At 45.5% G+C, this 72,089-nt stretch overlaps 1 long non-coding RNA gene across 2 annotated transcripts; it reads right to left on the reverse strand.

Moving 5' to 3' along the window:
• Window positions 1–21,430: 21,430 nt before the first annotated feature.
• LOC115505186 lies at window positions 21,431–26,583 on the reverse strand. Of its 2 annotated transcripts, XR_003965938.1 has the most exons (5): window positions 26,352–26,583; window positions 26,094–26,216; window positions 24,866–24,966; window positions 23,904–24,005; window positions 21,431–21,727 (listed from the first exon to the last, which is right to left on the reverse strand). It is a non-coding gene; the product is annotated as an uncharacterized LOC115505186 (long non-coding RNA). The 2 variants fall into 2 exon arrangements; XR_003965939.1 differs by lacking the exon at window positions 23,904–24,005.
• Between the last annotated feature and the right edge of the window lie 45,506 nt (window positions 26,584–72,089).

Raw genomic sequence — 72,089 nt, forward strand, 5'->3', positions numbered from 1 at the left:
TGGTGGTGATGGTTGCAGAACAGTGTGAATGTACTTAGTGCAACTGGACGGTACACTTAAAAATCATGAGGACGGCAATAGTTTATGTTATGTGCATCTTACCACAGTTAAAAAAAAGTAAATTGGGGACTCCATTGCCTGCAGAATCAACCTTAAAAAAAAAAAAAGAAGAGGGCTGCCTGGGTGGCTCAGTAGGTTTAAGCGTCCAACTTTGGCTCCGGTCACGATCTCACGGTTCATGGGTTCAAGCCTGGCATCGGGCTCTGTGCTGATAGCTCAGATCCTGGAGCCTGCTTTGGATTCTCTCTCTCTCTCTCTCTCTCTCTCTCTCTCTCTATCTCTCTCCCTCTCCCACTCACACTCTCACTCACACCCTGTCTGTCTGTGTCTCTCAAAAATGAATAAATGTTCAAAAAAAAAAAAAAAGAAGAAGAAATGAGAGGCTATGAGAGGTGTTGAGTTTCCCATAACTGTAGGTATCCAAGCAGGAGCTGGGCAGCTTCATGGTGGCACGTCCTAGGGGGAATTTTAGGATTAGAGGGGATTGTGTCAATGACTTTAGAACTTCTGTAACTCTGCATGCAAACAGAGGCTTACTCCATGCTCTAGACTGAGCCAGGCAGCATCCTCTCTTGATATTGTATTACATCCACGAGAGTATATCATACAAACGTAAGGCTATGTTTTATAACAAATATGCATTTAAATATACACAGTTTAATGAATATTAAAAAAGAATTACATACCCACTTAGCCCCAGCCAGATTTGATGTTGAAATTTTGCCAGAATCTTAGAAGCTCCCCGCTCCTGCCATGAACCCTTTTCCCCCTGACATTCTTTCCCTCCTTCCTGAGATGACCCCCTCCAGATTTTTATGATGATCTGTTCCCTGCCTTTTAAAAACCAGCCTTATGACCTATCATGCATCCCTGAACAACATAGTTTGGTGGTGCTCGTTTCGAATGGCATGTACATATGATGTTTTCATTTGTTACTTCCTTCTTTAGCTCATTATGGTTACAAGATTCATTGGCATTGGTATATGCATGAAGCTGTAATTAATTCATTTTCAATTGATCAGAGTGTTCCCTTGTGTGTATACACCACGCTTTATTTATTGTTTCTACTGTGGGACATTTGGACTGTTTCCAGCGTTTAGTTTTTATAGGCACTGCAGCTAGGAACATTCATGTGCATGACCTCTGGTCCTCATGTGCAAGAATTTGTGCAAAGGTACCTGGGAGTGGAAATCTGGGATTAGAGGGTTTACACATCTCTAAATGTTCAAAATGCCAAACTGTTTTCCTAATGAGGGTATTAATTTACACTGTCACAATGTATGTGACACAACGTATGTGACAGTGTAATGTATTTTTTACGGTAAAGTACTGTAAATGTATTTTCTCTTCCTTGTGATTTTCTTATTTACATTTTCTTTTTTTCTAGCTTACTTTATTATAATAACATAATAGTATATAATATCTGTAACATGCAAAATCTGTGTTAATCAACTCTTTTGTTATTGGTAAGGCTTCTGGTCAATAGTAAGCTATTAGTTAAGCTTCGGGCAGTCCAAAGTTAAATGCAGATTTTCGACTCTGTTGGGGGATCAGTGCCCCTAACCCCCACGTTGTTCAAGGGTCAACTGTACTGGTCAGATTCGGACTGCCTCATTTACCCAAGAATTAGAGAAGGTGGTGATGTTGGCAGCCTGGCTCTAATATCTTGTCATAAAGTGGGAAAATGATTTTGAATTGCACCAAGACGAATTTAGGCTCCAAATCAATGTAGGTTCTTCTTTCGAATTAAATGGCTTTAATAGAGATAAATCCGCAATTATATCCTAAGCGCACGAAGGGCAGGAGGTACCGTGTATCCTTTGGCTGGCTGGTCATCCCCACCTTGCCCCTCAGCTCTAGGTTTACAGCGCCTGCTCATCAAATGCTGATGACCTTGTATTCGAAATGCAGCCTTCGAAGAAAGAAGTTTCAAAGCAAGATAGAATTTACTGAATTGTGTCAATGTTACAGTGTGCTGCGGCTTACTGACTCGAATTGAAATGAACTGGCCTTGAGACGACGTTGGCCACACAGCATATTGTAGCTTTTGGCTTGGAGCTGACAGCCTGAACTTAAACTCAGTCTAGCTCCGTCATTTTCCACCAATGTAACCTTGAGCAAGATCATTGATCTCAACCTCAGTTGCCTTACCTGTAAAATGGGTAGGGCAGTAGGACCTACTGCATGTGTCGGCGTGGGGAGAGGCTGTTGTGAAGATGACAGAAGTCGTGTAAAGTACTAAGCTCAGTCCCTGACATTTAGTGTTCAATAAATGCGGCACATATTATTAGAATCTGTATCCCTGAAGAACTACTTTTATAACGGCTTCCTGGATAATACAAGCATGATTTGCCTGGGGAAATGGGGCAGGACTTGACCTCTTCAAGGTTTTTTTTTTGTTTGTTTTTTTTGTTTTTTTGTTTTCCTTTTTTTTCCTTCCCCAACCCCCTTCCTTGGTAATTTTCAGCAGCGAACATTTAGAATGAGCTCTGGTTTTACTTTTCATCAAACCAAAAGTGACAGCAAAAACAGACATTTTTTTTTTCCAGAAAAGAAATTAATCTCCTAAACAGGGTGGTTTTACCCTTTTCTTTAAATACTTCTAAACTCATGAGAGAGAAGCACAGCGCACATTATCCATCAGAATGAAGCATCATCCAGTGCTGCTGAGTTTCATTGACTTTAAGATTGCCCTCTGAGCTATAGGCTTTTTTTTTTTTTTCTTTCCCAGAGCACAGTTAGCAGGGATATTTTTCTTTAAATGGCCCCATTTCATTTGCATTTTTAAGCTTTCACTGCAGAGAGTAGAAGCAGTTGTAAATGGTTTCAAGGAGGTGGCTGGGATTTCTCCAAACTCAGAGCCGCCTGCCTGTAGCTTCTGAAATTGAGTGTCAGTTTCCCTCAGAGTAGAGAGATATTACTTCATATTTGTGCACGCGGTTCGCTGCTCTGCTCTTGGCTTGATGGTCTCATTTAGCCGCGGGCATTCTCCAGCAATGATTCGTTCTCCCCAATAAAATTAAATATCACCTTTCTCCTGCCCAGCCCACCCCCTTTTTTTTAATAAGACATTTTCTTGTTTAGACTGAAGCAAGACAAGGTGAGAACCTATAAGTTCTTCTCTGATTCCTTTTATTGCTTTTCTTTTCTTTTCTTTTTTTTTTTTTTTTTTTTTTTTTTTTTTGTGACAAGGAGAGAACAGCAGAATGGTAAAAGAGGAGGAAAATCTACCATCAGAGATCTGACTGAAAAGCGATCCCAAGATCAAAGATCAATTTGACTTGTTTAAGATTTAATAGGAAAACCTTGGAGTGAGTATGGAATTCTCATGAGGGACAAAGGGACCCGCATTATCTCCGTGGTGATTCTTGAGTTCACACCATTTACCCAAATAACCCTTAGGTGCCAAAGTTTGTAGTGAAGCCCACAGGGCCACTGTGACCATGGGGTCCACACACCTCCCAAGACATGTCAGGAGGAGCCTGGACTGAGTCCAGAAAGGGATGGGCAAGCAGCTCTTTGTAAGATGAGGAAACATCAGGGGAAGGGGCTTTGTTGCTTAAAAAGAGAAGGCAGCTTTTGATGGCTCTGTAGCTATTGTCAGAGGCGTAAGCCACGATGCTTTGATCGATGGGATCCTTGAACCAAACAAGTTGAAACATACATGTGTTCTCAAATCTGGTGTAATATGCAGACAGCCTTCACCATGCTGGCGAGCTGCGTGCCTGGGGTTTACAAGTTGGGTGTTTAAAAACCGGAATACAATTTACTTGAAAATTGTCCTTTAATAGGGTGGTCAGGTTTCTTGGCCAGCTCACTGAAGTCCATTTAAGGCATACCGTTGTGGCCGAAATGTATTGCTAAGGGTCTTACTGGGATGGAGATAGGAATCGATGCAGTGGGGGAAGAGGAAGTACAAGCGATTTCACTCTTTTTTCCTGGACCTTGAGCCAAGTTCTGTTGAAATTTTGAAATAGACCCAGCATGTTTTTGGCACGTGCTCTTATGACTTCTTCCTCCCCTGGTTGACAGGTCCCTGTGTTGCCCCGAGGGTGACTAAATGCAATGTGCTTAGGAATGGTATTGAAGAGGCTTCCTGCTTTGGATGATGGGTATGTGCCCAGCTAAGACTCTTCCTACTGAGATTCTGTGATCAGTTGGACAAAGTGGAGACAAAAGAGGCTTGGAAATCAGTCTGATTTGCTTCTGCGTGATTCGGGATCAGGGTTATTCTTAGGTATTTCTGAGCTGTCCTGGTGGGATCTCTGCCAAAGTGACTTGAGAGCCCAGGGGTCCAGCTCAGGACCACGAAGTTGCTCCCAAGAATAATCAGAAAATCCTGCGGTTTCTCATTAGAGGCTTCACATCTCGAATATCTGTTTTCTCAAGTGACTTCCAGTCACCTGCTTCTCCCCGCCCTTTATTATTGCTCTGTGTTTCCTCTCACCAGCCCCGCTCTTACCAAAAATTTATGTCTGTCCTCTGGAATTTCCACAATCAAGAAATTCATTCATAATCTCTGACTTCTCACCGACCACTCCCTCCACCTTCTTGCTTGAACTTGCCTCTCCCTTCTCAAGGGGAGCTGCTCATTCTCCCATACCTCAGGGTCAGCAGGTGTCAGTGGCTATGCTCCTTACTATGACTCCCCCACATGCGTCATGGAAACATTTCTGCCCCTTTAAGCCTCATGCTCTTTGGCATTTCCTGCCCTCTCCTAGAGGTCACCAGTGAAATGCCTACAAGTATCTGCCAGTACCCTAGGTGAGTGCCTATGGGTACTGTAGTGAGCTACAGACAGCAAGATAGTTGAAAAGGGCACAAGTTTTCCTTGGTTCTGGAGGTCACCGTGGAGGAAGATCAGCCCCACGTTGCTAGATATTCATAGTTTTTAGGAGCAGCCTTCCAAAGAATCCAGATTGTTTTTTTTTTCCTTTTTAAGTTTATTTATTTATTTTGAGAGAGAGAGAGAAAGTGCATGAGCAGGGGAGAGGCAGAGAAACCGAGAGAGAGGGAGAGAGAATCCCGAGCAGGCTCTGCACTGTCAGCACAGAGCCGGGCGCGAGGCTTGAACTCACGAAGGATGAGATCATGACCTGAGCTGAAGTCAAGAACTGGACGCTTAACAAATTGAGCCACCCACGTGCCTCAAGAATCCAGACTTCTATATGCACTCTCCTGATTTTTAAATGGTCAGAGGTAATTCATCATAGAACGAATAAGCAAAAAACCCTGTACCGGCCAAATAAAACCTGGCTGTTGGTCTGATTTGGCCCATAAGCCTCTGATTCGTGATGTCCATGGTGTATTTCTTGGTCCTCAGTAACAATCTCTTAGTCATCCAACCTTTCACTAAAGGTATCAGCACACGACTCACAGCCTTTTCCTGCATCTGAACCCCTTGCCTCATCTTGGGTTAGCTCAGTGGTCATGAGGATGCCCCAACACGACTCCGGCTTCCCCTGGGTCTTCTCGTGGACAGCGCCCTTCGCTTCCACTCTGCTTGAGCCTCACACATACATAGTCTCACCCTAGACCTTGTCATCTTCTAGGCCGTATCCTAATTTCTGACTATAATTTTTTGATCTTTCTACTTCTACTCCATCATTCACGCTATTTGTATCTTTTAAACTAGGGACTCTCAGGGGCGCCTGGGTGGCGCAGTCGGTTAAGCGTCCGACTTCAGCCAGGTCACGATCTCGCGGTCCGGGAGTTCGAGCCCCGCGTCGGGCTCTGGGCTGATGGCTCGGAGCCTGGAGCCTGTTTCCGATTGTGTGTCTCCCTCTCTCTCTGCCCCTCCCCCGTTCATGCTCTGTCTCTCTCTGTCCCAAAAATAAATAAACGTTGAAAAGAAAAAAATTAAACTAGGGACTCTCAGATCCTTGGTCTCCCTGTACATACCTTTTTCTCTATATAAGCCCACCCCTCATTCCCTCTCCAGCTGCCTGTTACTTCAGCCTCCGTGTAGCCGATATCACTGCTCCACTGGCTTTCTTTCCTACTTGGCTGGTGAAACCTTAACCTTGGTTCTAATGAACTGCCAGCCTTCTTTACCAGTTTTGCTGAATGTTGGAGAGAAACCCACACAGATCTGCAGATGAATTTCACTGCCACTTCATGGTTCTCAGGCTCTCCTGGATCTCCACTGCTGCCCTGTAATCGTTCCATGGTCCCTTGGTCGGTCTCTGTCTGGTTCTCTACACCAGACTTTTTGTGCCTTCTTCACTCTTCTCCTCTCCTCAAATGTTTGACTTTCACAAGTTAAGCATATGGCATTGCTTACTACTTCACAGGGAAAGTAGAAGCCAACCGTGGGAACATTCCCTTTCCGCCATTTCACTTACTGCTACTGAACCTACAAATTAGCGACACCACCTCCGTGCCTCCTTCCTTGACTGCTGTTGTAATGGAAGAAGAGTATCCCCGTTTGGGCTGATCCCTTCCCTTATCCTCTGGAGCTCTTCTCTTCTAGTCCTTAGTAGCTTGGCTTGGTAAATTCTCCCTCTCTGCTCCCTGAGCAGTCACCCTGTCCCTTTCCCTTTTGGCCTCTTCCTGTCTGCACTTGAACATGTGCACATCTTCCGTCCTGAAGATCCAACTCCTGTCAGGCCCCGTGGCACTGTTCAGCGACTGCTTTCTGCTTGAACAGACCTATGTATCTGTTTTTCCTCCCCTTCTACTCTACCCACTGCAGTCTGGTTTCTGCCCTCATTACTCTACTGAAACTGCTCTCAGCAAGGTCATCGATGACTATTTTATTGCTGAATCGGAGGGAAACTTTGAAGCCATTATCCTTCTGACCTCCCTGTAGTAGCTGCCACTGTTGGTCCTTCCCTGCAGGTGGAAAGCTCGTTTCCTGGGCCTCCAGGACCAGATGCAGCAGCTGAATTCCCTCCCCTCCCTCTTTAGGCGCCTTTATAGGCTGCCCTTCCTCTGCTTATTCTTAAATATCAGAGTGGGTTCTGTCCCAGGTCCTCTTCTGGTCTTATTCACCTGTGGTCCAGAGGTTACTCAGCATTCCGTGACTCACCTGGGGAAACTGAGATAGAACAGGAGGGGTAGGGTGCAGATTTTGTGCTGGGGAAATGAGGTTGGCCAGGCATGATGGTGCCAAAGATGAAAAGCAAGGAAGTTTTGACTTGCTGAACTTGCCAGCAGGTGAACAAGCATGACGTCAAGAATGTCAATAGTGAGTATTTTAGAAGTTTGAACCTTCCTTTGTGTTGTAAAGTATTTGCCTGGTCTCTGTCCTGGGTTCCTGGGATGGAGATTCTAAGCCCTTGGCATTTCCAGAATGATGGGAGTGTCTTTTTTATTCATGGTGGGCCTTTGGGACCACACTTGAATTTATGCTAATGAAGTGACTCATAGTGAGCCGCTAGATAGTTTCAGCATGGGAGAGGGCCATGCTGGAAAGAACAATCATATAATGAGAGTACTGGGGCTTTGAGCCACATGATAGTGGTCCGGTCTTCGTGAATAGAGGGAATTGAATTTAACCACATAGCCAATGATTCAATTAATGATGCTTACCTTATGAAACCCCAATGAAAGCTCTCATTCTGAGACTCGGTTGAGCTTCCGGGTTAGTGAACACATCAATGTGCCAGGAGGGTGGTGCATCTCAATTGTACTGGGAGAGACACAAAAGCTTCCCATTCAGGACCCTCCCAGGCTTTGTTACATGGATTTTCATTTGGCTTGCGTGGGGATGTATATCCTTAATGAAAAAGTCTCATAAGAAGGACAGCACTTTCCTGCATTCTGTGAGTCATTCTGAATTAGTGAATTCGAGGGAGCCACGGGAACCCCTCAAGTTTAGCCAGTGGGGCAGAAGTGCAGGTGGCCTGGGGACCCCTGAACTTGTGGTTGTTGCCTGAAGTGAGGGCAATCTTGTTGGAGACTGTGGCTTTGACTCGTAAAGTTTGAACTAGCCCTGGGGAGTTAGTGACAGAATCGCCCTGCACTGTTGCAGCTCCCCAGGAGAAAGTGTGTGGACACAGTGAGGGAGTGAGTGCCTGTCACTAGAAGAGATTTGGTTATAGAACACAGAGGAATAGAGAGGACTGTGCAATCACAGGACATTGGAGGCAGAACTGACTTTATTTAGAAACAGTGTCTCTAGCTTTTTGGATAGGATAGCCATAAGGAGTTTTTATGAAGGCAGAAAGATTGGTCACTTTAGGCCTGGTCATACTTTCTTTTAACACTTTAACAGCATTTGTGCTTCTGAGTTCTTGAATCTGTCCCTCAAAATTCTAGAATACTGTATATTTCCAGGTTAAAAAATATGACTTTTTCTTTTGTCCCCTAGAAAAAGCAGAGAGCAGCCCTTGGGGATAATAATGATGCCATTTATGCTGTGCTCTCTTGTAGTTAAAATTGTGTCAGCCATTTTGACCCCTGATGGGATTTATGGTAGCTTAGATCTCTGTTGGAGAAATGAGTTTCGGGCAGTAGACAGGAGGAAAAAGGTTTCAGGCTAGGAGCATATTATTTTAGTGAAATGGGGAGAAAATTCACTTGAACTTTTTTTTTTTTTTTTTTTTTTTTTTTTTTTTGCTATAAAATCTGACTGTTCATATTCTACTATCCCTGTCTGCACCCTGATTTCACGGGGCTCCCTTGCATGGGATGCTGGCTGGTTCTGTCCTTATCAATAATATGAGCTCCCATGATGTGCTGACCTCCACTATGAGACTGGTCACTGGGCCAGCTCCTTACAGACCCTCACTCTGTTCCTTCTTCCAACCTTTGCAAATCAGAAGTGTCCCCATTTTACAGATGAGGAAAATTGCATCCTAAACAGGGTGAGTCACTTGGTCAATGGCACCTTCTTAGAATGCTGCAGAGTAGAGCCTGGGTCTCCCTAGTGCCACTATAGAGTGCCCCTTATGGGTGGAGAAGGCACTGAACCTAGAGCAGGAGGAAAATAATAATTAAGACCTGTTCTTATGCTTCCCAGGAGCTTGGAGTCAACTTAGAGAAACTGACCTTTATCTTCTGATCAAGGCACTGTTTTGGCACAGGAGTTGGCCGAATCGGGACTACTGTTAAATACATGGCCTATTGTTAAAGCTAAAAAAAGATTGCCAAGGAAGGTCCCCAGCAGTAGCTTAGTTTAGCAACAGCTTACTTTTACTTCTTTAGCCTGTAATGACCATTGCATATAGTTGAATTTGAACCTTCTTGTCTTTCCTTTGTAACCAAGTCAAACCCCACTCTTATTACCTCCATGGCGTTGGAAGACAACACCGGTTTTAAAATTTCCAGATCGGGGGGAAAAGAAAGTAACATTTATTCAGAGAACTTCAAACACTTGAAAAAAAAATTTTTTTTTTTTTGATACTTTTAGAGATCAAGATGCAGAAACGCCCTGTTCAGCTTCCCAAAGGTCTCATAGCTGTTAAGAATGAGCTCATGATTCACCCTAACTCTAAGGAAATATTGGTCACCCCTCTCAAGGTTCTCCATTTTGTATTGCCGGAATAGTAATCATACCATGCTGGTGACACTTTTAACTTTTGCAAGTGTCTTCTGCTGTTATGTCCTTAGTAAATCTAAAAGCCCCAGCTTTATGAGGCAGGGAACAGGGTCCTATTTGATTGAGGAAAGTGAAGTGTAGGTCAATGTTTAGTGACTGAACTCCTAAGAGGAGAGATAGAAGGCGAACACAAGTTTTCCTCCCCCAACAACTTTTAAGTGGACCCCCTTTTCAATCAAAAATGAAAAAAAAAAAAAAAAAGAAAAGAAAGGGCGCCTGGGGGGCTCTGTCAGTTAGGCATCCAACTTTGACTCAGGTCATGATCTCACAGTTCGTGAGTTTGAGCCCCGCGTCGGACTCTCTGCTGTCAGCACAGTCTGCTCCGGATCCGCCACTGCTCCCCTCCCCCCCCCCCACTCCCCGTCCCTCTCTGCCTCAAAAATAAAATAAATAAATAAAGAATTTAAAAAATGAAAAGGGCTGCCTTTGTGGTTCAGTCCGTTAAGCCTCCGACTTCAGCTCAGGTCATCATCTCACTGTTCGTGGGTTCAAGCCCCGCACCGGGCTCTGTGCTGACAGCTCAGATTGTGTGTCTCCCTCTCTCTCTGCCCCTCCCCCACTCGTACTGTCTCTCTCTCTCTCTCTCTTCCCCATAAATATTTAAAAATTTTTTTAAAAAATGAAAAAAAAAAATGAACATCAAAACCTACAGGAGCCAATCACGCACTGGGCATCGTTGAGTGAGATCCCCTGAAGTTGAGCGTTATTGTCCTTGTTTTCCTGATGAGAATTGAGGCTCCGAGAGGTTGTGTAACGGCCCTGGGGTCACACAGTAAGTGGCAAGTCTGCTCTTTTCATGCCAGTGCACTGTCCTCCGTGCCTAACCTTTCTCTTAGAGGAACTTTCAGTTGAACTCAAGTTAGGAAAATTCATCTCAAAAAAAAAAAAAAAAATTAAACCCTCTCTTAGCCTCGTACACCTCTCTCTCCACCTTCTCTCGTCTCACCTGCCCTTTCATGGGCAAGCCTTGCAGCAGATGAATCTATTTGGGCAGTCTCTTCCTTCCCAATACCCCCCACCCCCAACTCCCCCATCTTGCTACCACCATGCTTCTCTTTTGGCATTGGCAATGGTTCTTGGCTAAACTTCTAACGGCCACCTCATTGCTATTCAACAACTGGCTTCTGGTATGTGTTTCTTTGGCTTCTTTCCAACCTTTGACACCAGCCCCCTGTTTCTGGAAATTCTGTCCACCCTCCCTCCCCCCCCCCCCCCCCGCCTTGGTTTCTGGACCACTGATTCCCACTAGTCTCTTTTTCTCCCATCTCCCTGACTGCACCTTCACTTTGCTGGTTCTCTTCTTTAGCTTTTAAGTGTCTGTGTTTCCCCAGAGCTCCCAGCGTTCCACAGTATTGACTTGTCCGACCAACAGCTATTACATGTTCATCATCTGTCAGGTCCTGTGCTACGCGCTGGGGATTGAGACGAGGGAGCAGTGACCGAATGGTCCCATGTGTGAGAAGCCCATCATGCTCTGCTCCTGCCCCACTGGCCGTCCAGCCCCTCCACTGCCCCCCCCCCCCCCCCGTCTGCTCTGTACAACTGTAGTAGTTCTCAGAACTCGATGAGCTCTCTCTTGCCTCTGGTCTTTTACGAGGCTGGCTTCCTCAGCTAGGAAAGTTTTCTGCATTTGTTCCTGTGTTTGCTTAGCTCTTTCTCATTTGTCAGGATATGGTTTGGGCATATCTCTTCTGAGAAGTCTTTTCAGACTTGCCTGAGGGGCCAGATCTGCCTCTGTGCTCAAGTTCATCACAGAACCTACATGCAGAATAACTGCCCTTGTCTTATTATTCTGCCCACTCCTTGATAACGGGGGCCAGGCCTTAGGTTCCTTCATATTCCCAGCACCGATGTAGCTCTTTGTGGGATGAATGAATCAAGCTTGCCATGACTGGTCCCTGCTCCCTTCCAGCCAGGACTCCTGTACCCTATACCTACCCCCCCTCCCCTGCATTGTTCATCGTATGCCTCATTGTCCTCCTTGACTGAACATGAGATTCAGCTGCGGAGAAAAGAAATGATAAGCCTGGACCCTACCCCATTTCAGTTGAATTAGATTATCTAGCGGTGGGACCCAGACATCTGTATTATGTAACCCTCCCACCCTGCCAGGTGATTCTGGTGAGTGGGAAATAATCACGTGTAGGACACATCTCTGTATCTCAACGCCTAGCACGATGCTCTGTACATAGTGGGTATTTGATAATAAAGATATCTAGAATAATCTAGTGGAGCCCAAAAGCCTCGCTTTTGCATATTCAAATTCAAGCCAGCCATTTCCCTTCTCCAGGCACCCACACACAAAAAGCTGCTGAGATTTTCCAGGAAACTTAGCTCTGGAAGAATTTGGCTCCCAAAAGGGTATCGCCTAGTGTTTAGTCCCCTTTTTACAAAATAAATAAAGTTTTCAAAGCCTAAATTGGCTGTTGATTTATGTAACTAAGTGACACATGTTTTTGTTTTAACCTCCACAAAACAGTAGTCAAGTAGGTGGGGTTTGGGTGAGAAAAGAGTATATGGAAATTACTGGCTTTCATTACATAAGAATTTATGATTTGCCGTGGTTTCTGGTAAATGCTGGCAAAAGTTTATTTGGCCTCAGGCCCTATAAAAGCACCCTGCTGCTTCCTTTCTGATGTTGCCGGCCTTTGGCAAGAGAACAGGATGTAGCCAAGTCCGTCAGGGATGGGGTAGGGCAGTTGAGAGTGGGGACAGAGGAGGGGTGACAGCACCCAGCCCACTTTGCTCCGTCTCCTCAGGTCACATCTGCCCTTAAAAACTCTTTGAAAGCAATTTGAAGTCTCAGTGATCTCTACTGCGTCATGACTCAGATCTCTGAGGACAGCTAATTAGGGGTCCTTCCCTCACTGCCTGTTGCCATTCCGGCCCCCAAGTTCATAGGACAGAGCTGGGATTGGGGGGGCTTAATCACCGTGGCTGACTGAATGCGACGCCTGCCACCTTCGCCAGGCACTCCATAGGAAAAGTTCACAGGCACAGACTTTTTAAAGCTTCACGGGAATGCTGCGGGGGAGTCGTTATACCCATTTTACAGACAACAACACTGAGGCTCAGAGAAGTTCAGTGACAATGTCTGCCTACTAAGCGGCCGGACGGCGCTATCATCCCCATCTCCTGACTTTCCAGCGAGGACTCCTTCCACCACCACCGAGGTGACCTATGTGGGCTGGGGCAAGGCAGCAGGGCCCAGGCAGGCTGGGAAACCATTCCTGGAGTGGCCTGATGCAGAGGCGTGGGAGCAGAGGTGCCGAGGGGCCGAGGTCTCGAGCCGGGCTGAAGAGGTAGGAAGAGCCTGGCGCTGATCTCGGGCAAAGCAGCGGGAGCAGGGCTGCCCGGCTCCGGCTGCCTCGTCCTCCTTCCATTGCGGGACCTGGCAGAGAAGTCTGGACGCTTCTTCCCTCTATTTGGAGCTTGGGGAAAACTCAGAGTAAACAGGCACATAAAACCTACCTGAACTTGTTATTATAACCCCATAAAAGGTTAGGAAACAGTTGACGGATGGGAAGAGAGAAATCAAGCGACCGCACGGTACAGTCGGCTTGTTTACCACGGCCTTCTTATTTATTGGCTGTGTGTCTTCCATTTGTCAGGCTATAACGATAGCAGCTTTTATGAGTAAGCAATTTTTTAATGAACTTGTTCCAAGTGTATATTCTGTTCTTGGAACTCTCCATGCTCTGAAGCAGCGTTATAATTATTGCCTCCAGTGGAACCGCCAGGCTCTATCCGGCTTTTATGTAGGCAGTCGCTCTTGGTTTCCCTCTTCCTCTGGTAGCTTCCAATGAAGAAGATGAAGAAGGGGTGGAGAAGATGTAATAATGACAGCTTTTGGTAAAGAGCGTTTGTTCCATGCTAGGTATTGTTCTAGCTATTACGCAGCCATCTGTTTATTTTATCCGAATGTTGCTGGGTCTAAGGGGTTTTTGTAGCCCCCATTTTGCAGATGAGGAAAGTGGCTCCGAGGCGTTGAACAAAGTGTCTAAAGTTACTCAGGTCGTGCGTGGTCGAGACAATACGGGAACACCGGTCTGTCTGACCGCACAGCCCGTGCTCCAGACCCCACTGCTGTACGGGGTGGGCTGCTTATAGCAAGACATGCCAAGGGGGGGGGGCAGGGGCGGGAGGAGGACTTGAGGACACTGATGGATGCTCTGGAGTCATTTGCCATGTTGGCCCATGCAAGAGGTGTTGCAATTCAGTGCTGATGGCTCTGTAATTACGGATAATTTTCCGGTCTTTTGCTTTCATAAAGGGCAATAGAAGAGTTTAGAGAGCTCCCGAAACTTGTTGCTGCCCATAACAATGCGACCTTCTGTCTTGGCTTAGGGCTGCGCCATTTTCCCAAAGCTAAAAAAATGTATCATAAACTGGCCTCTTCTCCGTGACACGGTCCGTTACCATCTTATTCAGAACCCTGGTCCTGCCCAGCTGGACTGAGGCTATGACCAGTCCCCTTCCCCTCCATCCTGTGCATTGTTCTTCCGTCATGTCCACCTTCGGCTTGAGCAGTGGGGGCCGTGGAAGACCGGCCCCGGGGGAGGCTCGGCTTCGATTTCTCACTCTGTGAGTTTGGGCCCGTCATCTAACCTCTCTGGGTGTCTGTTTCCTCATCAGTAAAATGGAAATAGTAGTAAGAAGAATGCCTATCTCGTAGGGTTGCTGGGATGATGAAATGAAATGATGCATGCCAATGACTGGCTCATACAGTTTTTGGGGGGTTATTCTCTCAGCTCCCATGTAAACCCTGCAGTTAAGCGTTGGGAACCACTGTCAAACTGTTCCTAGTATCTTGCTTTGTTTCAGCAAATGGGCATGGAGTTTAAGGAGACAGGCGGTCTCAGGGCCCTGTTTGCTCTTAATGCATTGTTATTTCCAATATCTCTTCATGGGGTGGAAAGATACAATGAGCAAATTCTGCCTTGGAGGAAGCCCCTCCGTCTCCCGCTTCTCATATCGCCCCCCTGTGGCACGGGCCCCCCTCTCTTGTACCTGCTATCCTCTCGCTGACCCTGGGCTCCCCAAAGCTCCACCCTGGGACCCCCAGGCTCCTGGGCCCTTACCTCTTGATTAAGACAGAACCAGGCGCTTTGCAGAAAAGGGGAAATTTGCTTGGCTTGACCCAGGAGTGGATTTGTTTCCCTCCAATTAGTTGAAAAATCGAACTTGATCTATGAAGAAGGCAGATTTACAGCCTGAGCTGATACATGACTGCCCTAGCTTTCTTGTAATAAAAGATGAAATCACTCCAGTGGGAGGCTTAGGTGGACGTCGGGCTGGCTTTCTGATGACTGTTCCCTCTGATTTTCAGAGGCTGAGTGAAGCCGGCCAGGAAGATCGAATAGCCCTTCATAGGAGATGAGAGATAATCTGGGGACCCGAGGGGAAGAGGATTGGAGTGTGTGTTTTTCTTTGCTTTGCATCCCACCCCCTTTTCCAGAGACTTGATGGCGCTTCTCTAGATGCAGACATGGAACCGATCTGACCTCGGACAGAAGTCTGCGTGGACTGTGAGTCCTCAGGCCAGATGGCTGCCAGTGTGGCCTTAACCCCGGACGAAGGCTGTTTCTCTCCCCTTTCTCCGACTTTCTTTCGCTGTTGCTTTTCTTTTCTTCTGTTTCCCCACTTTCTTTCCGCTGTCTTCTGCTGTCTATCTCTCGCTGCCTATTTACGTATCCTCCTCTTTCCCTTCCTCTCCCTTTTTCTTCCTCTCTTTCTCTTCCCTCCTCTTCCTCACCGCCACCGCATCTCATTTTCTGCCTTATTTGCTTCCCTCCTTCCCGTGGCTTGATTTCTGACACTCCTCTTTACGTCCTTTTCTCCGGGTGATTCTGGTTTCTAATACGGAGTAAGAGCGTTTGATAACGTTGGCCTGACCCTGCCTGACATCGGGTAAGTGATTCTCCTCCGGCAGCTTTTGATGTGGTCTGTGTGTGACTGATGAAAGCTGCCCAATTTGCTCTTCAAAGCTGTTTATAGTGAGCTTGGATGTGTCTCCTCGGCATGTCACTCTCTCTCTCCAGAAACAAGCCCAAATTAGAAGACGAAACCGTGGCGCTCCACATTTGTTCATCATTCTCACAGATCCCTTCACGCACACAAGGGAGGGCCCACAGATATACAAACCCACTATCAAAAAAGTGTTGCTATTCCTAGTGTCCTCATATTAGAGGTTTTTATCCACAAAGACAGTTCCTTGGGCAAACTTTAATTTGAATACAGCCACTTTCAGGGCACCTGGGTGTCTCAGTTGGTTGAGCGTTCGACTCTTGATTTTTGGTTCAGGTCATGATTCCCAGGGTCGTGGGATTGAGCCCCGCATGGAGCTTGAGAGTCTCTCCCTCTCCCTCTGCCCCTCCTCCCCCAAATAATAAAATAAAAATAAAAATAACGAAACGAATACAACCACTTTCAGCCCCAAAGAGGACACTTTGACTTGGGCACCGGGTGATAAAATAAGAAGAAAAATGCTATAAAAATGCTTTTTTAAATACCAGAATCTAAACCCATGAGGCTACTAAGGATATGGTCAGAAAAGGCAAGAACCGCCTGCAGCTTCTGGTTCCAAAAAGAACAGTGGGTCAAGTTCTTTCTCGTACTGATCCTCCTGGATCCCAAAAGCATTGGGGAAGATGGGACCTATTTTTCCCCTGGCTCAGGTTTCCTGTAGTGCTGTTTCTAGTTTTCAGCCTAAGAAGATGGGTCATGTTCCTGCACCAGCAACCTTCCACGTTCAGCGGCTTGAAGGAAGAGGGATGGACAAAATACCCTGGAGAAGATCTTTCTTACTCTCAGCAGATTCCCCAGTTCTGCGAATCGGATACGTTAGGTATGATAAATACAGCACGCTGGGAAGATTGCTGAGTTTCGTGCCAGAATACCTGAGTTTAAACGCAGATTTGGACAATCATGAGTTAAATGATCTTCAGTAAACTTAAATTTTTTTTCAGTTTTTTTTTTTTTAAAAACAGCTTTACTGAGGAGTAATTTACATACCATAAAAGCCAGCTCTTGTAAGTGTACAGTTCAATGATTTTTAGTAAATTTATTAGAGTTGTGCAACCATCACGACAATGCAACTGTGTAACATTTTAAACAAATCTTTAAGCTCTGCCCATTTTCTTTCTTCATCTCCAAACTGGACTTAGGTGGTGGATTGACTGCAAGAATGAGCACAATCCTTCAGTGCGTTGCAACGTGACTTTGTTGGTTCTCCCATCAAGAGTGGAATTGATTTATTCAAGCCCTTGAATCTGGGGCTGGCCTTGTGACTCATTTTAACCAACAAATGTGGTCAACGTGACCGCATGGCAGTTCGGAGCCTAGACCTCTAAGGCGCTCGTAAGCTTCAGCTTACTCTCTTGGAAACCTGCCACCTCCATCATGAGTATTAAGGTTAGGCTACCTGCTGGAAAGTGAAAATTCATGTGGGGAGAGGCCCCAATTATTCTCGCCACCCCAGCTTAGGTCATCTTAGATCAGCTCCCCCCCCAGCTGCCCTCCAGCTGACCACAGGTGCTCTCCTGAGATATCTGGGCGGGTCCCAGCCTAGATCAGCAGAATTGGCTAACCAACATGGAGACCCACAAAAAAATAAGAGGTTACTATTTTAAACGACTAAACTTGAGGGTGGTTTGCATGACATCATTACTGTGGCAATAAATAACTGATACAGGGTAGTCACGAGAATCAATTTTTTAAAAGCTGTGAAAACCTCTAACACCCTGCCTATCACATAGTGAGCTCTCACTAAATAAAAAAAAAATTCAATTTAACAAGCATTTATAGAGGCCTTCATATAGGAAAAGCACTATGCTTGAGGTTGTAAGCGATGCAGAACTGAAAAAAGACCTGATGTAATCCCTTAACAGTCAGTTCCAGTGGGAAAAATAATAGATGCTTACACAAACAATTATAATATAAGACGAGCTGTCACTCTGTTACAACATTTATGTCCAAGCGATTTCTCCATTGTCTGCAATTAACCATGCTCTTCTTTTCTTGGTATTTTACTTTGTCTAAAAATGTGTTCAAGGGATACGGTTTATTGAAAAACCCCCAAAACAGCACACTGACCAAAATTAAGTCTTATTAATATGTTCAGATACAGTGTTTGCATTTATAGGAAACAATCTATATGGAAGCTTGGTCATATGACATGCCTCATATAGCCAAAGAAACAAAAAGGCAGATATGAAATCAGAGCCAGGGTAGGGAGGGGAGAAAGGGTGGTTGGGAAAGTCTTAATTTCTAGAATGATCAGTAGCTTTAAATCTAAGGATGCTTAAGGAGTGCAGCACCGCCTTGGCAGCTTGTTTTTCTGCTCACCTCCAAAATATTCTAGAGGTTTGGGAGGCTGGGATTAGAGTATGGAGTGGGGGGGAGGAAGAGGTGTGGTTTGGCAGACAGGACCTTTGGTACCCAGGAGTTTGGTTAAGCTCCAGCAGATTCCCTGAATTCATACTAAGGAGAAGCCCATCTGGGTAGCCTCACAGCACAGTGAGAAGAGCCTTGACTTGGGAGCCAGGGGTCCCACTTTCCCTGATCTTAGTTCTAGCTTTGGCACTAAAGAACACTTGCTGTGTGACCATGGGCTCTTTCCCTTCCTGGGGGTTGCCCTAGGTGATTTCTAAGGTCCCTTCTAGTTCAAAGCCTACAGGATATCAGAGCAAACTGAGGCAGATGCAATGCCCTTCTGACAACACAAGTGGATCCTTGGAAAATGGAGCTGCTCAGGAAACCCAAACAGAGGTCAACAGGTGAACCCTGCAGATCTGGGAACCCGCCCCCACTTCCCCCCCTGAATGTGTAGGGCTCTGACCGTCCTCAAGCACTCCAGCGGTCCTAGATGCTCCTCAGCCTGTGACCTGACTGCTGGGCCAGCTTCCAAACCCCCGACCTGGCCTGTTGAAGTCCTCCTCCCTTTCCTCCTAGAACAAGGGTGTCAAAGTGGCATCTTAAAATCTACTTGAGCTCTAATAAAGGGCTGTTTAAATAAGGGTAAATATTCCTGGCAGTCAGGTGGGAGTGAGAAAGTGACCTTTTTCCAAACAATGGAAATTGAAACAATTCAAAGAATAAAGAGCTTTGCCACAAGAAACTGCCTGAAACTGGGGTCAAATCAACACTCTCAGTGCCGGTTAGGGTCTCTTTCAGCACGAGGACTGTAAGCCATCTCAGGGATAACTGGATGATTTCTGGGACATCTTTGGGGGGGGACACACTCCTTGTCACCCCCTGAAGCATGCCTGGGACACGATCAGGGACAAAGAGCAGAACCCCCTGCCGAGATCTGAATCACCAGGAGTGACCTCCCTCTCTTGCTGTGAAGAATGAATTCCTGACTGCAAGTTTGCAAATCATACCCACTGTAGGTAACACTGATGTCCCATCAGTTGACTTCCCACCACCGGGGGCCCTCTCAGGGGCAGGGGGCTCCTGTCTTCCTAGAGCAGAGCGAGTGGGCATGAGTGCCCAACAACCGCTACGAGGCTGGGCCAGTAGAGGCAAGACCTAGGCATCCCATGTGACATGTGATTACATCCGCTTCCTTTCTCACCTCAGAAAAGAACACAGAGTACAGACCGCATCACTCAAGTCATTGCCCTTCTCTTATTGTCCCACAGAGTCATTGTCTAGTTTGTGCATTCCCCCCTCCTTTTCCAAGCACTGTTCACTCTCACCTCCAGGATCACTGGATCACTGACGTCTTGCCCCTCACTCACCACAAATCACCCAAACTCAGTGGCGTAAGACAACTGTTTCATTCTGCTCCTGGACTCTGCGGGCCAGGGGTTCAAACAGGAGATGGAAAGGGCTGCTTATCTCTGCTTCACAATGTCTGGAGCCTCGGCTGGGAAGAATCAAGGGCAGGGGGCAATTCAAGGCATGGCACTGGGGTCATCAGGAGGCTCGCCCATTCACACATCTGGCAAGTTGTGGGCTGGGACCTCAGTGGGTTGTCAGCCAAACACCCACACGTGGCCACTCCACACGCTTGAGCTGCCTCACAGCATGGCGGCCTCAGTCTTTTGCATGGCTCGGAGTTCAGGGCTCTGAGTGCAAGTGTCCCAGGGAAAAAAGAAACTGCAAGGCCTTTTGCCATGTGGCTTTAGAAGTCATGGAGCATCTCTTCTGCCGCATTCAGTTGATTGCAAGCAAGTCAGAAACCTGCCCAGGTTCAAGGGGAAGGGACATCCCGGGGAAGATTGTGTGTGTTTCTGAGACACGTTTAAAACCCTCCAGAGTAGCCTATGTAGCCAAGTCCAAACTAGGCTTCATGTGAGTCTCCATCAGCTTCCCTGTAAGGAGCTCCTTTATCTTCAATTCTTGGACCCTGAGGTACTTTGGAGGTGATCATGGGGAAGTTACTTAAGCGCTTCTTGGTTCCTTGGCCATGGTTGAATTTGAAAGCGGCAGAACTTGCATGGGAAGCCCTCTTTCCCTTTGCTCTTTCTCCAACCCGTGACCCTCCCCCATTGTCTGACCACTGCACCCAGCCTCTGCTTTGACAGTTGTCTTGTGGGTCCCTGGGAGTGGTCTGGCACCCTCTTGTATGTCCTTGCAGAATGACTTGCATGCTGATGATGTATGCCTGGCTCAGCACAGACGTCTCCCTTCAATACCTCCGTACCAAGCCCTTGTCTTACCACGCTTTCTGCCTGAAGTTGTTCCCCCCCCCCCCCCCCCCCCCATGGGGAGAAAGACTCGTGAGCATGTTCCAGAAGGCATCGATTCTGCCTAGCAGAAGGCAGAAGCACAAGGCACTTGCTCAGTCAATGATTGGTGAATAAGTTAACCCTGGCTTGCATGTGCTCTAGATGACTCCCGGGGTCTGATTCCAACCTGAGTCACCAGAGGATTCGTGGGGACTAGAGCAAAGGAGAGCCTTGCATGTTGCCAGAAGGGAGGTAGTTCGATATATGTGGGGTGCCGCTGTGCCCGTGTGTTTCGGAGGGACCGGGAGTGGGTGGTGATGGTCCTGTGGCACGGTATTGCAGGCTGGAGCCAGGACTTGACACGTTGGCATTACCTGGCTTCTGCACATCCGCCCTTTATGATCCCCAGTACTTGGAAACTTTTCTGGACACACTGAGAAGACTCTCCAAGAGCCAGGCTACCTGTCAAGTTTCCAGGGCCTCCGACCCCTGCTGCCTCTTCTTTTCCTCCCCAGAGTGTGTGGATAAAGCACCAGAATCTCTCTGGGGAAGCCTGACCTCACTTGAAAGGACCTGTTTGAGAGAGGTGTATGTGTTGGTGGGGCCGGGAGGTGCCTAGACTTGTAGGGACCTGTATCGATGACAGAAATGACAAAAAATAATCTTCTACTCAGTCAATCCAGCTAAAGATGCTGCAGTCCCAGGGAAACGTTTAGGAAGGATCTGCTTTTGTGTTTCTCATTTATGAAAAGCAACAACAACAAACAAACAAAGGAAAAGACTCCCAGGCTTCCTGTGGTGAGGGAGCTATGGGTTGGTGCCCGACCCCCCGGGAGAAAGGGCTGCAGACTGACTGAAGGAGTCCTCATTGTGGGGGAAGCGAGCTTGCTTCTTTTTCTTTCTTTTCCATTCCCTGTGCAGACTCACAGCCCTGTGCACTTAATTCTCCATGCCTGTGCATCAGCATTGCAGTAGACTTTTCCATATGCTCCTTCCACTCTGAACAACAGCATGGATTATTATTTCCAACCTACAGAGGAAAGAACTGAGGCTCAGAGAAGTGAACTGAGTTGCCCAGAACGTATTGCCGATAAGTGGATGAACCCGATTATTTATTTATTTAATGAACATACTAAGTTATGCATTGAGCTACGGAGAGAACAAAGATGAATAAAATGTGTTGGTTCTGGCCAAGAAGAAATTCAGCGTAGGAGCGGAAGATAGCAATTATACAACAATATGGTAAGTGCAATGACAGCCGTACATGGGGCATGAGGCTAAGTACCAAGAGGGGCATCTAATGCAGCTGGGGATGTGCAGGATGGACTTCCTGGAGGAGGTGGTGTTTGAACTGCGGACGATAATCGGGAGGTAGTTCCGTGAAGAGAGGCCGTGGGGTGGGGCAGAGCATTCCAGAAAGCGGAGGCAGCACAATCGAGGCGTGGAACTGCAAAACAGCAAGGCAGGTGGAACTATTAACGAGTTCCATGTTGCACTAAGGTTGGTCCAACTGGGGTTTATCTAACTTCGAAATGCAAGCCCTCTTCCGCTGTGCTGGACCTCCTTAACTGGTTCATTTTGGAGGTCGTGGCTCGTATGGTACTTCCTGGGGGCTTTGGGTACCCAGTTTTTACTTTTAAAAGTCCCTTGTGTAATTAACAGAGTGTGGGAGGCGTTTCCTGGCACTTCTCCACCGTGACTTCTCAGCAGGGCTTCGGGGGTACCAGGAGGTGGCCGTGCCAAAGGCTTTTGACTGAGGGAAAGTCAACCCACCGCCCAGGGTGCCATGACTGCCCCACGGCATCTCAGAAGAAGTAGGCCAAAGATCATCAGGAAACAGCGGCTTCCGGGTTCACTGCCGCCAAGCAAGCTATGGTGAGTCAGAAGGAAGCAAAACTTACCTGCACCAACAAACAGGTCTGGCGGGCAGCAGATAAAGATATTACCTCAGAGAAAGACCAGAGCTGAAAATGGGCAAGGCCTAACTGTGCCAAAGATCCGCTGTGTCCTTTTTTCTTTTTCTTTTTCTTTTCTTTTTTTTTGGTAACCATGGTAGGGGCGGTGTGGGTGGTGTGGGGGAGGCGTCTGATACGTGCATTTACATTTCCAGCCCCTAAATAAACACAACCTGTTCTTACGGCTGCCCCCAAACTGTTCTCACCCTGTGGCTTTTTGGTACACTTCCTCATGGGCTCACTGGGGAGGATGTGACGATACAGACTCTTGGGGTTCCATCAGGAAATCCCTTATCCCACAACCCAGGCCTCATGCAAACAGGTGGAGCTTCTGTCCTGCTGTGCGAAGTTCGTAGGAAGGACAGTTGTGGCCTGTCAAGTTAAGGTGATCTTTATAAGAAGCCCTTTCTGGTAGGGGACCCGGAGTCAGAGCACGGGGCGCCGGGAGCAACCTTTGTCATTTCATGCGTCAGGAAACTGAGTGGAAGCTGAGTCTTACTTTGCCAAAAGTCAGTCTGACATAGAACCTGGGTAAAGTCCAGTCTCTTGACTCAAAGCCTACTGCTCTCTGCACAATGGCTTGCCCCCCCCCCCCATGTCGCTCTTCTGCCTGCTGTCACAAAATCTAAAGTACTGTTTAGTTATCTTTTAAAAATTTTTTATTATTATTTTTAAAATTTTTTCATAATTAAATAATTTTCTTATAATATAATTCATCGTCAAATTGGTTTCCATACGTCACCCAGTGCTCATCCCAACAGGGGCCCTCCTCCATGCCCATCACCCACTTTCCCCTCCCTCCCGCCCCCCATCAGCCCTCAGTTTGTTCTCTGTAATTCAAGAGTCTATTATGGTTTTCCTCCTTCCCTCTCTATAACTCCCCCCAATCCCTCTTTCCTTCCCCCGTGGTTCTCTGTTAAGTTTCTCAGGATCCACATTTGAGTGAAAACATATGGCATCTGTCTTTCTCTGCCTGACTTATTTCACTCAGCATAATACCTTCCAGTTCCATCCACGTTGCTGCAAATGTTGCCAGATTTCATTCTTTCTCATTGCCACGTAGTGTTCCATTGTGTGTATAAACCACATCTTCTTTATCCATTCGTCAGTTGATGGACATTTAGGCTCTTTCCATAATTTGGCTATTGTTGAAAGAGCTGCTATAAACATTGGGGTATAAGTGCCCCTATGCATCAGCACTCCTGTATCCCTTGGGTAAATTCCTAGCAGTGCTATTGCTGGGTCATAGGGTAGCTCTATTTTTAATTTTTTGAGGCACCTCCACACTGTTTTCCAGAGTGGCTGCACCAATTTGCATTCCCACCAACAGTGCAAGAGGGTTCCCGTTTCTCCACATCCTCTCCAGCATCTAGAGTCTCCTGATTTGTTCATTTTAGCCACTCTGACCGGCATGATAGTTATCTTTTTTAAAAAAAAATATTTATTTTTGAGAGAGAGACAGAGTGTGAGTGGGGGAGGGGCAGAGAGAGAGGGAGACACAGAATCCATAGCAGGCTCCAGGCTCCTAGCTGTCAGCACAGAGCCTGTCGCGGGGCTCGAACTCATGAACCATGAGATCATGACCTGACCTGAGGTCAGATGCTTAACTGACTGAGCCACTGGGGCGCCCCTTAGTTATCTTCTAAATGAGCATTGCTGTTTATTTACCTTTTATTTACCGAAGGAAGCCACTTGAAAGGCCATCTTTTATTGCTATTTGTAGGTTCAGTGCCCATCACACGCCAAAAGTGTCCCTGTAGTGTTTCTACCCTGGAATGCACAAACAGAGACCCCCCTGGGAGCTGAGATTTGGTGGATCATTTCGATTTAAATGGGACCTCACATTTAACAGGTCTTCTTGTCCATTATCTTGCCTGGCCCTGTTCAAATACAGCTATATTTTCTGGGTTACTTCGGCATTCATAATTCTTGACAGGAAAATCCTCCCATCGAATCACTGCTTTATTTCTTTGTTTCAGGAGATTATCTAGCGTGTCTAATAGAGCAACAAGTCATGTCCCGTGGCTCCAGGTCTGCTATTCCATAGCATACCGAAATCAACCACGAGACCGTGCCTCCCACCTCACCCAAGTCAAGGGGACAGGTGGGGCCCCTCTCTGCCCTCTGTGGAGGTGGAATCTATGACCAAATGCATGTGTACTTTCTTGATTTCTCCAGGGCTCTCCAGAGAGGTAGCATTCCTGGATGATGGGGGTTCAGAGAAAATTGAGATTAACTTTCCATGAAGCAACACAAGCTCAAATCTAAGAAAGAATTGTCCAGCTGGGAGTCGCTGGAATATTGATGGAATATCACTTCTTGCTATTTAATTCATTCATCTGGGATAGAAAAGGCATCTCTTGGGGATGATTTAGGTCAGTGGTGTCCAAGTATTTTTAGTATGGAGGCACATTTTCCATCTAAAAACATTTATAGACCTGCAGATAAACGTACTCGCATTTGAGAAATGCATTGATAGAACAAATGCTTAATGGCAGGGGCCATCACCTTTAAAGTAATTTGAATGCTGGTAATCACAACCTCTTTAATATACTATCCCAAAGTTGAGTTACTGCTTTCCTTCTGCAACTCTCTGTGCCTATCTTCACCACTGGACCAGAAATACCTACCACAGGGGCAGAGTTGGTTTGACTTGTCCACCATCTGTTGTATATTTCAGCACCCAGCACAGTTCCCGGCACAAAGTAGGCACCTTCTGTATATCTGTAGACTGAATCAATAAATACAATAGAAGTGTCAGAGTATATGTACATGAGTCATACTATTTAGCCAGTCCTTAGGTACTGATTCATGCAAATATGGCGCCCCCAACTATGGGAGCCCACAGACCGGAAACTGTGGATTCAGATTTACATCTTTGCATCCAGTATTTTGTTCCCTTTTCCCCACAGGGAGTTTATGTTCAGTAGACCACAACCACCTGGACAAATGATAACTACAGGTGGGAGCCTGTGCTAGTTGACCTCCCGAAGTCCCTTCCAAAATGGTAGGTCCATGAAGAGGACAGAGTGCACCGTTCAGAAAGGCTGGAACTTCCCAACACCCATGGAGAGAGGGACATTGATGACAGCTTCTTTCAAGAGCCAGTTTCTTACATTTGTAGGAGCAAAAGGTAAGCTAATCTCTGTGAGCCTCCAGGTAGTCTGGTTGTTATTTCAACCCCAAACAGGCTTGCAAACGTTCTTTGCCCATTTCCTCTGTCAACCGATTTGTGTGGAGTGTTGATAACTGAAGTGACACCCAGTAAACACTCTTTGTCTTATAAGATGTTGACTGGAGTGGAGACATGTAGGGAAATGTAGGAGTTGAAAGAAAGAGTGCTGGGTTAAAAAAAAAAATGTGTGTGCATACATCTTCATGGAGTGTGTGCATTACTATTTAAATGCTGACATCTCTCTTCCTTCTTTAGAAAACAGCCTTTTGTCTTGATTCTCCCTGCACCTTTCCATCCTCTCCAAACAAAGAGAGAGTGATGTTCCAGGTGTGAACACATCAGGGAGGTTTCCTGCTTGGGATTCAGAAATTCACAGCCCTGAGGAAATGAGTAAAAGAGAGGACAGAACAAGAGAGATGAAAAACAGAATCTTCACCACCTGCTATTTAGTGATTAGCTCCCAGATAAGGAAGGCGAAGACACATTCCAGAAGCTCAGGACTTGCCCAGACGGAAACTCAGAGTAAAGAGGGGCTCGGAGGGAAATGAAGCCAGAAGTGGGAGGGGACAGCTGAGCCACTGAAACACTGTCTATCAATTCTGTCTCAAAGCCTCCCCTTTTCACGCAGCCCTTATAAACTTCAGTCCCTCCCTTCACCCTCTCTCTCATTCACCCCACCTTACCTGCTTTGGTTTATGGGAAGGAATCTTGTCCAGATGGACTCTTTCGCTAAATAACTGTGTGACCCGGGGCAAATCACTTCTTAGATTTTGGTCCAGTGGCTGCTGTCTCTTGACTTGCAGTAGCTTAATTGAAAGCAGAAGGAGAGAGGTCACAATAACACCCAGCCCGCTAAACAGAAGATCCCCCACGATGCCACAAAGCTGGCAGGGGGAGCCCTGGTGAGTGTGCAGGCAGGCCACCTACGTTCTAGTTCTTACCTGTGTGCACACCAGGCTGCTGGACGAACCCCACGAGGAGAAGCAAGTGCTTATTCATGCCCCTCCTGAGGACCAGGCTGCCCAATTGAGGTGTTTTCCGTCTCAGTAGACACGGGTGAAAACAATTTCTGCACAGCCTACCCTTCTGCAGGGGGCACCTGTGGCCACCGACCTGACCCCAGGTTTGGAGCCCCGGGGGCAGGGTGCTGGGTATCTGTCTGGGGTGCATAGCCTCTTCCCTCATTAGCCTTTTCTGCTCCCTTTGTTGTTATAACCGACAGCGTCTTGTCCTTGACAACAGCCATGTGTTCAATTTTTCCGACACGGTGAGGTCAGCACATCGGCTTTTAGCCTCTAGAGCAGGTAAGAGCCACCGAGCCTTGACAGATAAAAGAGCGAGTTACTAATTCACCCGGATTTTCTTTTCTTTTTGTTTTTTTAAAATTTTTATTTATTTTTGAGACAGAGACAGAGCATGAACGGGGGGGAGGGTCAGAGAGAGAGGGAGACACAGAATCTAAGCAGGCTCCAAGCTGTCAGCACAGGGCCCGATGCGGGGCTCGAACTCACAAACTGTGAGATCATGACCTGAGCCGAAGTCAGACGCTTAACCAACTGAGCCACCCAGGCGCCCCCACCCGGATTTTCATTTTGCACGGCTCCCATAAAAAATAAATGTGGAGCCATGGACAATTATGCTATAGGAGAAAATAAATACGCTGGCGATTAAACACTGGAAATCACTAGCTTCAAAATTTCTCCAAAAATACAGTCCCAGATGTCACGCAATCTCCAATCAAACACAGGCTATAAAAATCAAACCGTAGACATTGCCTTATGAAGTGTTCGCAGATGTAACAGGAGGAGAAATTCTCACAGCTCAGAAAAGCAAGATTTATGCTTTTTTCCTTTTTTTTTTTTTTTTTTTTTTTTTTTTTTTTGAGGAGGGGCATGGGGAATTTTGCATCCGACTGTTCATTTCAATATGTAATTTGCCTCAAAGAGTTTCTGACTTAATTTATTTTCTCACCAACCTAAACCAATTCAAAAAAAACGTTTACTGAAACCCGAACAATCTACTTTTGGTTGACGAGTGCTAATAGGTGCAATGTTACCCCCGTCAACTTATAAGATCACCTACTGAGCTTGGAGCTAAACAGGAAAAAGTAAATTGAACTGGAATTTGAATCTTTTTCCTTCTAAAGTCTCTGCCATAGTTGGACAAGCACAGTGCTTAGTGAGAGATGAATTGCATTGTGGGAATTTCTTTATTAAAAAACAGATTTTTCTTTTTTTTTTCAAGTCGGAAGATGTTCACATATTTAAAAATTTTTTTAATGTTTATTTTTGAGAGAGAGACACACACAGAGCACGAGTGGGGGAGAGGCAGAGAGAGAGGGAGACACAGCATCGGAAGCAGGCTCCGGGCTCTGAGCTGTCAGCACAGAGTCTGATGTGGGGCTCGAACCCGCAGACCTCGAGATCATGACCTGAGCCGAAGTCGGATGCTTTACCGGCTGAGCCACCCAGCCGCCCCTGGAAGCTGTTCACATCTTAATGTTGGAGGCACCTCTAATGCAAAGGGGATATATGTGTATGAAAAAAAAAATAAGCGCTGTGGAAAAAGTCTCTTTTTTTCAAGACTTCTTTACTAGATCTTGGGCTAAATACGTCTTTCCAGTGAAAACTGACAAGTGTAATCATTTCTGGACTCTTTTATCTTTCCCAAGAAGAGACCAGCCTCTCTTCCATCTTGGATTCCACGGATGGGTAGATTCCCTTGAGCACTTGTCAACGCCGTGAGAGATTTTGTGGGAGCGTCTAATAGGAGCAGATGGGAGGGTGTGAGTGAGCGTTCGTGGGCATGCACACTCCCAGCGTGGGCGCGTGCAGTGCCAATGATGGCGTATCACCGCTGCGTGAAAATTCCACGCCAGCTCTTTGAATAAGTCGGACGATTTGCTCCAAACACGTGGCCCAACGTCGTCTTCTTTCTCCTCTTGACTTGTAGTTAACTAAGAGAATGTGGCCCTTAGCGTATCCCAGACTTCACCAGCCGGTATCAAAGATCATCTTCTTCCTCCCTCCGCGTGCAGGCTACTTCTGGTTTTCTGTAAAGGACAGCCAGAGTTCAACTGATCTCTTTTCATGTAGTCGCTCCCTTACACAATAGGGAACAACCAAGCACCAGCTCCGTACACGAGGCAGCCTTGCAGGTGCTGAAGGTGCCTAAGAGAACAGGACAGAGAAGGACAGGTCACAATAATGACCGCGGAGGTGGAAAGCCAGAAACGCGTAGGTGCGGGGCGCGATGGGGACAGGGACGTTGGCAAAGGGCTGTCTGAGAAGGGGCTGTGTGAAGACGGGCAGGTGGTGCAAGGCGGGGATGCTGTGTGCGGACGAAGCGGGGAAGGTATAGCACTTCACTCGGGGGGGACAAGCTGAGCGTTGAACTTGTTTAAGTGAGCTGTCCCCTCACTACATTCTCACGGAGGGGATTTTCTCGATCCACTTGTAAATACCGAGTGGGCAAGTGGGAAGACACTCTCTGGTAGGGGTGGGTATGAAGTTCTGTGATACTTTATCAAAGGAAACGGAAGTGTCGCTTTCCTTACACTGGAGGGCTTTGCAGGGGAGGTTGAAAAACTATAGCGCTGTAACCCCACCTTTGCCCGTCATAGATTGGGTACCTTTGGGGAAGTCCCTTCCCCTCTCTGACTCCAGTTATCCGGAAATGATGTTGTATTGGGTGATATTAAATTCCCTTCCAGGGAAGACAGTCTCGGAGTCCTTTGAGAACAGAAGCTAGACTTGCATGTCCCTGCTTGAGAATATCCTATGAATATGGACGCACTAGGATGTTCAAAGCCAAGCCCTCATTAAAAATAAGCATATGAACTGGAGTTACACCTGACTGACTCCTCCTGGAGCCCAAAGGAGCCGTGTTCAGGCACCTGGCATCTTTTAATCTTGACTTGATCTGTGTTATGGCATAGTTAGTAGGGAGCCCCCTTCAACAGGCAACCAATAGAGAGAGCTCTATGGAGAGGTCAGATCTCCCAAGGCACACTGAGATGTGGCATCCTGTCCCTATGCAACTGTGTGCAAAAGGGCAGGTCTGATGGCAGAGAGAGGCCAGATAGGGGTCCCAGGGCCTTAGCCTTTAATAATAGATGATCCCTTCTAGTACAGGTCTTTGGTTCAAGGCAGCCTTTTACCGTGATCCCTTGACTTACTGGCTGAAAGTAGCCTTCTTTAAATCCTGCTGTAATGAGCAGAGAATCCCACGGCTATCTTTCCTCTGTTGGGGCTGGTGTATAGGGTTTTATAAGTTCAGGGTGGACAACATCTCAAGGCCCAGCAAAGGTAGAGGATGAAGTAATATTATTCACATGTGTTTTGAGCATCCTTGCTATATGGAAGAAGGTATCTGGAGAGACACATAGGGTATTAGATGTAGTCTTTGACCTCAAAGAACCTCCTCCATATAGACCCATAGGTAGATACCTAACACTCACACGGGTCAGAGAGAAGAGAGTGATGGATATAATGATGCGGGGGAGGGGGGGTGGTGGTGGCCAAGCTGATACTTTGACTCAGTCCTTACCACACTTGGAATAATTACGAATTTAAAGGTCAGAGAAAGGGGCAAGGAAGGGTATTCCCATCCAGGGGAACAGAGTGAGTAAAAGCTAGGCACTGCATAGAACTCCCAGGAAGACCATCAATTTATCTGGACTTTGAGGGGAGAGACCCCCAGAAGTTTAAATTTAAACTCCAAGAACTTGACACAAAGGAAGCCAGAGCTCTGCCCTGTTTGGCATGCAGCTACTTTTGGTCCTGGTGTTTCCAGTCCCCGTTCCAGGAGTACAGCGCCTTCCTGTCCTCCTTTCCGTCCTGCCTCCCTCCCCCCACCGCACACACAACAAACCTACCAGGAGGACAGGGCTGTGGTTTTCAGTAGCTAAACTTGCATCATCTATAGTCAGGGAAATATTTTAAAATTCCATCCATTTTGACATCCTGATGATTTGCCGTAGAGTTGGAAATCGACTGTAATCTCAGAATTCTTCCTTGTTTCCTTGCTGTGATTTCTAAATGACATTTCTGCCTCACCTTCCTCTATCCAGATAAGCTTTATCTGTCTTTGGAAACTTTGGAAAGCTTTACAAGTCTTTGAACACAAGTCTTTGGAAACTTCCTTTTTCCTCCCTGATTTCAGTCTCCAGATCTTCTACAAAGACAGTCACCTGCCTGTAATCCTCATCTTCCAGATGCCTCTGAGAAACAAAACCACACGCTTCCCGTAGCCACACATTGGTCTGGTCATTCACACATCACTGTGGCTTTCTCTCACCCTAATCCTCCCTTGTCATTCCCATCAATAATTTTACAACGCCAAATGTGCCAGCCAACTGACTCATACTTACTCTTGATAAGTACTTGATGATCACGCAGAATTGTACCAGCTAGTTATTTTCTGGCCTCTTTAGCTTATAGTCCTTGTACTCCTAACCTTAACGGTGGCAATGTTGCTGGTTAAGCAAACTAGTCTTTTATTATCATGGTCTTGGTCACATAGAAACAATGATGGTAGCAGTTGATCATGCAGTGATCATGCACTGCTTTTATAGAAGACTCACCTCCCCAACGCTCAAGGCAACCTTTGAAACAAGTGATCCCATTTTACCAATGAGGAAATTGAGGCCTAGGGAGATTGAGGGACTTGTTTAAGGTCACTCTGTTAAGAGATAGGAAGGGTTCAGGGGCGCCTGGGTGGCTCAGTCGGTTAGGCGTCCAACTTCAGCTCAGGTCACGATCTCGCGGTCCGTGAGTTCGAGCCCCACGTCGGGCTCTGGGCTGATGGCTCAGAGCCTGGAGCCTGCTTCCGATTCTGTGTCTCCCTCTCTCTCTGCCCCTCCCCCATTCATGCTCTGTCTCTCTCTGTCTCAAAAATAAATAAACGTTAAAAAAAAATTAAAAAAAAAAGAGATAGGAAGTGTTCAAACTCAGGACGGTTGAATAGATTTGGTGGTTCTTGGGCTATGAAACAGGCTCAGAATTCTGTCCTGGATCTCCTATACTTCCTGGAGACCTGGCAGACCAGAGGTTCTCAAACACCAGTGGGTTTTAGCATTACCGGGAGGCTTGTATAAAATGCAGACTCTTCCCCTCCCCTGTATACATTCTGATTCGGATATGATGGGGCCCTAGAATTTGCCTCATTCCTATGGACTCTTGATGGCTTCGATGTGGGAGCACGTGCAGAGAAATTGCTGAGCAAAGTGAAGAAGCTGGAGTCTAGTAGCCTAAAACATGCCCTCTTTTGCATTTACCCTTCATTGTATGCAAATTTAAGTTCATTCAGGGAAAGACAGTTTGTATTCTGCTTTCGTTCTTATAAAATATCATTTTAATCTTATGTTAAATGGCTGCATTTCTGGAAGACCATTTCATCCCAAAGAGAATTTCATTTCTGATCATTTCAGATAAGTCTCTTATTTTAATGCTCCTTTTCCTTCTTTTAATATGACATCATAATCCTCTTTGCATCTAGATTTTGTGTTATATTGGTGTTTTTTCATGGAATATTGCCAGGGCTGACATAAATGATGGAGTTGTCAGAATTGTATTCTAAATGAGAGTAAAATTCAAATAAGGACCCAAATGGAAAATATGCCTATAAATATTTGAAAAGATTTCTCTCTCTCTCTCTCTCTCTCTCTTTGTAGTTTTTTTTTTTTTTTTCCTTTAAGCAAAAGGAAATGTTGATTTACATAGGTATCTTAGGGGATACATTTTTTGTTATATGTACCATCTTAAGAAATATTCAGCTAAATTCTGCTTGTCACAACTCCAATAGAGGTCAGAACACTGGATAAAAAAAATAAGTCCAGTTTGATTTCCTTATGTAAATGTTTTATCTAGGTATGTCCATTATGCCAAACTTAATGGTTCTAAAAACCACTCCAGACCCGTCTAATTTAATTTAATTCTCCCGATCAAAAAATACAAACCCAACTATTTGAAAGACAGAGATTAGCTCTATTTCTACCACTAAAGGAAAGGAGAAAGGCATTAAAGCGATGAAATCTCAGCCAGAGCTTCAATATTGGTCTCATCTTCCCTAAGTTTGATCTTGTGTATAGTACATAGAGTGAGATTTGGTATGAAAATATGCATTTGTAAGGCCCAAGAAAAGTGGAACAAATCATCCGTATTCATCTCTTCTTTGGTGGGAATTTCCCTCTCCTTGGGGTCAGTGCAAAGGGTTGAGCTTAGTTCTCTCAAGATTTCAGATCATTGTCCCATCGCCATATTTTCTCATGAGCTATAGCTTTGGCCTCTTGCGCAAGATGCTATATTTTACAAGAATATCTTCTTTCCACGGAGCAAAATGTAAACTCTGTCTTTGCATATTCAACCCTGTCTTGAAAAACACCTAAGAAACACCCCTGGGGTTTGGCCAAGGCATTCCAAGCTCCTGCACAGCCTAATGGGAAAGGTCCTCTGGTCATTCACAATCTTGCTTATATCCATACTCGATTTTCATCCCTACCTGGGCTTTTAAACCATCTGGTAGATCTGCGTAGCATACCTTCTGCCCATCCCTCCCACTTGCTGGCTTCATTGGTGATGAGCTGCTGTAGGGCCTTCTGTATTTTCATCTCTTCTGGGAGCAGAGTTCTTCCAGCCCCAGGCAGGAAAGGGGGCAGAGGTCAATGAAGGCTCTTAGCGTATGGGTATCTGGCTAAGCTGTGGGAGCAGCGGACGACGGGCTCTCCCCCTTGTGAAAACGATGATGCTCTAGTGAGAGGTAACGGGTCTAACAATAGAAACAGCTCCTATTCTTTGAACACTTGCTCTGTGCCACATCACTGGCGCTAGATCAGTTCACAGATGCCGTTAAGTTTCATCCTCACAAAAGCCGGAGGAGTTACGTGCTGTTATTCCCATTTTGCAGATGAGGAAATTTGGGCTCTCAGTGCTCTGGCCCCCAGTGAAGATGTGTCAGTGTTGGCATTTGATCCCTGGTCTTTCTGGTGTCAGAGCCTCTTCACTATGTATGCTACGCTGGCTGAAAATATAAATAATAGTCGATGACTGCAGCCCAGGAAAGATCAACAGAAGAAGACATTCATCTCCAGGGTCAGAGGGATTAAACCAGAAGCTGGAAGGCTTTATCCATTCCGGTGTGGCAGTGCCTCTCCTTTTAATGACTTCCCCCTTGCAGGCGGAATTCTCCGGAAGAATGCTGTTGACAGCCTTCAATGCATCATAAATAACATCCCAGGTGCTCCAACTACCAGCTTCAGTCACACTCCTCTAGAGAGCTTTGCAAAAGCCTTCAGTGTTAACCCCCTTTCTACCGGCGCTCCTTCCCGTTCCCCGCCCCTCCCTCATTTTGAGCTCACTCTCGTTTGCCCATATTTGATGATTGCTTTGAAGTGCTCTTAAATATTTTTGGTAAGCAATTTTTTGCTCAGATGAGTGTCACCTCCACAGAGCCAGGATCCATTGCTTCTGGGTAGTTAGTATCTAACAATTCTGCAAACATTTTTTTTTCTTTGTTTTTCAGTGGGATAGAGAGATCACTTAAACTGCAGGTTCCTGAAAGGCTGGGTTGTGTGGGTTTTGTTTGCTTGTTTGTCTCCTCCTTGGTCCCTGGCTGAACAAGGCTCAGCACAGGTGCTCATAGAAGTTTGATGAGCTAAACCAAATACGGAGGCAATTGTCTTAATCTCTGTGTTGAGGGAATATAGATTAATATATCTATAAATGATCCTCACATAAGTTACATTTTAGTGAAGAAAGGCAAGTGTGGAGATCATTTAATATAAGTTTACACATTGGGTGCCTGGGTGGCTCAGCCAGTTAAACATCTGTCTCCTGATTTCGGCTCAGGCCATGATCTCACGGTGGGTGAGTTTGAGCCCTGCGTTGGGCTCTGTGCTCACAGCGTGGAGCTTGCTTGGGGTGCTCTATCTCGTCTCTCTCTGCCCCTTCCCCACTCTCACCCACAAGACCTCATCTCTCTGTCTCTCAAAATAAACAATAGATAAACATTAAAAAAGAGATAAATTTACATATAACATAGTGCAGAACAAGATAAAGTATCGTCAGAGGGATAACAAGTACCAGGGCACTTCAGAGATTGGAGAGACCTTCTCCACTTATCTAAATGGGGGTATGAGAGAGCTTTAGTTGGTCACCAGACTAATCACAACTCTTACGCCTGGCACTGGGGAGGTGCCGGGTTGTTGTTCTTGATAGTGGTGATGGATGTAAGGCATGGAGAAATCTCCTACTTTATACTCTCCTGGCATAAAGAAATATTTTTATAATAAATTCATTCTTCTTGCAATTGTAATGAAAAAGAAAGGACTTCTTGATGAAGGCAGCATGGGACCGAGTTTGGAAAACTCTATGGATGGGCTGAGGGGTGGGAAAAGAATTCCAGGCTGAGGAGACACATCACAAGGAAAACCACAGAGGCAGGCACACATTGAAAAGATTCAGGGAGCCAGTCTAAGAAGACTTGGCTCGAGTGCTGGACCTGGGCAGGGAGATAGTGGTAGACAAGGCCAGAAAGGAAAGTTAGGGCCATGATGTGAGGGTCAAAGACGCCAGCACTGAAATCATCTGGCCATGAAAGCTCTGGAGCCTTCTGAGCTGAGTAAGGCAAGATCATGCCCAAGTTTTAGAGGAGTCATCCTGGATCTTGCTCAGGACTTGGATGTGTGCTAAAAAAACCCTTCATGACCCTAACAGCCCTGTCAAGGGCTCACATCTGCTGCATATGCCAGCTCATCCAGTCCTACAGCCCCAAACAGTGTGACAGCTGGTGGGTCTTCCAAGAGCCATTACCAGAAGAGAAGGGAGATGATAGGCATCTTCAGACCATCCCTAAAATCACCCATAGCTTCTCCTCTCCTTTGCTCATCATGGGAAGTCAAGGTGGACAGTTCCAGAGGTTATTCTTTACTTCAATAAAATAAAGCTTTCTTAAGTATTTATATTCTTGCCCTTCTCCTCCCTATTCCTTTCCTTTCTATTTATGTCTCACATATAAACACATACACACACGCTCAACATATTCATTCACTCACTCTTCCCCCTATTACCTTGGTTCTATTGGGAGCAATGAGGACGAAAACTCAACTAATTCCTATGAAATATCCATCTACCGCTTTAGTCAATAGCAGGTTTTTTTTTTATCTGTCAGTGTTCTCCATCAGCCACTTCCTGTGGTTTGAATAATTTTCTTCTCATTTCCATCTGTTCCATGCTATCCAGTATGAAGGCCCATCGTGCCCTCTTCTTGCTTTTAAAAAAATATTTTTTGACTCTGAAATGAAAATTCATTACCTGTTCCTTGAGCCTAAGTCCTTCAATAATGCATTTCTTTTAGTGTTCAAAATATTTCCAAGTATTTGTTTGAGCAATCTGTCCAATAGAGACTTTTTAAGCAAAGAAAACCTAATGGCAAAAAGAGGTCTCTCCATGAATATCATTCTATTGTTGGGCAAGACTCTGAAGGTCTTCGTGATGGTAAATTTTATACGTCAATTTGGCTAAACCATGGTACACAGATATTTGCTCAGACATATCTAGATGTTGCCGTGAAAGTATTTCTAGAAGAGATCAGCATTTCTTCTTCTTTTTAAAAATGTTATTTATTTTTTAGAGAGAGAGAGAGAGAGAGAGAGAGAGAGAGAGAGAGAATCTGAAGCGGGCTCTGCACTGACGGCAGAGAGCCTAACATGGGGCTCAAACTCATGAATTGTGATATCATGACCCAAGCTGAAGTCGGGTGCTTAACAGACTGAGCCACCCAAGCGCACTGAGGAGAGCAACATTAGTCAGTAGACTTTGAGTAAAGCAGATCATACTCCATAATGTGGAGTATATGTGGGCCTTATCTCATCAGTTGAATATCTTAAGAAAAAGGCTGACTTCTCCTGAGGAACAGAGAATTCTCCAAGCAGTGGCAGATGGCCTTTGGACTCAAAGTACAACACAACTCTTCCCTGGATCTCCAGCCGCAGACCTACCCTGTGGAATTTGTACTTGGGAGCCTCCACAACTTGATGAGCCAATTCCTTACCATAAATGCATCTCTGTCTCTCTCTCTCTGTGTTTCATATATATATATATATATATATATGAAATATATATGAATATATGTATATACACATTATATATATACATACATTATATATATGTGTGTATATATATATATATATCCTATTGGCTGTGTTTCTCTGGAGAACCCTGACTGATACAGTCTTCATATCCATAGTCATCCAGCAAGATCACCATTTCTTCTTCCACCCCGGAAATACTTATAGGCTATCCACAAAGTGCCAATAAGACAGATCTTTAAATTGACAATACCCTCTCTACATCCCCCATCTGTTTCCCTGCTTGAAAACCTATATACACGAGAACCCCAGCTATCACCCCACTTTCACTTTGTTTCCTATCTTTTTCTTTGATCTTGCAGTCGGTGGTGGGAAGCACTTTGGCCTCCATGACTGAGAAAACAGACATGGCAACTTGGAAGTCACCTGTCTTCTAGTTGAAAACTTCACCATTTCTATGATCTTGCCTGCATGGGTCCTAGTTAACAGCACTTTACTCATCTTCATTTGTCCCTGCAAATTCTCTCCAAATTCACTATTTGACTTTATTGGGACCTTCACTTTGATCTCAGCGAGGAAACAGATGGGATTACACGGTGTCTCCGGGATGAAGTCAAGTAAGTCAGGCATTGCCAAGATTTCCAGAGAAATCTGTTCCTGGGTAGAGGTATGTCAACCTTAACCATAGCAGTCCTTCGCATTTATCCTGCAAATGAGACATGAGAGGCTATATTGACAATCCCCCAGTACTCATCCCCCCAATTTTAATAAGCAGCGGAACCTCTGAGTTTCATCTGGGTACGTGGACACTAAGAATAAAAATGAGATCTTCCAGCCCCGCTTTGCATGGAGATGTGGCCAGATGACTAAGTTCTGGCCAACGGACTATGAGAGGGAGGGTTATGTAGAACTTTCAAGAAATATCCTTTTTTTTTTTTTTAAAGTTTATTTACTTTGAGAGAGAGAGAGAGAGAGAGAGCAGGGGAGGGGCAGAGAGAGAGAGAGGGAGAGAAAGAATCCCAAGCAGGCTCCACACTGTCTGTGCAGAGCCCAACGTGGGGTTTGAACTCATGAACCATGAGGTCGTGACCTGAGCCAAAATCCAGAATTGGGATGCTCAGCCGACTGAGCCACCCAGGCATCCCCTAAGAGGCTTAAAAGAGGCATAGTGCATTCCCCTTCTGCCTAACGGCTGGACTTTGAACAAAGTCCCTGGACCTTGCAAAGCCATCTTGAAGTGTGTGGTGTTAAGTATGTGTTACAGAAAGGTAGAGCAACCTGAGGAAAGGAGCCTGGATTCCGGATGGGTTGTGGAACCATCGTACCAGTGGCAAATTGCTTGCATCTGAATCACTTTTTTCTCGTTTGCATCTTGTTTAAGGCACTTGGGGTTTTAGGGTGTCACTTGTAGCCGAATCCAATATAATTGACCCGGCGGGTTCAAATATTTCCATTTAAAGGAGGAGGAAATTGAGGCGCAAAGAGGTTCGAGAACTTGCGTAACACTGCACGGGGAGCAAATTGGTACCCGGTGGATCCTGGTACTCGCTCATTCCAAAGCCTACCGCGGAATCTCTTCCTGCTAGTGAATGCGGGCCGCTAAAGTGAACTTCTGATCTTCTCTCCCGGTCTGCTGATTCTTCTAAGCACGCGTACTCTGGTTGAGCTGCCACTGTCTGTAAAGAGGTTCAGAGGTGCCTCACTGTCCTGAGAGACGTTTGAAAAAAACCCTCTGTACTCCTGAGCATTCAGGGAGCCTGGAGAGATTTATCCCCTAGCTTTTTGATATGTTTGCCAGGTAGCGCCTTCTTAAAATGCAGAGTAGTGTGGGTATCTTGCACATCCTGTCAGACCACTAAGCCTGCCTGTCCAAACAAATCTACTCTGCTGTGACTTTATTCCCCTGGCATGTCCATACACAGGCTTCTCCCAGTGGGGCTTGGGGCCCAAGCACGTTTGAGAAATTGAATGGCAGCAGGTTTTCCTGCCAAGACCACAGCACACGTCCCTGGAAACAAGGAAAGGGACAGACCTACTGTGAACGCCTGGCTTCTGTGTGGATCTTCTGCCAGAGGATTCCAGAAACTTCCTTCAGATACAGAGACCCTCAAAGTCCTTCAGATGCTCAACAACAGTCTTTGCCACAGTTGAAAACACAATCCCAACAGAGAAAAAAAAACGTGTCTGCTTTTTTGCTTGTGTGAACTCACAGGGGTCCCATATACTGGCTTTGATCTAGTTTACTGTGTGACCTTGAAGAGAGACAACATGTTGTGTTGAAAAGCACAGGTTGAGATTCTGAAAGCCTTTCTGGTAGTGTTAACTGCCACACTATCTAGTTCAGTCTTGGACAAGTCACTTAACGTCTCTGAGCCTCTCAGTTCCAAGATGGGAGTTCATTCATTCATTCACCTCCCCAGGCATGCATGAATGCATGCATGCATGCATGCATCCATCCATCCATCCATCCAATTCAGTGTTTTTTAAATGTGCACTTTTCTGGGTTCTGGGCATACCAATAGGAATCAGACATGGCTTTCCCACCCAAAGAGTTGATCTCCTACCTGACAGTGTTAGCATAAATGTCAAATAGTTAATAAGTACAATGGTACCTGAGAAAGCATAAAACTGTACATGACGTAAGTTATTTTTAAGTCACAACTTTGGTATTGCCCCTCCTCCAGGGTGGGAACCCCAAAGTATGCCAAAAGGAGTCAATGGAAAGGTGGGCATAAAATTAATGAACTGGCTACCGGGGCCACCAGCAAGAGGCAGATCATAGATGGGTATTCAAATGGTGAATGTGGAACCATCCTAGGAAAAATATGGACTGAGAAACACCTTGAAACTCTCCCTCCTCAGGCCCCTTGCCTGAGCTCGGTATCTAATGGGAGCCATAGGTCACAGACTTCTATCCTTATGATTGGAAGATGCCTCTGTCAGCCAGGAGAGAAATTTCATATTTTATTGAAAGCATTTTGCAGTGAGAAATACCCCCCCTTTTTTTTCCAGTGCCAGCATAATTTAACTATGATTTAATAGCTTCTTTCATTTACTTGTTAAATTATGCCTCTCCATCACCTTCCCTTTGGGTTTTCCCGCCTTTTGGTCCTACAACCTCCCATTATTTATTAATGCCCCATAATACATGATCGAGGCAGGCAGAAAGCAGCCATTTCACAATGATTTAGGAGGCCCCTGGCAGCGAAACAACAAGAACAGAAGCATATGTTCTGAGAGTCTCCCCTGTACTTGCCTTTTTGGAACAGAGTTGGTTAGTTGTTAGCCATCAACTACGTGGGTCCTCCCCTCTCCTCCCCTGCCCACCCCCCTGGCCGTTTTCCTGTCCTGAGCAAATTCAAAATACTTGGCTCAACATGACTGGTGAGTCACAGCTCATGTTTTTTCCAAGTGCCAACTGCCAGAATGAGCATGCTTTTCCACGTTAGGCTTAACCTGAAAAGACACTAAAAGGTAATTTGGCTTTCCCTCCAAGGGAGGAGTCCTGGGTGGGATGAGGAAATTCCAGATAATTTGAATCCTTAGGGACTCGGTTCTTGCAAGGAAGGTTGAAACAAACTAGGGAGGTGGTCCTTGCATCCCCCACCATCTTTTTCCGGGAATAACTTGGACAGTGTCTACTCAGGGAATGACTCTCACAGGGAATGGAGTTGGGACAAGCATTTTCCAAGTGCAAGTGGGGAAACTGGGGTGTTTTAGCGCTCACTCAAGAATATAGGTTGGGTCATATCTGAACCTGATCACCGTTCTGCTTCCCTCGGGCATTTGTGAATTTGTGAGAGGCACATTCATTCACTTCCCCATCTAAGTTTCTTTTGCCCTGTCTCTTCTTTTGTGCTGTGGACTGGATTAGCACTGATTCTGTGATTCAGTGGATGACATATGGAGGTTCTACAAACCAGGGAGACGGTCACACTAGGTGCCAGAGGCAGAATGACACCTGGAGAAGTGCCATGACGCATCCAACATCATACAGTTGAAAAATAACAGAGCCAGAATCACAGCCAAGTTTTCTATATGACGGTAAACTTTTATTGAGCTAGACTAGTGTTTACTCTTTTGGAGATAATATATATTCAAGCTTTTAGCACCATGCCTGGTATTTAATGCAGGTTTGCCTTCCTTTACTACAGACCGTCAAAACTGAACGTAGTGCTTAATAGGAGGGGCAGTGTTGCATGTGGATAGATCCTTGGAGTGAGAGAGCTGTGACCATTGGCCAACCTTGGATGATTTGCATTGCCTCTATGGGCTTCAGTCTTCTTCTCCGTAAAATTTAGGAGGTGGGGTTGGATAGTCTTTGAGATACTTTCTCGTTGCAACTTTGTTCTTGAAACTGCCTTATTGGGACTGTGAGTTCATCGGAGCCTAGAGAGAGATTCTAGAGTCTAGGGAATGAGCTGTCCATAGTGCAAGAAGCTCAAAGCACTTGGGGCTTCCTGATTGTTACATTGCGTGACAGTGAATCAAAGCAGGGGGATTTCTTCTACTTCTTGGCTGTCCAGACTCTTACTTCTCTCCAGGTCCTAGATGCCACTTGGCGTATACTGCATTGTGTCCCCACTGGTTCCCTTTCCAGCTTTTGGAGAAGCCTGGTTACACTAAAGGCTGGGCATGCTTGTGACTCCTCTTTCATCCTTGAGTACACTCACCCTCCAGATGGCAGTAAGAGCCTCAGAGTCTGGGGAATTGCCCCCTGGAGACATGTTCTGACTTTCCCCTGGAGCCCAGGCGGCCATTCCCAATCTGGTAGTCTAGAATTAAAGCCCGAGGACAGGAGAAGAGAGCTGAGCTAGAATAACAACGGGAATAGCAATCCTGGTCCCTCTGTCCCTCCACGATATTACCTTCTGCTCCCTGCCCTGCCTTGCAGAGGGTGGCAGATGAAGTCAGTCTGCCTAGGGACTGGAGCTTGGCTTTCTTTAGCTCACCCTACGTTCTATTCTTTGCAGCAAGCCCGACTTTGTGGTGACCTCCGCAATCCCAACATTTGCATTTCTGCAGTGCCCCAGGTTTGCAATGACACGCTCCATTCCTCCGGAAGTTTTCATTCCCGTGGCGCCAAGGCTGGGAAACTTCAGAGGCCCAGGCTGTTCTGTAGCTAACGTCAACGTGGAATCTGCCTAAGCCTTGACTAATGTATTCTTTGCATTATTAAACACAGATTAAATATATATGGATATTTAAATGTAATGTGTTATTTTCCTAAATCTCGCTCTACTCGATGTTCCTTTGACTTACGCCTTTTCATTGCTCATAATTGTCTCAGGGATCATGAATTACAGGCAGGAAGGAGCTGGAGCTCCCTCAGCACCAAAGACTTTGCCGTCCCATTACATTTGCCCAAGAGATGCAGCCTAGAAAATTCTTGCTGGGGTTCTGCACATGGGAATGTATTTTTTTTTTTTCCTTCCTAGACAGAGCTTATTCCTCACCAATGATTCAGAAGCTAAGGCGGCCAGAGCCTGACGGACGTGCGGGTTTGTTTTCGTGGTGCCAGAGAGGGTTGTCCGGGGCAAGTCACCGAATAACAAATTCAGACAGAGTCAGAGTCTGTGGTTTCAGGCTGGTGGCACCTCCATCCACTTTCCATGAGCTGTAGAGCCTGTTACTTGTCCTCTATGGGTTCTCAGAGGGCCCCAGAGGATTCTGAGTGTTTTTCTTCTTTAATAACCTAGTTTATTAGGTTCCTGCTCGATACCCCAGTCCTAAACTGTCCACGAAAGTGTGTCTGAAGCAGAGCCTATCTAAATCACCCCATGCCTACACGATCCAGGTCCCCTTCTGGAAGGGCCTGGATGAGGGGATTGGTCTTGATTATCTGCACGGTCTTTGCCTGCTCTAACAGCCCGCGGTGCTCCGTGCTTCTGGGGGACCAGAAGGGGACACAGAGATACTGTTCTCAGTCTCCAGTTTAGACATGTGGTCATTTTTTTCTGCTCTCCCTAACTCATGCTCCCCTCTGGGTCTTGGCTAAAGATTTTCTATCCGATGCCAATCAGTCAATTGATCAGGAGATTTTGCCAATGTGCCCTGTGTTTCTCTGTATGAGAGGATTAGAGTATAAGCCTTTGGTGTTCTGGAGTTAGTTCATAGTAACCAGCACGAGCTGATTGTAGGCATATCCTCCGGACTCCTCATGCTGACACCTTAAAATCAACCACTGTGGGAGTATTTATACCATAGACATTGGCAAAAGCTAGAAAATAGGGCTTTCTCCCCCCCTCTGGAGAACTGGTTATTAAAATTGTAATCTTACCACTACAACAAGCTCCCTGAGGGCACTGACCAGTACCCACAGCTCTCTTTATATATTACTAAACACATATTGAAGTTTACTGAACGCTTTGTAAAGACGAGCAACAGAAGCCATGGCAAGCCACAGATCTTCCAGTTTGACTGTAAATGAGCTATAATCTCCGTTAAGTACCACAGTCTGCTAACCTTGCCTCCTTCCTATAGTATTCGATTATTTCCTGTATTTTCCCACTTGGGAGACATGTTGGATCCCACCATCCGTGTTTCTCTGAAGCGGATTCTCCCTCTCCTGGGTATGCTAAACAGACCTCCTTGAATCAGAAATTGCCTTCTACCTGCCTCTGGACCTAGGACAATTATTGATAATATCCTTCTTCCAATAGGAGAGTTACCAGAGCAAGGTGACCTAGGCTTGTCTCAGAGGGATAAAAAGGAGATGATGGAATTATTGGGGAGGGAGGGGGATACTTGGCTGGAATGACTCCAGCAGACAGGTCACTTGCCGGCTGGACCCACAAAAACCCCAAAGAAGGAAGGGAAAAGGTGATGTTCAATGTTTGCAAGGTCCAAGCTTCACTTGGTTTGTCAAACAGTTAGAGGCGCAGGATGCTCATGTTTCTTGTGCCTCCTGACCTTGGTCATCCTCCCTAAAGGCCTCGTCTGGAGCCTGAAACCGAGCAGGCATTCAACAAACATTTATTCGATTAGTGAATAATTTCATGGGCCATCCATGGTTCTCAAGGCTTAGAAAATGAATATAGCCTGTGGTGGGGACAGGGAGGGTGGCAGGGGAATTCATTCTTTCCTGAACCCTGCTTCAGTCCTCTTGCCCTAGTCAGGGTGGTGACCGGGACCCTCAGAGGAGAGGAGGTGATATGCAAGATGTGAGGGTGCAAGAGGAGAGAAAATCCTGGGCGTTAGAGACGCTGGGCCTTTGCGAGCGTTGCACCTTCTGACTTCAAGGGGCCTTTCAACAAAAGTGTCTACAGCTCAGGTAAGCAGGGAGTTAAGGTTGGAGGAGAATGGAATTTTCCTTGTGGTCGTACAGACTTGTTTTAACCGCAGGAATGAACACAAGATTCAACTTGTTTCCTCAGCTATTGTCTGGAACTCTTTTTCCCTCCAGCCGCCGGCAGCTGGAGGTTTTAATGTGACATTTTTCTAAGTATTATGATTGCTCTCTGGCCTTCTCTTTATAGGCTTTTTGCTTCTCTCCTTGCAGGCCCTCACCCCCCTGGCCTCTAAATGCTTTCCAATGAGCAAGTGCTCCCCTTGCTGCCTACCAGCCAGGGGAGGACATCTGGGCTTGGTTTATTTACTTGTTAAAGACGCACGTCTCCTCTCCTTCCTGGACCCCCACCCTGCAACTCCTCCTTGAAACCACAAACCACCACCTTCCCACTTCCCAAATCCCAAAGCACAACGTGGAGATGTGTGCAGGACGCTAAGCTCAGTTCCTGTGCTGCTTGAACCATCCTAACAAGTGTTTTTCAACAGCCTCATCAACACAGGGAAAAGATAGGCACGTTCGTTCTCAATTAATTACCATTGCCTGGTCCAAGTGTGAAATGCCTTCCAAGCCTTCCTTAGATCTTATTCTACGGATCTTGCTTTAGATTTTCTAGTCCGTGTGTGCCTCCCTGTAAGAATGCCTACCCAAACCCACACATCTTCATTCATTCACCTTTAATTGAAGGGGAGCTCAGAAAAGTGACCCCAAAACCGATCGACAAGATGGAAATCCGAGAGATGGAGTATTTTTCAGACTCTCTTCCTCGACTGCCCGATGATCTCGCCGGACCTACTTCGCTCAAGCAAGCTGGAAGCTTGGGGCCTGCCTTCTCCCTGCTGGTATGGCAGTGGAAAACCACTCCTGCAGACAATTCTGTTTTTCTATTTTGTTTTAAAGCAGCATTAGAGAGACTGAGACAGATTTCTTTCCAAAGCATCCCCCTTTCGGCGAGGTGCAAAAAGGTTACACAAAAAGCCAAACTTTGGTTTCAAATATGAGACACCTTTATTGTAATTATAATCATAGTGATTCAGTGTGTTTGGGATTTAATTATTTGGAATTAGAATAAAAAAAAAAAAGACATCCTGTAATTACCATTGAACTTATCTTGAGGCATAAATCTAATAATTAAATACTTTCAGATTTCATTCAGTGAGTAATTAAAATTTAAAAAATACTGTGGATCCTTTTCCACCTCTGCAAGGAAAGTTCTAAAATTATCAGCGGATTTCAGTGGAAAGGTCCGGATATTATTGTGTATAAAGCACAGTTCTTAAGAAAATTATCATTTTAGTTATTTATAGTCCTTTTCCCCGGTGATCAGGGTGTTTGAGCAGGTGAGAAATGACTGAGTGAGGAGTTAGATCTGAATGAAAAATACTTCCTTCAAGAAAGATAGCTCCCTGAGCAGGAGCTTCATTTTTATTGTCGGCAAGGAGAAGGAAACAGGTACTGTGCAATTTGTATGAGAACGGAGTTTTGTTCTCTGATCAGTTTTGGCAACAAATCGCGGTCCATATGTTTTCCCCTCCTGGAAGCCGAGCGCGGGAGCGAGCCTTGGCAAGAGCAGCTGGTGGTAAAATCCAAGGGAAAGGCTGGGTAGAGGGTGTGCTTTTGGGTAGACTCTTGCTTGGGAATAGGCCACAAATGGGACCACAGCAGACGCATCAGCTCTGGATGGGGAAGGGGAGGAGCTGGCTGATGTGGGGGAAATCTTCTGCTTGCGCCGCACTGTCTCTTTAAGCTGAAATGTAAGCGCGCTGCCCAGCTCTCGGCTCCCCTCCCCCCAAGGGCACGCGAGGCATTGGCATTGTTAGCAGGAAGGGGATAGGGGCTCAGGCCCTCAGGAGTCTCACCCCAAGTGTTCAAACCCCTGGGGCATTCCATCGCCAGCGAGCCCCCTGTGAAATGCTGCTTTCCTGGGATGGCCACCACCTCAAACAAAGACCACCCCAGCTGAGTGGTGCCAGTGACCTTGGACTTACAGAGGGAAATTGGGAATAGGTTCAGGAAGAGACTGGAGCTCAGGGGGAGTACCGACAACAGCAGCAGTAGTAACCGTAATGGTAACAGCGCACAGACACTTTACTCATGCTTCACCAATTTAACCTTTACACCCGCCCTGCAAGGGAGGTACTGAGACCCAAGAGGTAGAGCAGTTAGTCACATGTTGTCAACAAGGAGGCCAGATTTGCTATCACCCATTGCAGAATACGGCAGGGTTCTCAAATGGGGTGCTCCCAGAAGCACCGTAGAGCTTCAAAAATTAAGACGTGTGGCTTTTCCTCCAAATATACCAGAGACTAGTTAACGACAGTACAACCGAGAAGGTGAAGTTTGATTTTTGGAGCCAGACGCCCTGGGTTTGTTTCTTACCTGGTAAACCTTGGCAAATCGGTAAGCCTTACTGAATCTGAATTCCTCATCTGTGAAATGGGCATAATTGATGTACCTGCATCGTACGGTTATGGGAGAGAGATAATACATACAAATTGTTTAATATAGTGACTGGCATTCGGCCCATGCTCAGTAAATTCAAGCTACTAGTCATTGTTTTGTAAGAATTTTGTTAAACCTTGAAAGATGATGGTAATTTAACTGAAGGGAACATTAGAGAACATTGCAGATGAAGGGAAAATAATCACGTTTAGACATGACATTGTTTTATTCTGATCTTGTTTCACGTTTCTACTCCCTAAATGTCAGCATTACGTACGCTTCTGTCCTCAGTCCTCTTTTCTTCCTACCCTCGGTCTTTGGGCATCTCATCCGTCCACACAATTTTCATATCTCATTCATATGGCTAGACCCCTGAGCTTTATCTTGGATGCCAGTTTCTTTCTTAATGTCCATTCTCTTGCTTCTAGTTCCTATGGGATGGCTCTTCTTCCTGGTGTCTCCATCGCAGCATGTCAAACGTGGTTCTCTAAGTGTCTCTCTTTCCCTTAATGGCTCCACCGTACTCCACCTCACCAAGAGTAAGTCCTCTTTGTCATGTCCGTCTCCTGTCCCCCATCTAATCAGGTCACAATCCAGGTCAATTTCATTGGCTCCAGAATTAAGGCTGCTGTTTTCGATATGGGTGATTGCACTGTCCTCTTACCTGGCCAATGGATATCTTCTAAACTGTGCCGTACGCAATCACCAAGTTGACCTTTCTGAAGACAATTCTAATGCTGTCGGTCCGTGCTCGGAAAAGCTTGATTTCTGAAAGTTTAAAACTAGAGAAAAAAACCCTCTTATTTTCATTTTATTTTGACTCCAGGGTTGTCACTAACTCTATTTTCAAAAAAATATCTCTGCGGAAGCTTGCTGTTTGGGTTCTCTGGACACAGCCTGACTTCCCTCCTTCATCCTTGGCTGCCAGCTTTACCTGGTGGATTTTACCCCTTCTTCAAGAGGCTTAATGCCCACCCTTCCATTTACTTTTCCAGATCATTCAGGATGACAAAACCTCTTCTTATTTCTCCGTACGGCTGAAGCATTCTGTGTCCCTTTTGTGATAGTGATATTATCTTGTGTCATGGTTTTAATCAATTAATAGAAGCACCTGGAGGCCAGAGACCTGCTGTCATTCATTTTATGTGTGATCTCATTTAATCTGCAAAACAACCCCCTCAAGAAGGTTGGCATTTTTCATCCTCCAGATGAAGAAACTGAGGCTCAGAACTGTGACGTCAACATTCCAAAGGTTCTAAATGTACGAAGTGATTAGATAGGAGTCATTTTGAACCCACATTCATTTCGTCCCAAAGCCACCCCGCGATACTGCTGGGTTGGTGGGGAGGAGGAGGAAGTGGAAGGAGGGAGGGAGGGTTGGAGAGATATCGAGGAAGGCTTTAACTTAGAGGCAGATTCTGAGTTGGGCCTTGACCATTATGATTTCAGTAGGTGGGTGCAGTGGAAGGCATACTAGGCAGGGGCAACAGCGTGAACAAAGGCGTGGAAGTTGGCCTCCAACTGCTTGCTGGGTAAATGGACTACAAAGCAGGTGCGGTCCACTTTCCTACCTTCATGAGGGACCTCCTTAGCAGTGGGGCTTTGTCCTCGGTGGGTTCTCTACTCCCACGTGCTTTTGCAGACCTAGGGAGAGGGGAAGCTGTTCGGCTGAAAGCTCTGGTACTCGTTGTGATTTTCAGGAAAGTGAAGGTCCTTTCATCGAAGTCTTCAAGCTTGAGATTACAGTGAGACCTGCCTGCTAAGGAGAATCCCCTCCATGCCAGCTTGGGTGTCCCGCTTCCATCTGGCATCAGCCCAGGCTCAGCAGGAGACACTGGCTGCATGAGTCCATAGCTACCCCTCCAGGTGAGGCAAGAACAAAGAGACGGCTTCCCCTGAGCAGTGGGCAGTCGTCCATGGGTCTTTTGCAGTAGCCTCTTCAAGTTCTATCCTCTTAAGCCCTTCACTCCCTGATCCCCTTTGGCCGTAGCCTAAAGCAGGACAGCCCGAGTTGAGAACTCCACAGGGCTTGGACCCCAACTCATAAAATCTCTGCCCTCGCCTCAGTGATCCAACGGAGCAGGGGAAGTAAACCAGAAAAATTAAACTGCTCCACCATGAAAAGCAAAAGATGAGTCATACGTTTCTTAACTGAATAGAAAGAGGCGGTAGGTTCTCTCTCCAGAAGGCTCTTTACCTAGTTTAAAAATCGCAACGAATTAGGACCTCCAGTACAACCCCAATCAGAGATGTTGCTGCCAAGCGTTTGGATGCAGCCACAGAACATGCCCGTTATTTAAAGCCTGATGCCAACCCTGCAGGGAGTTGCATCCTTGTGTTTCAAGTGGCTGCCTTCACAGAATTCTTCCAGCAAAAGACACGAGCATACATTTCAGGCAAGCAATCAAGATGGATTAATAACCCCACTAGAGAATATTTATATAATATTAGGAGAGGCGAGGCCCATGACACTGCAAAACCACGGCGCTAAGCATGAAACCGAACCAAAGGCGGGCGCTTAAAAAAAAAGAGAGAGAGAGAAAGACCGATCGATTTAACTACCAAAAGAAGGCAAAAGCTCTATGCATTAAAAACTCAATTAAAAAAAGAAAAAGCACTAAATTGAGAAAATTATCCGTGGCAGAGTGACATAGGGTTAACGTACAGCTTTATCAACACTTATTAAGAAAAAATACAAGCCCTTTAGTACAGAAAAAGGACATAAGGTGGCAAGTAACAAAAAAATGTCAAGCAGAAAATATATGAAAAATATTCAACCTTACTGGCTATCAAAGGAATATGCATTAAAACAATTGTGGGACTTCAATCAGTCTATCAATTTGGTAAGGGATTTACAGTCTGATCCTGGCCAGGATTCTGAGCCTGTGGAGTAGACGTCTGTGGATTGATACTAACTTCCTGCACACTTGGGCCAGATGTATTTCAAGCCTTAAAAGCAACCACAGCCATTGGGCGGGCAATTGCATTTCTGGAAACCCACCCTCAGAAAATACCAGGAAAACATACAAATACATGTGAACTAGAATGTTACAACATCATTGGCAAGTACAGGAAACTGGAGACAAACTACACGTTCAAAAATTATCACACGATATCATAATAGAACATTGTACAGTCATTAAAATGCTGATAGATACCGTTAGAGCACTGTCCACGTGGGAGGGTGATGACATTATACTGTGAAGTGAAAAAAAGCACATTGGAGAGTATTCGGTAGAGTTTTGTTTTTCTTTGAGGAATAAAATGGAGATATTTTAAAACTGGCTACATTCTGTACCTTCTTATTTTAAACTGTTCTGTATTTTCTAGTTTTTCTATAAGGAACATGGGTTATTTGTGCTAAAAGACAGAGGAGAAACGATACAAGTGGTAGGCAAAATAAAGAACCCTTCCTCAGAATGTCCATGTTCTGATTCCCCAAACTAGTGAATATGTGACGTTCCATGGCAAAAGAGACTTTGCTGCTACAGTTAAGGATCCTGAGATGGAAAGATTATTCTGGATTATCTGGGTGGGCCCAATGGAATTACTATGGTCCTTGTAAGAGGGAGGCAGGAAGGTCAGAATCATTAAGATTTGAAGATGTTATGTAGCTGATTTCGAATATGGAGGAAGAGGTCACGGGCCAAGGGAATGCAGGAGGCTTCTAGAAATGACAAAAAGCAAGGACGTAAATTCTCCCGTAGAACTTCTAGAAGGAATGCTGGGCTGCTGGCACTCTGACTTTAGCCCAGTGGGACTTCTGACTTCCAGAACTGTAAGAAAATAAATTTTGTTGTATGGAGCCGCTAAGTGTGCGATAATTTGTTACAGCAGCAATAGGAAATTCACATAATCTGCAAAAGCACTGCCCACAATCAGACCCTGCTGGCTGAAGTGTAGTAGGATGGGGTGTGGGAGGGCTTTTGGTTTAGGGACAATCTTCCCCAGGCCATCGCCAATAAAGTGGGGTAAAGTGTGTAAATGCAGGTAGCCTGAGACATCCTCCATAAGAATCCTTTCTCCTTAAACTTGGCTTCAAGAGTTTTTTTTAATTGTTTCATCCTTTACCTTCCCTTTAAACTCAGACAAGTCAGGGATCTGGGCTTGCTTGGCTCATCCCCTGGCATTAGCATCCCTGGCATATTAGCACCATGCTGAGGGGCTTGTCGGCTGCGATCACCAGCTCCCAAGTGGATGCATAAATGGATGAATTCCAAACACCACTGTCTACCCTCTGAAGCACATCTCCTGAATGACGCGGCAACTCAGCTGATTTTCTTCCTTCTTTTTTTTTTTTTTTTTTGCTGGTGGTGTAGAATTTAAAGTCAACAGTGATCTTTCCTTCATGTTTGGATGGTTTTTCCTTCTGGATTTCAGAAGCCCATGACTGAGATTTCAGCCTTTGAACAAACACCCACCCAGCCACATTTCAAACCACAAGTAACAACCGTGGCACAGGAGTGGTAGTTTCACACCCAGTGTGTGGATCCTATCTCTGCAGGATTCTGGTTTTAAGAATGCTGTTGGCTGACTTCTACAGAGGTGAGTTCCAGGTTCTCGGAACGGGCTGGGACCATGACAAAAGTGCCAGAAAGAGGTCTTCTACGCTTGATCGTCCGTCGAGTGAATAGACCAGCTTCTTTCCCCAAAGTCTGGGATCCTTGGAGGCCTTTGGAGGGGAAGGGTAGGGTTGGTTGTGTGTGTTGTCTCCCCATAAAATGTCGCCAGTTCACTCTAGGGACCCCGGAGGCCATGTAGTGCTCCCACTGGTGTCCTGTAGCAGAGAAGTATCAAATGCCAACTCTCAGGCTCAGCATCACTGAATCACTCGGTTTAAGTCTTAAAGGGGGAAGAAAAAGAAGAACGATTTTTCAGGTATACTTCTTCCTTACTTACAGGAAGCAGACTGCTTCAGAAAGATACAAATTCCTTGCTGAGTCGGTAAGCGTTGAGGCAGAATCTTAAGAAAACACCTACTGGGAATACTATAAAGAAGGTACCAGATCTGAGTGGAGCTAGAGTCTCTTCATGATGGTTCTGCCAGCTCTGAATCATGTGATTCAGTAATCCTTCCATATAGGCTGGTTCATACAAGCTTGTAGTAAAATGCAGTCACATACAGTTAATGGAGGAAATAGGGTCTTGACCAGTGTGGTTGGAGATACAATTTAAGAGCTTAAAGAATAGGTAATAAAAGGGGGTAAAAAAAAAGAGGAAGAAGATTATTTCACAGAATAAACCCCACTGCGTGCTAAATCCATAGAAATCCTAAATCCGCGAGCGTGCAGATCGAGGAGTTCAGTCCATAAGGTGACCAAAATAGCTCCGTTTCGGCTCTGAACTGTGACCTCTTCCAGACTGGGTTTGGCACTTCCGTTCTTGGTGCATTTTGCCCTCATTTATACAAAGCTGGTTATTTCTGCCTCCTCTGGTCTCACTCCCGTGCTCTCATATCCGGGAGCTGGCTGACCCTGTTAACCAGAGTCCAGGTGGGAGGTGCAGGGGACTGATATTTGCATGTCGGGTCTCTGTCACAGGGGGCTTTCCCATTCACTGTCTCATGTAAAGAAAAGCCACTTGCCATACCTCAGGAGGGATTCAGGGATTCAAGAGCCTGAAGCTTGGTGTCGACTGCTTGCCTTTCAGCAGCTAAACCCATCGTTGTGGGAGGGCAGGGGCCGTATTTGGGAGTTGTACTGGACAGCACACCTGATCAAGGGTTTTTTGGTTTTTGTTATTTTAACAGTGAAATCTTGGCACTAGAGTATAGTGGATCCTGGCTGTGGTTTGCCTATGACTCTTCTAGATAAATTCAGCAGACCGAGGCTGCTAGCTGACGTGGAAATAACAAGGGGACTAATGCCTGGAGTGCACAGGTTGTCAGAGGTAATCAGGTCTAATATTCCTCGGGTTTCCTCTTCCTCTGTGCTATTCCTCTGTTTTCATGCCTTCCCACGGCAGCAGGCCCTGAAGGCGCTGAGCCTAGGCTCTAGGAGCTTTTCAGAGGCTTTCGGACTTAGGATGATGGCTAAGAGCTCCTCTTTCCCCTACAGCCCCACACTGGATCCATCATTCAAGACAAAATTGCGAAATCAAAATAAATCAATTTCTGCAAAACGTAGCACGTCGACCAACTCCAAACCAACTCAAGTCTTAGACGGTCACATGCCAATTTATTTCGTGTGGGATGTGGGTACATTTTCATACCTTTGATGGGGTGTGGAATGTGACCGCAAAACCAAGCTTGCCTGGGGCCGAGGAGAGATTTACAGCACTCTTCTCGGTAGCTTCTGGAAGGCTCTAGCCCCTTACAGAGCTAGCATGTTGCAGGGCCTTCAGCAGTTTCTCCTGGGCCTGCGCTCCGAACACTGGGTGGCAGCACAGAACTTCCTAAGCTTCCTCCAGACTCTGACTGCGAACCTGAGAATTCCACCTTAAGAGGGCCATGCACAGAACCATGCAAAAAGTGCAGTAATTCTTGGATGTGGCTAATCTCTATAATTCACCCCATTGCAGATACAAGTGACAGCTGCAATAGGGGTGATGTTCTCGCATTCGCTGTGTCACCAGGATGCTATTTCGAATCTTCCTGAGATTAGAAAAAGGATTACAATTGCCCCCAGGGCCTTGCCATGTAATTTTTATCAGTCTTGATCTGTGAGTTCCCCCTGGCAGCGTGCATGGGCTTCCGTGTGTGTGTGTGTGTGTGTGTGTGTGTGTGTGATGAACTGGCCTATGATGAGATGAGATGTAAGGCTCCTGAGGACCACATGGTCCATTTTTTCTGCCACTGGACTCTCTTTCCAAGTTTGTCCCCAGCTCCAAGACTCTTTCCTTTGTTATTCCTTGCATGCGGTGCAGCAGGACCAACTTCATGGGCATCCAACCTGTTCAGCTAAACGAGGCCCCAGCGCTCAGAAGTCTCCTGTCTTTGGTTAATCCTCTGTTATTGCTGTCTTAAAATTCTTAATAAACACTGGGGCGCCTGGGTGGCTCAGTTAAACATCCAACTTCGGCTCAGGTCATGATCTCACGGTTCATGGGTTCGAGCCCCACGTCAGGTTCTGTGAGGACAGCCCAGAGCCCGGAGCCTGCTTCAGATTTTGTGTTTCCCTCTCTCTCTGCCCCTCCCCTGCAGGTGCTCTGTCTGTCTCTCTCTCTCAAAAATGAGTAAACATTAAAAGAATAAAAAAAAATTCTTAAGAATCTTTGAACAAGGGCTCTTGCATTTTCACTCTGTAGTGGCCCCATATCCCAAGTAGCCAGTCCTTCCTTGCCTGTGGAGAAGTGTGGTCAGACAGATTTCGCTCGAAGGTCTCTGTTCTGAGAAAGGGATGCGTGGCCAAACTGTGGTTCCGATTTCTGCACCGCAGGAAAAGCTGGCTTTACAGAGTCACCTACTGTTCGGGGAGCCTCTAAAGTGACCTTCTGATGAAATGCCATCTTCAAGGAACGGCCTCTGTACTAATTAGCTTCATATGTTGTACTTTGATGCTGCCTTTTTCTCCAAGGATCTGTGGACGCTTGGCCAGCAACCATGAATCACACTTTCCTGCCTCGATGTCAGATAACTACATTGACACGTTTGTTTCCCCACCTGGATGGGGAGCTGAAAGGTCCTGGGGCTGGGCCTGCCTCTGCTCAGGACTTTTGTGAGGTCTTGAACAACTTTTTGGACTTCAGTTACCTCGGGTTAATAGTTTCTGTTTGATCTCAGAAATCCCGTGAAGATGAAATGGTCCCACAATGGAAACACACTTTAAAAAGTAGGAATAAGCTCACAATGCAAGGAATGGCAGTATTACATTTGGACGGTGAAGTTCAAGTTTAAAAGCCAATGCCATACCAAATAATATACTTTTGTAGGCATTGAAATGTCCTGCAGCTAATGCTGGGGTCAGATGTCCATGAGACAGATGGGAAATCCTTTAGAACACTGAGAAAATTAACTTTATAATACTGCTCTATGTGGAGTCCATTTGCCCACAGCTGAAAAATACTGTGCAGATACCGGAGGCTCAACGAGTTCTCACTGGACCTTTCCAGAATTTCCCTGATCACCTTTTTGTCAGAGTGAGTTTTTTTACAACTACCCACAGAGTCATGTGGCATTGAACCAGGTGAACCTTTTTTGCCATTTGCAACCTTTTTTGCCATTTGCAACTTGAAACCTAGCTCTTTGTTTATCTTGATGGTAAGCTCCCCGAGGGAAATATGGGGTATTTGGCCACTCACGACCCAGCACAGTGCTTTGTACCAGCAGGGCGCCGATAGTGACTGTCAGCCCTGCGAAGACAGCTGAGTTAGTCTACCTCTTCCAACTTCTCAGGCTCTACAAAATGCTTAGGAGTCATGTAAGAGAAAAACCTTTGAGTAGTGCCTCTGTGTGGTCTGAGCTTACGTCTGCCATCAGAGAATGTATAGCTTGTACCAGACTGATGTTAATTTAGCCTTTGATCTGCAAAGTTATTAACAAATGCAGCCACTTCTGGGGATTTAATTAGTCCTGTAAGGGATTTTTGGTGACTTTCAGGGGAAAGTTTCTCAAAATGATAACAAAACTCTTTCAAAAACCCCCAAACCGCTCTTCTCCTATTAAAAATCAGAAAGCTCTTTGATGGGCATATCAAGAGGATAAGGATGTAGATATGAAGCACCTGTGGTTTCTCACTGGTAAAACAAATGACAGATAAGATCTCGGACTGCTTTGCCATTAAAATTAATCATGCCAAGTATACCTGTACCGATTTCCCCTTCTATATGCTTCGACATCTGTGTAGTTCTTAAAGGTTTCCAGCCTGTCCATCTCCACCAGCTTGCACAGCCCTTTCTATAGACATCATACAAGGAATGAACCTGGCATTGTAATTACTCATCATTAAGGATTGATGCTATCTCTCTTTTAATGAAAGGAGATAACTATTTACGATATTGATTAAGAGATGAACTTGGTGTGTATCTGGTGAGTTACAGGAAGAGTAGGGACTAGACCTCAGGCCATCTGTCCCTGACTAATCAATCTGGTATAATAATTAAGGCCACAGTCCTACAGTCTTCTTTTGTTTGTTTGTTTTTGTTTGTAAAGTTGGTCTGAGAGGGGGCCTAGGATCCCAGGGCGTTAAACGGCCTCTGAGGCAAAAGGCCAATTTCGCCTAGCCCCAAATCATGAATTCCCTTCAGCATTACAACCCTCCAACTCTTCATTCAAATTGCCTCTCTTCCTTGCAGAAGGAAGGTGACCTTGACCTGTTCCATAGCTCTCAACTCTGCTATCAGAAATGGAGCTGAATATGTCATTGAAACCTTTCACTGGGGAGGGGGGAGGAATAAGCAATCTCTATTTTAGGCTGAGGTTTTCTAAAAGCTATAAAGCTAATGATCCCTAGAAGCAGCTCGACTTCACTCTGAAGCTTTGAATAATCTACTTCTGGTGGTAAAAAGGAGCCACAGTAAGTCATGTAGTCCATCCCCCTGTCTCTGGGCTGGATTATGTATTAAAAGTTCCAGAAAGGTGGAGTCATAACAATCCTTATGCTTGATAGCCCTTTAGTGTTTACCAAGCATTTTATATACATCATTTCATTTACTGCTTTTCCCAAATACTTCAAATTAGTTATTACTGTCTCTGTTGTACCAAGCAAATTGAAGGTCAGAGAGGCTGTGACTAGCTGAAAGTCACGCTGCTTGTAAGTGCCAGCTCCTGGGCAGGGACCTTGTCAAATGTCCTTTCTACAACATTACTACAACAAGCTATCTGGCGGATTTTGGTTTTCCCCAGGCAAGGAAATTTCTACTCCTTCCTTTTAGGTCCAACAGCTTTCATGGATGGCTACTGCCGATTTCTCCTGTACCTAAGCCCATGTCCTCTGGTCTCTTCTGATCTAATGCAAGCGGGGTTCCATCCTTTAAAGAATAATCTTAGACTGACCTGAAATTTGTAACAGCAATTCCTGTAGCCCATCTTCCCGAGGCTGAAGACGCCAGGCTTCTTTAGCATCTTTTCACTGGCTTGCGCGTCAACAGGGTCTGCCGTTGGACACGTCACTGAACTGACACATGTTTTCTCACCTGTAATTAAGGGATGATGTCACGTATATCACAGGGTTTTGTGAGGATTAACCCAGAAAATACACAGAAAGTGCACATATGAATTGCACAACAAATCAACATACTTAAATTATTTTTTCCCCTCTTTCTTACCTTTCCTGTATCTTCCTCTCTGGCTTTTTCATCATCCTTGGAGATCCCTGGAGAGACGGTATCCTCCCCACTTATGGGCATAGATGGTAGCCTGGTGCTTTGCTAAGAAAGGGAGACTCTACTTTCGATAAACCTCCCCTAACAAATCGTGAAGATAATCCTAGAAATACTTGAGGAGCACCTCAGAGGTTAGCGTCCCTCTGCTGACTCAATGCCTTTTATTCTTGTATTATCCATGTGCACCAATTATAGGCCTAAAACATAGCCAGGAGGTGCCACCTAACAGCATTTGATTTATTAGTTTTATTAAACATAGATGCCTTTAATGTGGACTTGTTTGTAGCCTGTGCTGGATTTCTAGCTACTTTATCGCATCTATTGGCCAATGTATGAATTATCTTCAAAGGACACGGCTTTTGCTTTTTATCACACTTTCTCTCCAACTACCAAGGAAGAGGTCACTTGGGAGACACATCCTTTCATGGCAAGAAAGTAGCCTCGTAGATCAAACGTGTGTTTGTTCTGGAATGGCGAAGCAGCCAGGCCAGGCCTGGAGGAGGGGCTGACATTGCTCAGAAATCCTCATCAATCACTCACCAAATGGGACCCACAGGTAAAGGCTTTGATGGGAGGGGAGTCTGGGGAATGGAAGTGGGTGGAAGGAGGGAGTACTATAGAGTGGGTAGCACATTTGCTCTGGGGCCGAAGAAGGTTTCAAATTCAAGTATGTTGCAAACCTACTAGCTTGGAGGCAAATCCGTGACCGTCCTGAGCCTCAAATACCTTATCTCTAAAATGGGATTAACACTAGCTCCCTCCCAGCATTCTTGTAAGCCCTGATGAGACTCTTGACACGTATGAATTGACTCCCCATTCCCTTTGCTAATTACAGCCTCACCTGAGGGTCTTAACCCTGAGAGTCGTGTCGATGCAGGAGAGTTTGGTGGGAGGCCCAGGAACCTTTGTTTCCTTGTGGTTTGATGTTCAACACTTACATTCTTCCATCTTTCTCCATTACTTTTTAAGTTGCCTCAAAGTGGTGCCCCTGTTGTAATTCATTCCTGACTTTCCCCCAGCACCTAGCACCCAGAACACATGGTGAGCAAATGTTATTGAAATAAAGTCAAGGGGCTCTTTTTTGCATCGCTGTGATGATTTTGTTTAGTTCTTGGCTGGCTCAGCAGACTCAGGAGGAAGATTCTGAGGGTGTTGGCTGCTGATATTTATTAGCTTTTGTGTTCCAGAAAAGCCTGGCGTTTTGGGAAAGGACACTGGGTGGTGAATTAAGAGACCAAGGGTCCTGGCCTCACCTGAGTGAGCTTGAGCTCTGATTCCGTGTGACCTTGTGAAAGTTGTGTTGGAGAGGAAAACTTTTCCTCTACCCTTCCTGATTCTTTGGCTCATCCAATAATCAAACGAACACAGGACTGGGGTGCCTGGGTGGCTCAGTTCGTTGAGGGTCTGACTCTTGATTTCGGTGCAGGTCACGACCCCAGGGTTGTGGGATCGAGCCCCATGCTCAGCGCTCAGCATGAAGCCTGCTTGAGATTCTCTCTCTCCCTTTGCCCTCTCCCCGACTTGCGCTCTCTTTCAAAAAAAAACAAAAAAAGTTTTAAATTAGCATAGGACCAATTAATATGAGAAAAACAAATTTACAAATGTACATAAGAATATACGGCCCACAGGAAGTCAGGCAATTCAGGTTATTATGCTAAGGATAGGGGATAAGTGTAGGGGTACAGGGCTTCAGAGGGGAGGAAGACAATTCACAGGAAGTTAGGAAGAAGAAAAGCTTGGTAAGGGAGTGTTTGCCATGACAGGCAGAGACCATGGAACGCACAGGGGAATGTGATCTCCCCCAGCTTACCACACCTGTCTTTGTATCTTTGTGGTAACTTTCAGTTATAGCTCTCTTCTCTGGGAGCAGGTCCTCTTTCTACATTCTTTCAGGCAGTTAGGCAGGAGGTAAAAATCTCTTCCTGAGTCTTTTGGGACTTGATTAATTTCAGCTCAACGTAATCAACACGCCCAATGGCGTATTTTGGGGAGACATATTCTGAACCCTGTTAGTTACTTAACCTCCCGAGTCTTGGTGTCTTCATCCAAGAAATGGCGATGACCATAGTATTTACCCGATAAGGTTATTGTGCAGATTATGAGTTACTATATTTAAAACCTTAGAACAGTGCCTGGCTCATAGTGAATGCTGTCTGTGTTTGTTGATCTTACTACAACTATAACTATGACCACTACTATTTCTAACCAGCTATGTCAGCTCCATGATATTGAGAGGACTTGACTCTTCCAGCTCTAATATTCTGTGACTTTGATGAGTCCAGAGGAATAAAAAGGACCAAACAAATGGGGGGGGGGGCACAAGAAAAGCAAGACAAGGCAGAGCTTATGTGCAAGTGGCCTGCAGCTGAGCCTAACCTCTGTGGTTCTGGGCTCTGAATGTATGTGAGTTCTTGATGGTGCCATCCCCTAGGCCTTTGAGGGCAACACTTGTCCACATGCTTGCTTTTCACCCGGGTTGGATGCTGAAGCTAATAGATCGAGTCCTGTGACACACTTAGCAGATAAGCTCTTCTGGCTTACAGAAATGTAAACTCATAAATACTGGAAAAAATTCCAACTCCTTGCAATCGGCAGTAAACCTCAAAGATGTGAGTCAAGGTGGGAGCTTCCATCCCAGGAATGTTCTAGAGAGTTGCAGATCTGGAGGCCGAGGCTTCAACGGGGGGGCCTCAGAATTGCTCAGGTTTTGTTATTCCAAGCAGTTTTCTACCTTGAGGGGGGGAATGGGCCAGGAATAGAAGAGCGGGCTTAGCTGTCATTTTTTTGGCCCTTAGCTCGTTCTGTCATCAAAGACTTAATATTTTGGTAACTAGGACATGCAGGACCGGGTGATGGAAGCAGGTGGGGTTGACAAAGCTTCTTGCTTCAAGCAAAAACTGTCTTTAGGATGGATGGACCGTCAGAGGAATAGCAGAACTAGATACCTACTGTGGAGTTGTGGAATGCAGCCCCGGGAGAAACACCTACCAAGGAGAGAAGCATTTATAACTTTCGTGGGGCGGGGTAAGGACAGAGTAATTTATTGCTGACAAAAGAATGTTTTTCTTCCATCAGAAATAGAATTTATCGTCTGTATGATGTGTCGTATATCCAGACTGGAAAAGCCACATTTTGTTAGAGATGCTTCACCTGGTACATCCACCCCAGACGCCAGAACTATTTAAAAAATCAAAGGAAACATTTCTCTTTAAAATGAATGCAGGCTATTGTTGAAAATGTCTGCATGGACAAATTAAAATCTTTCATAATCTGACTACTGAAGATAGCCCATTAGCATTTTGTTATAATGCTATATATTCTCTGTAATCTTTCCACGGTTCAAAACGGTGCATACACATTTTAATTCTAAGTTTTCAATCTGACGATTAGGCGTAGGCATTTCCATGTGATTAGAAAGGTTCATAAAATGATTGCGATGAGGTTACCATGTACTGTTTGTTTCTATACTGGAATTTACTAAACCATAATAATGCTGGCAAACACTTCATGTCACTCCCCGTGTGCCAGGTACGGTTCCAAGTGTTTTACATACACCAACTCATTTAATTCCCAAAACAACACTGTAAGACTTACATTTAAGATCGCCCGGGTTACAGATGAAGACGACGAGAGGTTAAGTGACTGGTCTGAGGTCACTCAGTTGAGCGATGGGGCCATGATTGGAATGGAAGCAGTCAGTGTTCCAGGGGCTCTTACAGCTCCTCTATACTATTCAGCCACTCGACTACTGTTGGCTCTCATGTTACATTATAGCCCTTCTCCCCTACCTCCTCCTTCTCTATCTTCTTCCCCTTCTTTATCCCTTTTCCCTCCTTCTCCTTCTTTTCTTCCTCCTTCTCCTTCCTCTACTTCATCATCATCATCTCCTCCTTCTTCTTCGTCTTCTTTCTTCTCCTTCTCCTTCTTCGTCTCCTTCTCCTCCTCCTTCTCCTTCCCGCTCTTCCCCCTCTTCCCCCTCCTCCTCCTCCTCCCAATATCTCTCTCTCTCCTTCTCCTTCTTCCTAAAAATAAAACTCTGTGAAGGAAGTGGCCTCTTTTCCTTACAAGCGAGACCTTGGGCTGCTGGACACGGGCAGGCTCTTGGCAGTCAGGCTGGATGCAGGGATAAAGGGGCTGCCCAGCCAGGGGGCTGCTGGGTATGTGGGAGACAGAATTTTGCAAACCCCAGCATGAGAGCCTGTCTGTGGCAGAGTCGAAATTAGAACACTGTTTTCTGACTCTTTCCTACTCTATTTTTCTTTCTACTCCTTTCTGCAAAAAGACACACAAAATCTTTTCTTCGTAAGGAAGGATGATGGAATCTTTTTTAAAACCTGATGTCTAGAATGAGCCTTTGGTGGGTATATTAATTACGGCAGATTATTTTCTCCCTATGTCTGTACTTACGTCTTGGCCGAGCAAGTAACTGGCTTTTCTGAGCTTTGTTAAGTATCGGGAAGGAGTTTTGCACCCTTCTAGTCGCATCGGCAGACGAGACTGATATGCAATCAGGACCGAGCCAAGGGCAGGGGGCAGGCGTGGCTCAACCCTTGTGAAGACTTCTCCCCGCCGAGGCCTGCTTTCCTTCTGACCCTGCTTCCTTGCAAGAAGATCTAGACATCCACCTGTCTCTTGGGCTCTTGAATGCCCTGGGCTCGGCAAGGCATGTGGCAGACCAGGCTCTTTCTGGAGGCTGGCAGAGTCAAGTCTGCTCTTCAGACCCCACCTCCCGTATCTGAGCTCTGGGGACTACGTTCATCAGAAAGCAGTAGGAAGCCTGATCTTGACCATGAATCTAAGGTCCTGCAATCCAGGTTCACCAACAGATTAATTTGTATTTGTATTTCCCTAAACCTGTAATGCCTAGTTCTCAATTGGTTTAGAAGCCACAGGAAGAGGTGTGTAATTAAAAGCCTTTTTCCTTGATCTTTATGTATTGGAGACAAAAAATATTAATGTGAGAGTCATCTCCCCACCTCCAGCCCCAAGCACTTAGGGAACACAGTCTGCCATTGGCATGTCTCCCATTCTCTACGAAGAAAATCTAGCTCGAGAGGCAAATTTCTGAAGCTCCCTGAGGTTCAGTTCTTGCACTTGGGTGATGCAGAACTCCAACAAGGTGCAGGGGCAGGCAGAAAAGAGGAGGAAGAATGGGTGCGTTGCATATCAAATGAGCAGAGATTCACTCACGGTAAGGATGAAAGAACAGGGATGGTTGGGTAGGAGGAACAGAAGGAAAACCAAGAACTCACACAAATGGCCAAGGGACTCTTCGGGGGAAGGATTCAGATCCGTGGGGGTATGTGAGTGGGTATTGAGAATCAGAGGAATGGGGAAAGATAATCTGAAGAAGTGTTTACCGGGAATGATGAATTGAGTTCCTTTGACATTTTTGTTGAGAGAGACACTGGTAAATAGTAAAATTCTGTAAAAACTTGGGGAGATCAGATTTCATTGAATGTGACTTTCTGTGTTGAGTGGCTGTGACGTGGCCTCGGCTGTGACTGGGTTACGTACGTCTCCCCAAATATTTAATTGGGCTCAGGAGATGTTATCGAATGGATATGGAAAAAAAATGCCTTGAAGTATCCTAAGCCCTGGGTCGTGTTGAGGTTGGGTATCTGTCTGTATGTGTTCAGGGGCTCAGGGAGATCTCAACTGGAGCCCGTGCTGTTTTATACTAAAGCTGGGCACCTGGGGACACCTCCCCCCTGCTCCCAGCTGGTGCCTACCTGTTTGAGATACCAAGGATATGTGGAGAAAGACCGTGCCCTGGGGGAAAAAAGATGGAGGGGTAGGAGCCGGGTCAAAGACAAGTAGCAAGAAAGAGGGAAGGGGAAATGTGGACGTCTGTCCTTCAGGAGCCAGACCCGACAATAAACCCGAAGTCTGGCATGAGGGGGTGGCAATAAAAGACGGTGAAACAGAAACATGGGCCTTCACTGGGTGTCACCTTCGCCAGGCAGCACCAGGGAATTCTTGAACACCGCCATCAGCTGTGACAACAGAGGTGATGGGAGGTCTGAGGCCTCTTCCCAGACACCTTGGTCTCAGGCCTCTGTGGCCTCAGCAGCAACCATCACCGGAGGGGCTGAGAGAGTCAGGAGACACCATGTGGAGCCCGAGAGACGTTTGCGATCACACGGGGAAAAGGACACAGAAACGCTCTTCTACGAGAGCCCTAGAATAGGCTAGTGGAGTCTAGGAAACACAGCTTGCTTTTATTTTTATTCTCCCTCTCCACCTGGGTCAGAGACACCTGACATTATCTCAGTGGGTAGAAGGAAAGGAGAAACTTTCAAATAGGTGTCAGCTGCACCGGGCAAAGTTTTGAAGAAGTTGGGCAGGAGCCCCAGCCGGCAGTTACATCTGCGTTCCTGACATTGGGTCTGTAATAGTTGGATTCAAGGCCTCGGCAGATGGACCATTTGCCACGTGTCTGCTTTTCCTGGCTCCTGTTTTCCAACAGCCCTTGCTAACTTGGATCAGGCTATTAACGGATCTGACTCCCATGCAGCCGGCACTTTGCACACATATGCGTCCGCACGCACACAGTTTTCTGGTTATCCGTGCAAGGACACGAACGAGTAGCGGAACAAGGTCCTTGCTCTGGCCTCGCCTGGTTCCCTTCTGCCCGCCTCAAGCAGGCTTGGCTCGCACTGGCACTGCTGGTGAGGATCCTTGACGGACTCTCTCAGGGCCAGGCGGGCACTTAATAGTGCGTCCTGTGGCAGTTTGGGGAGCCAGACGTAAATCGAAGATGCATACCCTGACCTACAGGAGCTGGATGTCACAGGGGGAGTTGCGGGGGCGGGGGGTGGGGTGGGGAGACGATGGTCCCTGAAAAGCCTTGGGTTCATCTCCAAAACCACAAGGCTGCACATCCACATACAGACGGTGCATACTGGCTGTTTTGGGGCGGGGGGGGGGGGCTTCACTAGTGCGAAGTGCATGTTCCAAAGAGACGGTGGCATGTTTAGAGGAGACACTGAGACAGACAGGTACGCGTTAAATCTCCGCAGGGACTTCCGGAACAGGTGACCCCGCCATCAGGCTCCACAGCTCTCCTTGGTCACCTCGTTCGTGGTGGTATGAGGTCCTGTGACGTCTTGTCAGATGTGCACAATGAACGCGTGCCCCATTGGGACCGAGTAATTAGGGAGACTGTAATTATGGAGACCCTCCTTACAGGGTCCTAGGCAAGGACCCAATTGCCCTACGCTATCTTTTCCACAGGGAGGAACAACACGGGGTTGAAGAGAAAGGTAAACCAGTGCCAGCTGGTCTTGTGGGTCCTTTTCATTATTGCGGGCAACGATTGCCCAATGGCAACTTGATTCGAGCGGGAAAGTTCAGCTCTCTCCAGTGTCTGCGAAAGGCAGTTGCAGGAGATGGGTTTCTTTGTGCTGCGGTGTTGGGATTCGGTTTCCACCCCGGAGGCTCGGATCAGAAGCGAAGCATTAAACTTCATCCTCAACTCTTTGCCCCACAGAGTGGTTACAAGATGGCTATGCTTTTAAACCAGGAAAACCAGAACGCGGGATAAAGAAGGATTGTAAGAACTTTTTAGCTTAGGCTGCCTGAGATGTTCCCAATTCTGACATACAGGAGGGTTCTTACTTTGGGTAGGTGTGGGGGAAGTGTATGTAGCCTCTTGGGTTTCTGAAAAAAAAGAGACAGAGAGAAAGAGAGAGAGAGAGTCTCAGAATTCCACTAGCAGACTTTCTATCAACATTTGGAGTTGTGAGAAAAAAATCAGACAAACATCAACCAAACGTTCCTAGAAAAGCAGAGGGGCTGAAAACGGAACTGCAAAGTGTTTTGGCAGTTTGGGATTTGGGAATATTGTTAGCACCCTCCCACTCCAAACACCACCAGATAATTGACTGCCTGTGCCCGGCTGCTTTTTGTTTGCCTCTGAGACAAGTGATTTCGAAGCCTATTACGAGACATTTCTCTCGAAATGCTTCTTTTCCTTATTATTATTTGTGTGTGTGAAGTAGAAATCAGAGTCAGGTCCATGAGGAGGGTGATTTGGCGGGGGGTGGGAGGGGGGCACTGGGTGGCTCAGTCGATTGAGCCTCCAACTTCGGCTCAGGTCACCGGTTTGTGAGTTCGAGCCCCACAACGGCCTCACTGCTGTCAGCTTGTCCGTACGGAGCCTGTTTTGGATCCTCTGTCCTCCTTTCTCTCTGTGCCTCCCCGGCTTGTGGTCTCTCTTCTCAAAAAATAAACAAAACTTAAAAAAAAAAAATTTTGGAAAAAACAAAACAAAAAAAGAGAGTGACTTCGGTTTTAAATGTTTCCAGACAGCCGCCCCCCTGATCCACGCTCCCCAGAAAGGGGCCACGGCTGTAATAGACAAGCCTCGCTTCCCGGCTTTAGTTCCAGGACCCCAAGAAGCTAAGGAGTCAGGAATTCAAGAGTTCGTCTTCTTAAATCATACACCCATCACCAGCTTTGCTGCTCAGATCAGCACGTGATCGATCCTCCCCCCACATCCCCCACGGGAGGCAAACTGGGAGCCTGTGGAAACTGTATTTACTTCAACGTCTACACTTAATGCAGTTTTGAGTCACTGAGCCTGATGGGCTTATTGTCTCCTTTATTCCAAGAAGCCCGGAGTCAGGCCAATCTAAGGCTGGGTGGAAGTGATCAATGCTGCTCCGTTAGCTGGATAGATCGCACAAGGACAGGCTGATATTAAGTGCTCTAAAGCAGGAGGGAAACTCCGGAAAGGTCTGCCGGGGAAGATTTCTGGTTGTATTGGGAACAGACTCAGTGGATTCTTCGAATCGGGGTCCCCAGTGTCAGGAGCAAACACATGATGTGAGTCTTCTACCCTAAAATACACTGGTCTTCCACCGCTGCTAAGGGACAGTGTTGACTCAATTAGGCCATCTAGTGGTGGGACAGAGCCATGGTCGCTAGCATTCCTGCCTTGTGGGGCTGCGGGGGGGGGGGGGGGGGGGAGGCGGCTGGTGGAGGCCGGCGCGGCCGGTAACAATTTATCTGAGTTAATGGTTTCATTTCCTCTCTTCCTCCCACTCTATTTTCTATCTTCTCCATTTTTCCTTTAGGAAACTGAGACCACCTGTCCCCAGCTCCTTTGCTGTCACCGGCTGCCTTTTTGGACCAGTAGAGATTTCTCTTTTCCATTTGGAAACCACACATTATTGCTATCTACACATTGTCACCAAAACCAATTTGTGCAAACTAACAGGCTTATCAGCGCTGCTGAAATGAGATTAAAACTGCTTCCAATGAAACAGATTAAAAACCAGATGAATGAAGCCCTCTAATAAGACATTAAAATAATGACAAGAATGATTAACCAGTATGATATATTGAGCAGTTATGAGGAGTCGGGTGTCCAGGATCAGTAAACTAATAAAAAAGAATCTACCTTTAATTCCCTTTAGTCAGTGAGGTGTAATCATATCAGCATTGTGATGTTTTTAAGTTATTATTTATCTGTGAGAACAATATCACACCTTTCCTCCAAATTGCTCAAAGCTTGTGTGTGAGAGAGAGGGAGAGGGAGAGGGAGAGGGAGAGGGAGAGGGAGAGGGAGATTGCTTTGGGGAGGAGAGCTCTTCTCATTCCAGCTCTTTAAGAATAAAAAGGAATGCTTAATACCCTGCTTGCATTTACACACCGATTATGCAGACACTGTCATATTTGTTTCATCTCTGAGAGTGGCCTATTCATAGCTAGACTGTTTTACACTATATAATCAGTTCGTCAATTATTGCATTATCAAGTCCCATCGAGACAATCTGAACGTGACATTGCTACTGGATAATATCACAATGGGTTGGCTGCGGCTGCCACCTTGGAGTTTGGAGTTGAAGGGAGCCCTTCTGGCCATGCTTCAGCTGGGTTATCCTCCTGCCCGGTTGGGTGTGCGTTCATGAGGGAAGGCATAGGAAGGAAAAGGCAGCCATTTATTGTTCACTGGGGGGGAAAAAGTTAAGTTTATTTATTTATTTCGAGAGAGTGGGAGAGAGAGAATCCCAAGCAGGCTTTGCATTGTCAGTGCTGAGCTGGATGTGGCCAGAACCCACGAACTGTGGGACCATGACCTGAGCCGAAACCAAGAGTCATATGCTCAACCAAATGAACCACCCAGGCACCCTGAGAAGTTTTGGACACTACTAGGTGACAGTGCTATGCTCTGGGGATACAGGTGATTGAGAACTTGGCTCCGCCCTCAGGGAGCCCATAGTTTGGGGGGGGTTGTGGCAAGGAGGAGACAAAACAAGTAAACAATGGTGATGACAAGTAAATAAAGCCATGTGACAAGTGACTCTGATTCATACAGGACCCCATGGATCCCTGAAGGACAGAATAACTCTCTGGAGAAGCAAGAGAAGGGTTCCCAGAGGAGGAGCCCATGGGGCAAGTGTGAAAGAAAGACTTGGTGTTTGCTACAGAGAGAAAGAGAATAGGGAAAATGTGAAATCTATGTACCAATGGACACGAAAGTTGTGTTACAGGAAAAAATGCCTGGTGGCGATGGCAGCCTGGAAAGGCGCAGCAGGGGAGTCTGGGGACAGTCAAGAAAAAGCCTGTATTCCACATGGGGGGGCTGCACATTTTATCCTAAAAGTGATACTTTGCAAGAGTAGCTAGAAGATCCGTCCCGTGTTTTGCAACCATAAGTTTGGTGAGTGCGGAGAATGAGTTAAAAGCAGAAGAGAAATGAGTCAGGGAAATTCTGCTATAGCTATGCAACAGTGAGAAGTCGCAGCCAGGACCAAAACAGGTATGCACTTGCATCTGAACGTAGCCACTAACTAGCCCTGTGATCTTGGGCAAAACCATCTCTGGAATCACAGTGGCCTCATCTGTAAAGTGAAGATAACAATATCTACTTCCTGGGGGTTAGTGGAAAGATCTGAAACAATATAAAATGAGGCCCAGGTGGCTGGCACATGATAAGCGCATAACACATACCTTCGTGTTAAGTCTCCATTAAGACTGCTGGGGGTGTGCGAGGAGATGGGGAAGGATGGCGGGATGTATGGGTATATGTGTGCGTGTCTTACTGTTAGAAAAATTGATAAAATAATACTACATTATCACATTATGTTGAGGATCCAAGGGAATCTGCAATTTAAAAATACATGCTCAGATGGATATATTATTTCTGTCATTGATGTAATCGCACAGATGAGACATTTTTGCAATATTTTAGAGAGCCGGTCGATTGCAAGGAACACCCATGTTACCCATTTCACAGGCAGCCATGAGGACTCAACACTGGTTGTGAAATTCCTTGATTGCCAGAATGTCAGCTCCATGAGGACACTGATGTTCACTGGTATATCCCTAATGCCTAGGGCTCAAAAAATAAATATTTCTTTAATAAACGGATGAATTCTATGAATGATTGCAAAAAACCGTGGAAACATTACTTTGATTACTAGCCAATAGGCTCAAAATATCGTTTCAGTCTTTCCCTCCATTCTCCTCACCAACTAAAATGTTACTCATGAATCCAACATTTAATCAAAATTATTGAGTCCCTGTACATATCCTTGGCCTCGACTTGCCACGTGTGTAGAATGAGGGGTGTGGTACATAGCGATGATTCATCCAGATGTGGCTTCCCCCTGAGCTGACATTACAGTTTCGCGAAGGTGGGCAGTTGAATATCCTGAAGGCTGTAAAATGTGTAGGTTCTTTCCCCCTTTTCCCCTGCACCCCAGTATCACTCCAGCTGAGGTGTGAATGTTGGATATCAAAGACACCAGGTAGAAGGCACTGTCATGGAATAAAGGAGGATGTGTCCTGGGCCCACATGCATTTGGTTTTGCCTCCTGATTCCATCACTTACTAGACATGAGAGTTAAGGCTAGCTCCTCAGCCTTGCTAAGCTGAAATTTCCTCATCGTTAAAAGGAGTCCTCTCAGTAGGAATTAGTAACATTAGGTATGCTAATCATTTCGTGCAGTTGACTCTTAGTATTATATTTTCCTTATGAAAAGATTGCCTCGTGGACAGAATTGATAGCTATGGAAAGACCCTTGTTTTCCAAAGGATGTGACGCTTTGATATCTACAGTTTGCGCCTCCTGTCTGCACAGGTGTCAGAGAAGAAAATTAACTCAACTTTGTTCAGAAAGTGGAAGAATAAACTTGCGGACCTTCTAACAGCTCTTGAAAGTGCTTGTCTTTTCTGGTGGTTTGTTAACATGCAATCAAGTCCAGATTCAGGAACCCACGCATTTGCGAGAGAGCAGTTAGAAATCGACAGGCGGGATACAACACAATGAAGAGAAAAATCTAAAACCAGTATGTGTAAAAAATGCAATCTCACTGTTTAAGATCTCATACGAAAAGGAGTTGAAAGTGGTAAGTCCATTATTTTCACATTCACTGCTGTATTTTACAATCATGTTTAAAAAACTGTAATTTCTGAATTTAATAGAAATTTTAAACGTGTCTTTTGGGTATCACTTTAAAGCTCCCAATCAAGATTTTCTCCTCACTTGAGCCAATCCCACATGTCCAATCTTACCTGTTTCCTTGCCCATCTACAGAAAAAGGAAGAGATTTGTAAAAATTTATCATACCGATGGATACCAATTTTTCTAATCAACATATTTGATTCAAAGACCATATTCAGAGATACTTAAAAACATTTCTATAGTCTACAAATGACTCTACTTGTAGGTGAAGGGGATTAAGAGCACACTCACCTTGATGAACACTGAGTGCATATTGTACACCTGAAACGAATAGAGCAGTGTGGGTTCTCACTACACTGGAATTGAAATTAAAGTTTAAAAAAACCATAAAAAATTCCTGTCTGCAAAAAATCTGCATGCTTACAGAATGTACATTTTATGAAGTGGGCACTTACTCGTGGCGTGAAGACCTACGATCTCCATAAAAGTACATACGCTCCTGAGTTCCCTTGATGAAGAAAGGACTCTCCCTCTAGTTTCTACGATCTACTGTTTGGAAAAAGACTTGAGGATTATTTCTCTAGCCTGCTATCCAGATATAAGAATGAGAGGTGCGGGGCACCGGGGTGGCTCAGTGGGTTGGGCGTCCTACTTAGGCTCAGGTGATGATCTCACAGCTCGTGAGTTCGAGCCCCGCGTCGGGTTTTGTGCCTGGAGCCTGCTTCCGATTCTGTGTCTCCTTCTCTCTCCGCCCCTCCCTCCCCCCTCCTGCTCTGTCTCTCTGTTTCTCAAAATGAATAAACATTAAAAAAATTAAAAAAAAAAGAACGAGAGGTGCACATATGATGAGTCTGAATTATATCATCTTTTTAGGTTCTTTCCAGCTTGAAAGGTATATGTTTCTGTGCATTCAAGTTCTGAAATCTAGGATGAGTCTGCGGCTAGTGTCTCTTACTTTCTGGGCGGTCCCTAAATCAAGAATGTGGGGGCAGGAGCTCTGAGATTAAGGCTTTCTCTGCTATGTTGAGAAAGAAATTGTCTACCAACTAGTCCCTGGGAAGCAAGACTTGTCCCTGAGGTAAGTGTATAATCAAAGGGGAGAAAGGCAGGGGGCACCTGGGTGGTTCAGTTGGTCAGACCTCGTCTTGGGTCATGATCTCCAGTTTGGTGAGTTCCAGCCCCAAGGGGCTCAGTCGGTTAAGCGTCCGACTTCGGCTCAGGTCATGATCTTGCAGTTCATGGGTTCAAGCCCCACACTGGGCTCTGTGCTGACCGCTCAAAGCCTGGAGCCTGCTTTGGATTCTGGGTCTCCCTCTCTCTCTGCCCCTCCCTCGTGCTCTCTCTTTCTCAAAAATAAATAAACATTAAAGAAAATTAAAAACAAAAGAAGGGTGAAAGGGAGTACAAAAGTAGCTAGGATTATATGACTTTTGCAAACATGTATTTATTATGCTGCAAATGTGTTTTTTTATGTGGATGACTATATGAATGAATCTTACTCAACAATTACCTTCAAAATTGGAAGCATTTCTAAAAAATAAGAGTAATGCACATCATGAATGTTCAAGTAAAATGAGGTTTCTTCATAATGATTATAAATGCAGTAGAAATAACAAGTAAATAGTTATTCTTGGTAGATCTTTACACATTTTAGTTTTGGTTGTATTACTCTCTAATACTATGACATGGAAATTTTTCTGAAGAATAGAATTTTGAATATGACTTACGGATCATGTTTTTCAGAGGATTGATTGCAATCTCCTTACATTTTATGGTTGACAAATTTAGAATTGTTGATAGCTTCAATTGACTTCGCTGTAGACTACTTCTCTGTAGTACTGTTTTTGGTTGAGAAAACACTTCAGGTATTGAGGTATCTGGTAAGCTCTGAGTAAATTCTTCTAGATGGAAGGTTTTTTGTTTTTTGTTTTTTGTTTTTTTTTTAAGTTTGATAAATGCTGCCAAATCATCCTTACAGGCGTCTCTGTAGGTTTACAGAGAGCATCGTCAACACAGTACGTGAATAAACTTTTTGATCTTTGCTAATCTGTTAGCTCGAAGAAAAGGGATCTTAATGTAGTTTTACTTTGCATTTCTTCTATTATGAAGAACCTTAACTTCATTTCATATATTTAAGGGTAACATATTATCTCCATTTCTGTGATCATTCTGTTCATATCTTCTAATTCTTTTTAAAATCAGGTTGTTAGACTTTTTCTTAGCATAGAAAATATTCTTAATTCCATTTTCAATATGCAAATATATAAATATTTTATGTCAGATATTTTCATATGTACTGTCTTTTTGCCTCCATTTCTTCAAACATTTTTTACAAAACCTATCAATAAATTATCTGCAACATTTGAGGGCTATCTACAGTTCCTTTCCAGTACAGACTATAAGTCTACTAAAAAAACAAAAACAAAATAAAATCCAAAGGATCTCAATTAGAAGATTTTCCCCAGAGGTAAGGGTAATTAGTAAGTATAGTCATACTATAGATTTGCAAAATTAAATATTTTATACTTTTCATGTCCTATCATTTAGTTTGCTTATTTTTTCTTTTGCTTTTGTGGGATTACATTTTGTCATCTTTCTGGTTTCGAGATTTTTTTTTCCCAATAATTACAATTTGCTACGCATTCCAAAAGCTGAAGTTTGGTGTTGCATCAGCTGAACATTTTGATTAAAGATTTGCACCTCTTTCAAACAAAACACAAGTCAATTTAGAGGACTGCTATACAATAAGGTTCAATGCCATTGTTGGATGGTTGGATCAATCTACAAAGAGTTCTTTAAAAATGAAAACATTTCTAACTTCTGATGATGACAGACAGCAAAGAGAAAAGCATGCCCTGCCATACTGAAACATTTTTTAAGTAAATTCAACAGACCTTTGCCACAAAAGGTTATAATTTAGCTGGCTTTGAATTCAGCTTCTATTTTGACAGTGTTTGGACACACTCATCCGTAATATGTGCGCTACAACCAATTCCAACTAGGGTTCTGCTGCACAGGTTTCTCGATTTAGTTAAAAAATTGCTTTTTATCATGATATTGGGCTCCACCAAAGTTTGCAACATATTATCACTATAACTGCAAGTAACTTTGTCTCTAAGGTTGGGCGTTTTACCCACATTTATAATAGCATTGGCCATGATGGTAAGTTATTTTACCAAGGCAGAATG

The sequence above is a fragment of the Lynx canadensis genome, chromosome F1, assembly GCF_007474595.2.
Source record: "Lynx canadensis isolate LIC74 chromosome F1, mLynCan4.pri.v2, whole genome shotgun sequence".
NCBI classification, from domain to species: domain Eukaryota; kingdom Metazoa; phylum Chordata; class Mammalia; order Carnivora; family Felidae; genus Lynx; species Lynx canadensis.